This window comes from Aptenodytes patagonicus, chromosome 2 (genome assembly GCF_965638725.1).
Source record: "Aptenodytes patagonicus chromosome 2, bAptPat1.pri.cur, whole genome shotgun sequence".
Classification (NCBI taxonomy): domain Eukaryota; kingdom Metazoa; phylum Chordata; class Aves; order Sphenisciformes; family Spheniscidae; genus Aptenodytes; species Aptenodytes patagonicus.
Genome location: NC_134950.1, coordinates 71,678,396 through 71,750,484, shown reverse-complemented (window position 1 = coordinate 71,750,484; position 72,089 = coordinate 71,678,396).

The following is a 72,089-nucleotide window of genomic DNA, read 5'->3' as shown; positions in this document are numbered from 1 at the left end:
TTAAGTCAGTCTGCAGTGGAGGTGATGGCTTAAGCAATTATTTTTTAATGGAAGATTGTAAACACCTGCCAGAATCCTGCATATTGCTTGTTTCTTAGCAGTGAATACCCTCTCAGAAACAACTACTATGCTCTTAAAAAAAAAATCTTAAAAAAACCAGAGCAAAAATAACAGCGTTTAAACCAAACTGACCAGTCAAGAAAAAAAAAACCACAATAACCCCACATATAACACACAGAACACTCCTTCATGTCTGTTATTATCTGTGCATATGAAATTACATTCAGTGTTTATAAATTTTTTAATGTCTTGGCATATTTACTCTGATTTTGGTAATTACTACTTCATAAGGTGGATGGTCTCCTTGCTAACTCTTCCCCCTGTGTATCGAAGTTTGCTGGAAATGATTTCGTGGTGCTAAAGAGGAGAGCAGGGCTCCAAGGTGTAGGTAAGGGAGCAAGAGAGAGATGTGAAAAAGAAGAAGCTGGGTGAGATTTTGCACTCTTGCCACCAAGCCAGCAGCCGGCGTAGATGAGACAGTGTTACAAGTTTAGAACAGCTGCCAACTAATGTTTGATCAGGGATAAAATATGCCGAGGTGACAACATCTTGCTCCCCTGCATTTCAGGGACTATCATTAAAAATGCAGCAAGGCTCGTACAGGCCCAGAAGGTCCTATGTTCTCTCAAGATACAAGGGAGAGAGACAAGTTCACAAGATGTCAAGAACAATATCCATTTGTGTTTACTATGCAAACCCGCTGAGTAACCTTTCTATGCATGTTTGTACTAAGGACCATTGAGAATTTAGGGGGAAAAAAGGGCTGCTTAGAATGAGAGGGGAGAGGCAGCCAAGGAGGAACAAATAGGCAGAGACACGCATATTTGGGAAGTGGAAAGATGCCACTGCACGGGTAACTGGCTTCTCTGGGAGGAAAAAAAGAAAGAAGAAATGCAAGATTAAAAGATGTATATATTTATACACAAACGCAGCTAGGAAAGCTGCAGTACGGCTACAAGTTAGTGTCCGTGGCCCCTTCCCTCCTCCCCTTTTAATAATATATTGATGTAAGCAGCTTGCACATGCCAGACAAATTCTCTACATAAAAAGTCAACTGTCAGAAGGAGGCTCATCAATCTGGCAAAGTGCACTCAGGTAGAACGCCTCTCAGGGCGCCCGCCCCGGCAGCCATGCTGCTCGGGGGAAAGGGATCGCTCCAGCTGACGGGCTCATAAATGTTCATTACAGAGTCTTTCCACCAGTTTACAGAAAAAGCAGCTGTTTTGCAGGAACGCTGGTAATTTATTTCTCAGTGATATTATGGAAAGCTGTTGCAGATAATTGAACTGTAGGAAGTTTTGCTGTTAAAATGGCAGAGACAGCTAGCCGAATTCACTCAATCAGCACCTCTTTACTAGTACAGCAACTACAGCAAATCCGGAGATGTTCAGTTTGGGCTTCTTTGCTGCGGTTCTCTAGGAGGCATGTTATGTTTTTCTTCCTACATTTCTCACATTGTCTCATCATTTCTTCTCTAAAGTGGAGGGAGAAGAGGAAATGTATTTATTTTTCTGCTGCACCTATGATTTCCCCATGGATGACAAAGAGATACGCAGCTTTAGGAGTGCTATGCAATGTTGTCAAGCAACTACAAAAGGCACCGTTAACATTTAGTTGAATTAGGAAGCATATTTTGTAGCTTTAACTATCATCAAAAATCATTTCCTTATTAATTCCAGGATTGGTCTCCTTTCTCCTGAGGTTAGTGGTGAAGGCCCTATCTATTTTCTACATAGAAAATATCACATGAATTAACTAGATATTTTCCCTAACTCTTTTAAGGTTTTAGAAATTGAGGTCTGTGCTTTGGTTTTAACATTGTAGAGGTTTTAGTAGTGATTTGTAGTAAGAGCTTTGTGTGTGTGGTGGGAGAACAACCTCTTAGAGTAAGAACTAAAATAGTAGGATGAGATCTTACTTTCTTTTTTAATAGACTGCTTTAAAATAACTTACTTTAAACATTTTCATAGATTAAAAACAGAGTGGTTAGTTTAGTAAGCCAGTTAGATAAAGACTGCAGGTTTACATGAACAGTTTATCAATCATCCTCATTTTAGGAAAAGAAGCAAAAAACATGTTTACATCTGGCTTTTAAAAATGAGTAGTGTCAATGAAAGTGTTTCCATTTTAAAATGGTCATTGTAAGAAGTATGGTAAAGCAATACATTTATTAGTTCTCAGGGAAGAAAAAAAATCTTTAACTTGATTTCAGTAGAGTTGCACTGGTTTGTGCTAGGGAGGACGATGGTCGAACGGTAAGAGTCTTGAGAAGACTATCTCAGAAGATTAGACTTCCAAAACAGAAAAAAGAATTTGCCACAACGAAGGTCAGCTAGTTTGCTATACCACAGCAATTTTCTGCTCTGAAATCAGAGAGGAGATCCTCTTGGCATCTTTCTTTACTAGTGCAGTGATTGTATAAATAGGAGTCTTCTAAGACTCCATCCACAAAGTGTGATTTTACATATAGATGGGTGACTAATACAAAGACAGTACCAAAGCCTTACTTCAGTTTAAATCGGTCATGGGTTTTTTTTTAGTTTTGATATGGTTGTTCAATAAGTCACTTGAAACCACATATGTCTTGTTTAAAATGAGTGAGAATATCCATGCAGTCTTTTGTGTTGGTTTAGCTGAATCACCTTTTAAACCAACAAAACTCCTACCTGTCAACCAATAATAAATGAAACATTTTACTCCCTGCATATGAAACTCTGAAAGCTTAATAAAGAAGCCATTTTTCACAACCTGGTGTTATTATTACACTCACAAAATAAAGAAACTGTGAAAGATCTAAGGCAACTGTCATACATTAAAGAAACACCCTGGATATTGTGATGTCAGATACACCTTGCACTATGACCAATGTTTTATAAAGAAAATTATCTTGATAGTGTTGTCAATAAAAATCATGCCTTGAAAAACCTCAGCAAGTTCTATTAGTTCTAAAGGTAAATCATGATGAATTTCCTGAGGGCTCACCTCTCATTTCGTTTGCCCCTGTTATTTTCTCTCATACAGAAAAAGTAAAACTTCTCTAATTTAACCTAAGAAAAGAAAGAACTCAGATTAAGGCAAATAATTAACATAAATATTAACAGAGAAGCTGGCATACATTTGGACGATATCTGAGGTATGGGTCAACAGTCAAGATGCTTCCCTTACATTGAAATTTTAAGGCACTAGTCCTATTTTCTGAATTATTTAGAATAAAGGAAACAGTACTGCATTTTAAAGTAGCCACCAAGAGGGCAGCGTGGGCTGATGCAGAGCTCTGCTTCCTTGGCTTCCTTTGTCTGAGGAGAAGGGAACAGAGATCAGTCAGTCAGACAGGGGGATCAGTCATCCAGATGTAAAGTCCTTGCAGCTTCCATTTGCTGTGGTCTGGTTCCAGGGTCTCAAAGGCAAATGAATAAGAAATACCAGGTAGAGCCATGTAGGTGGAGTGTAGACCTAAGGTGGTCCACTAAATGAACTGTGTTTAACAGTTCCCTAACATGAGAATAACAATCCCAACAGCAGGAATCAGCCTTTTGATGGGGGTTTAGCGCTATGTAGCAAGTTCTTACACTGATGTAAGACTGTGCAAATCTAACTCTCCTACTTTTTTGCTATTTTTCTGTGCATTTGGGGTATAAGTGTACTTTTTACTTTTTCCCTCATTTCTTTCATTAATGCATGTTGATACATAGAATGTAATCTTTATGAACATACTATTTACTGATTTCCATCTAAACTGGATATTTTGATGCAGCAAATTGCCAAAGTATACACTATGAATACCCAGGTGGAACAAACATTTATCCAGTGTGCGTTTGGGTTTGTTATAATGGTGTTTCATATAGTGGTCAAACCTCTAAAACTACTTTGTGAGAGTGGTAGCTCTACAGTGTGGGAAGTCAACTGGCTTGACTAGTAATGTTGAGGGGAGAGGGAATCTCATCACCTTACCCTTACATGAATACCTGAACCCCAACCATAACCAGGTTGTTAAAGCTGCTGGATATCAAAACAAAAGAAAACACTTCACAGAGATCTTATTCCTTTACTATAAGCATGTCTCTAAAGAACTTTGGTATTATTATTAGATTCGGTGTAAAAAGTATTAAGCTACATCTAAAACATATATTTTGAAAATAGGCCTTTATTACAGTCTTATGCTAACTTGAAAGAGAGAGTGTGCTACTCTGAAAAGAAAGTCTAAACTTTTTATGCTATAGTGGCACTAGCGTTCTTATTCCTACCGGAACCAGGAAAAAGTCAAGTAAACCTGCAAAATATTTCATGAGGAAGGTAGCTGAGAATTTTTGCCAGGACCTCATTTTAACTTTCTTCAGAAACACCACATCAGATACGGACATCATATGAAAGTACAACTACCTTTCAAACAAAAGCAGAAAAAAAAAAAGAAAAAAAAATGAAATTTAGAAAATTAGCATTCCAACTTTCCAAGTGTTAATACTTTGAAAGATCAACCAAGTATTGTGTGCAGTTGTAACAAACTTCTGTTATTTGTTGATCTTTTTCTGTCATCCTTTAATTAAGCTTTCAGGTAAAGAAATTGTGTGTTGCAAATAGCTATCTTTTTCTGCTGCACATATTCTTCCAGTTGTTTGAATTATGTCATGGTCCGAGATTTGAAGTTTGACTGTTAATTCTGCGATGAAGATGATGCTGACAACAGTGTGACATCATTGAAAATAATTAACATGAGCGGTAAATAATTATAAGAAGGAAGCCTGTATATCCACACAGACACTCCAGTAACTAACTAATACTCTGCTTATGAAGTTTGGAGCATACTTCCAAACTTGTGTGTGGAAATATAAGCATTCATCACATGATCATGTGAATGCAAAAATAAATGTTGTCTCACACCTGACCATCTGTCAGTTTTTTGTTTTCTTTGGGTTGTTTTTTTTTTCTTTACCTCCTACATGCTTTTGTTTCTTGGTATGATCCTCATAATTCTGCCTGCCTTCCTTTCACTGCATTCTCTTTCTCCTTCTGTCTTCTGACATGCATCGGTAGTTTGCCAAACTGGGCCAAAAGTTTGGATGTATGTAAAGAACAATCCCAGATCTGGTATTTGTCTTGGATTAGATGGGAGAGTTAAAACACAAACATTGCCTTTCTACTGGTGAGACTGAGAACATTAGGCACCACTAAAGCATTAAAAATGTCTAAGGAATGTGAAATAGTAACAAGTTATGTCAAAATTAAAGTTGTGTTTTGTGTGTAAAGGCTGTCAATTCTTGTAAGATTTTCACAAGTGTTTGCTAAAAGTCCCATCTCCTAGACCTTGTTGATAGTGTCAGAATCTCATCATCCATTCATAAAAATGCAAACATTAAAAGATTTGTTCTCATGGAGGAAAAACCCCCACCTGAACATGTCATATGAAGGCATCAAAGAGTTTCAAACAAATACAGAAAGGCAAAGTGAAGAATGGTGTGTTATAAATACACATATTTAAACCTCATATTAACTACCCTTAGAATTTAGGATACCTTGAGTCTTAGCCTCTGTAAGTTGGATGGGGTGGCACAGCATTGTCCATTGTTAGTTATCTCAGGATCCTTCATTGCTATTGCTGCCCCTTGCTTCCTCTCCATATTGTTCATATTTACAGCAGTCATTTTATTTTGCCTTTTTAGCACCATCTTGACCTCCTCTTGCACCACTTCTAACTATTCAACATTGTTGAGAAAGTCTTCCTTCAGTCATGTAACAGGTGATTAGCATATTAGCCGTCAGCTGTCAGCATAAATGTTGGGATGTCTTCACTTCAAGATGAACAGGTCTTTAACACTTAGCTTTGACTTCTCTCACTAGCAAATGCCACCTGCAGTTGGTGTCAGTGGCACGTACACGGTTATGGCATCTACACGCACAGAGGTGAAGGGGTTACATAGTGCAGGTTTGGTCTGTAGGTCTGTAACACGTCAACAGTCGTGCTGCTTTCAGCAGGTGGATGTGCTCCTGGCCTCAGCACTGGTTTTCCTCATTGTGGAAACCAGTTCAGCATTCAGGATGGGTCCAGCCCAGCCATGTGCTGCAGCTGCCAAAGGAGAGGAATTCCACTGAGGTCGGCAGGAGCAGGGGTAAGACCCAAACTTTTTCCAGATCCCTTGCAATACATCAGAAATATCTGGACTGCTATAAGCTCCGGCTAAAATCAGAGAACTAGTTACCTCACAGTTTTATTTCTATTGTTTGTCACTGTTTTATTTTTATCCCCAACTTTCAAGTGGGCTGTGATTTTTAATTAGCTTATGCTAGAGCAGTGTGTTCCTGACAAACTTGGAGAACTTGGAGTTTTTTAAAGGGGAGCTTCCTCATCATGTGGGGTTTTCAATGCTTGCCTGTCTCTACTAATTAGAAGTCTTTATAAATTAACTATAAACATGCTTTATAAACCAGTAGGAGAAAAACTGTGTGCTGTGCTGGATACGATTAAGATATAAGAGCAAAGAATTTGAAAGCAAACACAGAAAGAATTTTTATTGACTAGCCTGCCTTTTAGCCTTTTTCTTGTGAAAATAATTTTCCTTTATAAGAAGACCTTCTGCTCTATGTTGAAAAAAGTTGTAAGCTTCATTTGGAAGTGGAGCTATGACTATTTTAAAACAACATTGCAATAAAAGCCTAAAATAAATAATTTTTTTTAAAAAAGAGGAGAAAATATATTATAATATGCAGATACATACATACTTTCAACCCAGAGAAGAAGCAAATAAGATCACAGTCAGTATATAGCCTCAGGAAGAAGTGTATCTCTCCCTGGAAATCGGTCCTGTTTTACTCTAGTGGGACAGAAGGAGTTATATACTGTTATATAGGATTTGACTCCTTTCCATCTCCACCTCAGTACTGTCTCTTTGCCAATCTGCCATAGAGCTGGAATTGCAACACCAACCTTTTTATATCAGTTCTCCAATTCATCTTCATTTACCTACTTGAAGAGTGGAGCATCTAATACACACTTGAAATTCTTCCTTCTATTTCCTGTTTATAATAACAGGTGTTTAAAAGTCTTATCTCAGTTGTAAATAAAACCATAGGAAAGGCATGAACAGAAGACAAAGATTAGAATAGTCAAGGGAAAATAAAAACCAACAAAAAAAATCAGGAGGCCTATTATGCATGTAACCTTACTGCTGTATTGAGATTGCCTCTCATAAAACCAGGAGTGTGGGACCAGAAAATGCAAATGAAAAATAGCTTGTTATGGTAAGATGAATAGGCAATATGCTGTCATCTCTTTTTGTTTGTTTGGTTTGGTTTTTATTGTTGTTTAAGAATGTTCAGAAGAAGGTAAAAATCAAAGAACTTGCAGCAAAAGGGAAAAATCAGTGGGTTTCTGCTTCATGATGGCGCCCTGCCTTTCATTTATGAGACTGATCACTCAATATGTTGTTAAAGCATCACCATCATCTCTGAACTAGCCTGAAAAAATGTTGACTCCCTTCTGCACACCTTTTCTTTCCCTGTAATGTTTTCTGTGGCTTCTCCATCTGATTCTTATCTTGTCACTTAATCTAGAGACCTGCTGTGTCAAAGCACACCAGCTCCGGACACTGCCTAAATCTGTTCTGCCTGAGCCTGAATAGACAATAACCCAGCCCAGTGAAGTGAGCCAGGGTACAGCACATCAGCTGTATTGCTGACCTGCTTGGTGAAAGGCACCTGTCTTTGACTGCCCAGCTGCCCTGTATTCTGAGCATGTCAACAGAAACACATATTCCCCACCTCTACTTTCCTTTTTCTCTTTTGGGACTTTGTGTATTTTGTCGCATTTAGAACTGAATGACAGAAATAACCTTTTCCTCACACTAAGAAGGATAGCTTAACACAGAAAATTGACCTGAAGTCTTCTGTCTGAAGAAGGGACTTTTTGATGAAAAAGGGACAGTTGGAAAATACTTTGTGTCTTTTTAAAATTTATTCTATTTTTTTCTGTTTCCTATTCTCTGTATTTCCAAACATTGGCATGAATTTTGAAACATTTGACGTTACTGATGAGCTAAGGTTTCTAAATTTTAAAACCTGAAATGTGTTTAAGTTTGTTGTACACTAACAGGTTGCATCATACACCTCTGACTCTCTGGTCCTGTCACTCACTGAAATGAAAGAAAAACACAAATTCTCTTAATTTTTGCTCACCGAGAAGATGTGAGTCACAACACAGTGCATGCTTCTGCCACAACCTTTCCTTCTCCACAGATACACTGCAATCTGCAAAGGAGTGGAAAAAGCAAGGCTGTAAGGCATGATCACCATTTTCAAGAGCCACCTTCTGAGGAACTCTGAGCAGATGTATACAATCTCATGGACTGATATGGGCTGTGTCTGGCAATATTTCGTATGAAGCTTGGTACCAGAGTGCTCATTCAGGGCATTATTGAAACATGGAAGATTATTTTTTTTAATTAACATTTTTAGCAAGAGTTGGATATTGATGGAAATGTCCATCTATCAGTGAAGGTGCTCTTCACGGGGCCTTGGCCAGTGGTCCCTGAGAATCTGTAGCAATTGGCATTGCTTTAATGTATATGTTCCACACTGTCTCCAGTCTCTGTTCACGAGCTGCTATCTCTGTCAAACATACATTCACTGAACAAGTAATGCCTATGGTAGTGTGCATTTTTTTATTATGATCTTTAGATCTTCTGGATTCTTAAGACAGCCATTTTCTGGTTTCTACCTATCTTTCCAGATGCCATGTAAAGTCTAAAAAGGATTTCACAGTGTCTTTTTGACTTTTCGTTTTTAGGAAGAAAATTTTTGGTACCTGGAGAAAAGATATGGACACAAAGTGAAAGCCACTGTTTTTTTTCCTAACTGGACTAAATTGCGTGCTGATATCACACTACTACTGGCAATATTCATGTGTTTTAGAGTTTGTATTTTGACTGAAAGTGGCGTTGCATTTTCCTGAAATATACAGAAGAGCACACTGTAATGAAGGTTTCACATGCCAGTTTTAACTAAGCTGTTATTGAGTACTGTCAGAAATTTTCACTAGCTTCCCTAAGAATTTGTGTATATTTTACTGTGGGAGTATTGTCTCTTGCCTCTTAAAATGATTGTTCTATTCTGCTTTGGTTTTCTTTAATTTTTTTTTCATTGCTTCATATTTATTATTTTTTTCTGTGCCTGTAAGTTGTATATCTGCTTCCATTTCCTCTACAAAGACCTAATGAGAGTTACTCTCTTGTTTTGTTTAAAGGGTTTCCTTTTCTTGTATGCTTTAAGAGTGTTATTTTCATTTCTTTTCAGAGACTGCAGTGGTGTTTTGTCCTAATTTCTCCATGACTGTTTTAAGTTGTTCCTGTATATTCCCTACTTCCTCATTGTTTTCACCATTTCTCATTTTAACAATGAACTTGAGCTGACTTAATCTGTCTCTTAGGGAAATAATCTTTGAATTTTCGTCATGCATGAACACTGCTAATGTTTTCAGAAGTGATTGGAAAAGAAAGTGGTGACTTGTACTCCTGTCACTTTACAGACCTTTTCTCTATCAGCTGATACTAATTATAATTTTGCCATAGGTTTCTATATGAATTAGGTACTGATTGAAGTCCAATATGGACTGTGTGAATATAATATAACCTACTTTTTAATTAGGGAACATTAATCTACTCTGTTAGTTGTTATTATGATGATGCTTTGAACACTTCCTTCCAACACTGACTTTTTTCTTCAGGAGTGTCATGTAAAGGCATTGTTTTTAGTCTTGAGAATTGACATTTGCCTTTTGTTTTGTGCAGTTTTTCAGGAAGATTTTTATCTGGATTTTTTTTTCTTGCTCTTACTGTCATCTGAGGTAGAATATATGTTTCTTTTACTTTGTCCAAGTGCTTCATTTTTAATTTCTTCTGTTTCTGAGTAATTCATAACATGTACATACAGGGATACAGTACTTGAATATATATATCCAAAAGATAAATGCATCGTCTGTTATCTATAAGTCTTAAATAATAATTATTGACAAATATTATTAATTTCTTTGTTCGGAATCTTACTTTTAAAACACTCACATATTTACCTCAACAGAATCACAAAGATGCAAAGGCCACAAGTAAAATTAAAAGATCCCAAGTATACTATAGCTTCAGTTTCAGAGTTTCACTTAGCGACATGATAGGGATGGGAGACTTGATAATTTTGAGTATTTAGCTTTTGCAATATTAAATGCAGCAAGTATCAGTACTAGGTGTGCTTAATGTTCATGTACATATCTACAAATATATATTCACTCTCTTTATGCCTCTACTTGGGCATCAGACACTTTTATCCATGAATTTAAGTATAACATTCTTTCTGCATTTCTTTCTAATTATGAGGTTCAACAGAAATGAGCAATCTTGTAATTTTACTCATGATTTATAATTTCAGAAAACCCAAGGTGCAAACCTACATTCCAAATATCCTCATTTAAAAATGAACTGTTGTAATTATATGATCATTTTATTTCAAATCTGCAGGGGAGAGTAACTCAATATAAAGCATGAAAAAATTAATGAGAAGCTTAATTATAATAATATCATTAAATCCTAATAAGAGAAAAAGTCTAACTTTGTTTTATTTTAGCTTGGACACCTAACATAATTTTATTACAGTACAGTAGTGATATTTTCTGAATTCTTAGAGAAACTAATAAGGTGACAGCAAAGGCTGGATAATTTTCATTTTCCTTTCCCTTTCTTTCTTTTAAGTATAAGTAAAAAGGAAAAAAAGAAAACCTCTTCACAGTGTGGACAAGATCTAATACCATTTAAGTAATATCAGCCATAGATTTCCCATCAATATTTAGCACTTCACTTTACCAGAAAATTTTAGCAGCCGTTGCATAATTTTTCACAGAAATATAATTGTTCTTTCACAATTCAGGGGCTAAATACCTTCATTTATAGTGGCTAAAGACAGGATCTTTGAGGTGTCTTACCTTCTACTTTAAAGAGTAACGTACAAACGATAACAGCCAAACTTCAGTTACCATGGCTACAGAATGGAGGCTGTATTCATGGGTTATTAATATTTAGCAGATATCAGAATTTCCCTATTTTTTCACATTTACAATCCAGATACTTTACAGAAGTTATTTATAAAGAGCACAACATTCCTGAACACACAGCCCTGCTGGTGACAAATGTTTAAATGTGGAGTGCATTAGTGTGGCATCAGACATTGTCAATAATGCATGCTCACCACCATTTAATTATTTTGAAAACATCTGTTGAAGTAAAATATGTTCCAGAGGGGAATAAGGAAGTCAAGTGCATTAGTGACTGTGTTAACCACATTTCACTCTGTAACATAGAAAACCCTAAAGGGAAGACCAGGATTCAAGGACATCAGGAGAATGTTAAAATTCATCTTCGCTTTTAGTCTTTGTAGCTAAGGAAGTCATTTAGCTAAATCTTTTGTGTGGGGTTAGTTTTCCAAGAATTTTTAAAATAGGACTAAAATATTGTATCAGAACATATATTGGAAATCCTTTATTTTTTCCATAGTACACCTGAATGTATGCCATTTGTCTTCTGAGAGATCCTAAACAATCACTGATATAGCGTGATGATATTTTACAAGTGAAGATTACTTTACTCTTGGCTCTGAGTGAAGGAGAGCTGGTAAGCTTCCTCTCCTTAGTCCTTTTGCCTTCCTTTCATACAGTGTTTGGTTTCACTCTAGAAATAAATGGTTTATTTCCTTTTCAGTTTGGTTTTTCCTAGCTTACTCCAACTGCTATAACAATTTAATAAAAAAAAATTAAAAATCCTTCCATGGTTGGTTTCAGAGCCTGATGTAAATAAGTTTATGTATGACTATTTAAAATGTATCCAACTCTTAACATTTCATCATACCATCTTTCATAGATTGTTTAAGGAAGAAATGCAGCATGCTTATCAAGATGCTATCTGACATATTCCACTCGAATAATTCTTGTCGTACACTTTTTACGAACAACATCAACCATCATTTTCAAGTTCACTTAGTGGGTCATAATTAACGGTACAAGGAGCTAATAGACTTCTAGCCAGGGTGTGCCAATAGAGATATGCCACAGGCAGTATAAGGCAGCAGTCTTAAATTATGTGGTCATGAATTTAGAAATGGACAGCATGTCACACTCAACAATTAAACTTCCCTGGAAGTCCTCAAACCTTGTCAGTGGAGATAGCCTGGAGCCACCAAAGAACAATGTAGAAGGTCCAGGCAAGGTACTTACTGGGGAGCTGACAGCAACACCCAGCAGGGAACAGTCAATGCTGACCTGAAGGGATCTGTGTGTGGCTGAAAACGGTACCAAAGTGGAAAATAAAGCTGGACTAAAACAGCAATAAAGGGGAGCTTTGTGAAGAACAGGTGATACTGTGGTCATGGAGAGAAGCTTCCAGCATGGGAGAAAGTATGAAGTTTCAGGGAGGAGGAAAACTCACACTGAAGTCAACAAAGAAAAGGAAAAGGAAGTCAGTGCACTGTACCAGAGAGGTTGCAGTCTGATGTACTCCCAAGGTGGCAGGAGGAGGCAGGGTCCTGTCTTTAGGCAATCAGCAATGAACACAGCCCGGGGTCCTTGGCTCCCTCAGCTCAGGGAGAAGGGACTGATTCTTCCAGCAGTGTTTGAGCCCACTTAAGATGTGATTAATTTTCCAAAGGGTAAGCATGTCTATCTATTGACTGTAGGGGAAACACGGTTGATGAGATTCCTAACTGAGGCCCCATCATTAACCGTTCAAAGTTTGGTGAGATGAATCCAGGCTGGGAGTATATGGGGTTAATGGTCCTATATCTTTATCTCAGCAGGCAGCCAGTGCTGGTGTTAACAGGGGGAACTCTCTGAAAGCCATTAGAGGAATTCTGGGGAGCTCTACTGCTTCATGGTCCCTTTCATCAGCCTCTTTAGTATGACAAATAGCTTGAGGCTGCCTGAGGTGTGTGAAAGTGGCTAGAAACATCTGTTCAAAGCCACCATTTTGAACTGTCTTTTCAATGTTGTAAAAAAACCACCAACCTAATTTAAGCTGAATATGCATAACTACGTTTTCACCAACACATTTTTTTCCATTTCTTGATTTTTCACTTTAAAATCTCATGTGTCCATATAAACTAGATCTCCAACCAAGAAAAGAACACTGAGAAGAAAACTAAGCTTTCTGTGTACTTAAGTCTGGACTGCACAGGTGATAATCACCCTTCACTCTAAGTCACCAATGAAAAATATCATCTAGCTCTTTACCAGATTTTTGAAAATATGAGAAGAAGCTTATGGCTAGAATTTTTACAGTCTCCCTATTCCTCTCTGCAGATAGGCGAGGAGAGGATGGATTTTTCACCACAACCTTCTGACCATCATAAATGAGTCAGTACTAAAGAGAATGTTTAGGAAAAAAACTCCAAAGAAAGATAGTGGCAGGGACTCTGGTATGGCATGACCACAAGTTCAGCGCAGTGAACAAAGTCCTAGTTTGTGCTGAAAGAATGTTTCTAGGGAAAAGCTTTTGCAATATGCAGTCACAGAGCAGGTAAAGAAATTACTGTTTTATTTGTACGGTTGTGGAGATGATAAAATAGTGTTAGCAATACTGCAGTTCTTGAGTTCCTGGACTTGGCACTTCACTTTTATTTTGTCTTTTTCCAAATCTCAGCACATTGTTTTCAGAAATCAAATCCATTATACTTTTTGTCGTACTTACTATAAATGTGGTAGTCACATACATATATGATGCAGCTGTTTATTTTCAGCTGTTTGTTGGGCCTTCTTTATGTTATTCCAACTTCTGAGGTTTTTCGGTGTCATTTGAAATATGACAGTTTAGAAATAGTTACAATAGAGAACTGGCTGCATGTAGTGGTTTTTCCTACTACTTCATATTGAAAACATACTGTTTGTTATTTAGTTCCAACTTTGAGTTCTTTAAAATGGAACAGTCAGAGAACACACAGAAGTTTCTGCCAGTGAGTTCTTTCCATACACAGTCAGCTAAAAAAAAAAGTAAGTCTGCATATTTAACATAATTTAACATCTCTACAGCCTGAGCAATTACCCTAATAGCAGGGAACCAAGGCCTACTGGTAAGTTTTATCCTCCCTTTGTCAGGCTTGTTTCTTTGATATTAGAATCTAGATGCATACCACAGGGTGAAACTAGGCTTTATTAAAGGAGGGTCAGCATTCTGTTAATCTAATTTAAAAGCATTAAGGGGAGTAGAGGAGCATTAATTGATTTGTTGGGAGGGTTCTGACTCCAGCCAACCTGATCTTGCTGTTTACACTCTCTCTTCATTTAGACTATATTGAAAAAAGTCCTACCTGAGCAGTAGTACAATATATATTGTATTTTTATTGTATTTTTTAATTTTAAAAAAACCCTATAGCAGATGTTGATACAGATATATTACATAGCTACATATCTTTATCAATGAAGTGACTAAAGTGAAGTGATTTAAAACATCACAACTTTCAGTAATCAGCAACGAGTCAGTTTTAACATAATGGTAATAACTCTGGAAAAACTAGTCTTTAACACTATGAAATCAAACTGTTTCAGTAGCATGGAGCAGGCTGCTTCCAGAAAGAAGAATTACGTGCTATGGAAATGTAGTGTTACCAGGACAATCTTGAAACAAATGAGAAAAAATATTTCTGGAGTTGCCTGGCTATTTCTTGGATGATGAATTAAAAATCACAAACTGTTCAAATTGTTGAAAACTTCTACATTTACCAATAAATTTTTGCAGTTCAGATTCTAAGGTATATTTGGAGGACATGCTCCTTTGTTTCATAATTTGTTTTTCCCCATGACTCCTATCTCCTCTCACCCTTCTCTTTTATGTGCAATGCAAACAGCTAAAAGAACAAAGGGAAACTTAGTAACAGCCTGGAGAATAAAAAAGTATGGAAGTAGTTGTCTGTGTATAAAAAGCATGGACACTCATTTTTATGGATTCATAACAAAGATTGATGAAGTTGGCATTTAAGAAGGTGCAGTCTCTGATGGAAAATGTGATTGAAGTTTTCCCACAGTGGGAGCTTTTACTGGGTTCCCTTCTGTGTGGATTCTCTCCACGTGAGCCTTTTCTTCAGTGGGGATGGTAATAAATGTCTACCAATGTCTATTTTGACAAGGCTTGTAGGAGTTATTCTCTCCAACACATTTACTCCTCTGTCAGATTTGAGTTACTCTGGCCAATGAATTAAAAATTACTGGAGGGAAGACAAGCATGCATATTCCTGTGTGATAGTAAGATTTTGTTGGGAGAGAAGTGAAATACCTGAATATTTCCAAAATCTAAATTTTGAAAAATAAACATAGTTAAAAATTTTATGAAGAAAAATTTATCCTGGTAATTTTTGACTCTATTTTCAGGTCTTTCAAGCCAAGATCATAATAAAATATTTTCAAAGACTTCTATGCAAGAACTTGCAAATACATAAGTCTTTTTATAGACTGCAAGCAGTAGAAAAAAGAGCAAAATTATTTCACACCTGTATGTGATCAGTTGTCTATACTAGAATTGATTAAACTCTTGATTAGACTGATATCACTTGGCTGCAATTAATCAAATGAATGTGAATTCAGATTTCTTACACAATGTATTTTGTGCAATGGCAGTAATTTGGGCATCCAGAGAATGTGCCTTAGATTTAGCCTGGCATAATAGATCAATTGAGAACATACCCATGCTTCTGACAGAGATCCTAAAGGAAGGAAATAATCCTGAAAGAACTAGAACCCTTCCTGAGAAGGCTCCAGGTCTATTAAGATGAGGGACAGTTGTTCGTGTCAAAGCTAAGGGAACAGCTCCTATGCACAACGTAAAACTTCCTCATTTACATTGCAGTGGGTCATCAAATCTCTGAGGTACCTAAACTTCCATATATATAGTTATAGTGGAGGAGGCCACACCCACAAGGACTGGGAAGGAGAAGACTTACCTCTGTTGCTTTAGGTGCATGGCACACTGACAAGAATTTTCCTGGTGGTTGAGGTTGACTTTGTGGAGTTTTCTATTCTACATATCCCTAGCCAAAGCAATACAGGGTACAGAAAACTAGGCACTTGTGAGGTATGGTCATAGTCACAGTAATTCACTCACACTGTGTCCTGGTTATGGCAAGAGCACCCATCTTTTATAAAGCTTTCCAAGAGTCAGAGAGCTTGAGAATCCAAATCTCAGGCATGGGCTCTAGGCACCACCCTTCTCAGGGAGTCCTGAGGAGCTGTTGCTGCTCTTCAGGTGACTTGGGGAAGAACAGAGAGAGGGTTAGCAAATATTTGTCCGGAAACCACAAACAGTCTAGGGAGAAGGTCAGATCCCAGAGCTTTTCTGGCCCAGCAGCAACTAGGCTGCTTCTTTTTGCCCATCCACAGTTGAGGGCACAGTGGCCCATCCTTGTTGAGGGCAAGCTGAGAGCGTCTATTGAGAACACTGCCAACCTCTGTGGCTAGTGCATCCCCTTGCCACATGGCTGCTGTGGGTCTCAGCTCTTTGAAGTCATCTCCCACTGCATGACAAAGAGAATGTCCAACTAGAAATGCTGCCCCTTCACGGGAGACATTCATTTGCCCCTCTTACCATGGGGTAAGAAGAGGTTGCTTTACTTCTTTTCCAGCCCCCCATTACAGAATCACTTGACCTGGAATTTTGATGACATCAATTGGTCTCAATAATAGCTATAATTAAATATTGAAAATCTATGCTGGAAAGAAGACATTTAGGGATAAATGTGATGATCTACTCAGGTAGATGTCTCTTGAGAAAGTAAAGTTATACATACCCTGTAATTAATACCCTACAAAGATCAATTCTCATTGAATTAACAGTTTCCTAATTCTTTTCCGTGTAAAAGAGTTCTGGTAATCTCTGTTTTTTGCATCTGATTTCTGAGTAATTTTGGGAAAATTTAAAATACAGCTTGATGAATACTAAAACACAGCATTTGCAAACACCTGTTTCAATTATATAAGCTTTTCAACTTTAACCAGGTCAGTTTTTATTTAAATGTTGAATCTGTTTAAGTCTGCCTTAATATACAACAGCATTTGCTTTTCATGTTCATGTAATGAGAATGTCACTGCCAAATAAACTGGTTAAAAAAATAATACTTTTTGATTTTGCAACCTTGAAATAGTTTTCATTTCTGTTTTCTTAAACTGTTTTCATATGTAAAAGAAAGCAAGAAGGCAGCAAAACTCACAGCTGAAAACCTGCTTTCCTGCAGTAAAAGGAGGAGTTTGTCATGCTAAAGACATTTCAAAGTATCTGAATGCTGATGCTCAGACACTTAACTTGGAATGGGGGTACCTCAGTTAACTAGTGCGGTTTAAATTCTTACATCTTTTATCCAGGCCTGCTATTACATTACTCTAAACAAAATCCACAGAAGCCAGAAGAGAGCACTTAAAAAACCAAAACCCATCCTAGAAAAAAAGCAGTGTATTTTGAAGATCCCTCCGCACACTTTTTTTTTCTCTAGAAGCCATGCTTGTTCAATAATTCAGGAGGAGCAAGAACCAACAGATCTTACAGCATATTTGATGTGCCAGCAAACAGACTGGAGATTGTTTCATTTCAATTAGCCCCTTTGTTGCCAACAAAAGACTGACAAACACACTGAGAGAGGGACAGGCATATGGCACTTTTGCTTTCCACTTTGCTTTTTATTTGATGATAGTCCTCTTATCGCAGCCTCTCGCTGATTCCCCCGCCTCGTGCCCTCTTCTTCCTTTGCCATACTTTATCTACTATTGTTCTCCTTGTATCATCTTACTTGGGATCAAGTGATTCTCTCCAGCACAAAAATAAGAAGACATATTCTTTTTCAGCCTCTTCTGATCTCCCAGGCTAATTGGCTCAGGTGTAAACCAAGCCAGCAGGGCTGCGACTTTGATGTGACACTTTAGAGCGGCGCACCTGGTAACATCCCTGTTTGTGTGTCAAATACCAGCCGGCCTTGCCTGCTGCTCAAACCCAGCTAATAAAAACGCTAGTAATCACGTTGTATTACAAGGCTCAAATTCATGCTGTTACTTTATTGCAAGGTTGTCATTAATTTTGCAGGGTGAACCTGGAATCCGATCCGACCTGTTTTTAATAAGTGTGGGTCTGTGTGCAAATGTGTGAGTGAGTGACAGAAAGGTGACTGCCAGCTGTTTCTTCTTTACATATGGTGTTACCCTTTGCTTTGATCAATAATGCTGTTTCACTTTAAAAAGAAAGTCATTTTGTAAGGACGCAGAAGAAGGGCCTTCCTACCTCCCTTGCCCCTGTGGTTTATTTGTAAAACATACACAATTAGGGAAAGGTCAGTCAACAGTAAGTAATATCTTAGCGTTTTGCTACAGATTGTTTGCCTCTTTTGCTCTGTAGAGCTGGACCTGTCATTGAACAGTTGTCTTATTACTGTTGCTTGTAATGGTATTTGGTAGAATAACAAACCTAGGTAAAGCCTGGGAAAAAAAATAATAATTTTAAAAAAATTGCAAAACAAGGTCACATCTAAAATGAAAAAGTCAAAATTCTTCTGAGTCACAAGCACTCTTTTTAACTCCAGTCCAGTACAAATGTAATTATACTTGCACATAATGTGTGTAAAACTATACATATATATGTGCATATGCACGTTTGAGCTTTAAAATACTGAGTATTTTCATTTTTATTGTGGGGAAAATGTTAAATCTTCCAAAACTCTATGTAACTATAACCATAAATACCTTCACTATTTAACAAAGATGTTATCAACAATGAATCTGTTGTCTGATCAGCCAGGAGCCACTAGAATTTGTATTGGTGAGTTAAGAATGCAGGATAACAATAACATTTTATTTTTCAATATAGAATTTTCATCGAATGACTTTTGAACATTGCTGTTACTCCTTTTGGTCACAGTGGAGAAATATTTTTGAATGCTGAGAGATAGAGACACATTGTACAGAAGCTAAAATGCATGAGAACTTGCAATAAGGTAAGCACCTAAGTAATTAGCAAAACAGATTAATGGCCTTTTTGAAATTTAATGAAAATGATAACTAATTTCTGCAGGTACTGGGGAAAAAAATCTAAAATGCCTAAATTGAAAATTAAAGGGAAAAAATCATTGAAGGTGGAGAAATTATGCATCAAATGTTCCTTTTCTTTTCTTTTTTTCTCTTCTTTCTTTTTCTTTCACCAAATCCATGGAACACAGGTATTGAGCTTTGAGCTTTACAGCATGGCCAGGAGTCCTTGTATGCTTAGAGGCCTTTGTTGTCTGTCTATTTTAGGTGACTTAATATGTAACATTACATCCTTTTCTGATCACTTCATTATTAGAAATAGAATGACAAATTGGAGGTAGCTTAAAGGAATGCAAAAAAAAAAAATTGACTGGTAGATAGAAGTGACTGATTTGCAGGGCAAATTTACATGTCAGAAGCTTCATGTCTTTATTGCAATAGAAGTTTTTAGGGTTTTGCATTTGTTTCCTGTATTGACTTCAGTGAGAACATTATTAGACTCTCACAGACACAACCATGAATTGCTGGCAGGAAAAGATCAGAAGAGCAAAGTCACAACTGAGGGATATTTTGAGGAAGTTAGAGCAAAACATTAACTATTACTGTAGAAATTGGGATAAAAGTTGAATATAAGGAAAACATTTCCTTGCAGTTTGGCTTTCACACTAGTGAAAGCGTCTTCATCCACACTTTTAAACATGCACAGAACAACCCAAAGCATCCCAGTGATGAAGAAGGAAAAGAGAGACACAATTTCTGTCCCACTTTCCTGACTCTTTAAAGGTCTGGGACCGCTGAAATCAGTCTTACTCCTTTCTTTCCTCTCAGGAAAATTCTGTGCCCCATCTTTAATCCCCATCCTGGAAATGGTTTGAGAAACCATTTCTTACTTACCTCCCAGAGTCAGAAGTGGAGTGCGCCCTCTGTTGCATAAGTAGGTTTTCCATGTTCTCTTGAAATACCAAGTGGTATTGGGAATGGAAATCTGAGAAGAGATAGCTACTTAGACCACTAATAAAAGGCAGTTGAAAATCACGTTACTGTTGTCTACTGCAACAAGTTATAGCATATGTTTTGTTGTGTTTGTTATTGCTGCTGATTGACAGAAATGTAAAAACAGATCTTCATTGTAGTCCTACTCTGTGTCTCCTGGCACAAGGCTGTAAGAGGCTTTTCTATTTTTTTTGTGACCTGTCCTTGCAGATCTGTAGGAGTATATTATACTTAAGGCAAGTTGTGAAGTGGGCATTAGCTTTCATGGGAGGCAGAATCAAATTCATCAGGAAGACACTACATATTAGCTTTCTATAGTGGAACAATTGTTAATTAGTTTAATAATGAGAAAAAATAATTTCTTAATATCTTCCTTTCAATTTTTAAATCGATGGTAGAAGTCAAGGTAGAGGTAGAAATCATATAGTTGAACTGAAATGGTTTTGTTCATCTGATTAATTTCTATTACTGTTTGAAAGAAAAAATATCTAAAATATGACAATTCTGCCTGTATTTTGCACCTTCTCGTTGCTTTGACCTTTTTTTTTTTTTGCTGTTTTGTTATTTTTTTAAAGGCATAGATACCTAAAAGTTCTAGTTTTCTCTTGGATTTGCAAGTAAACTTAGTGGTTATTTGAATAAATAAGTAATTTAGATTCTTATTGACATGGTCCTGAGCCTGCATTTTTTTTTATGTTCTTTGAAGAATTACCCTTGTGCACCCTTGACATTTGCAGGGTGGCAATGAAATAGTGTGTCTTGGAAGAGTTTCAAAACCTGGCCTTTGGATTTTTATTATTACTGAGAGTAGGAAAGACTGCAGAGGAAGAAACTATTTTAACTGTTCACCCTTATTCCTGAAAACAGTACTAATTAACAAAACGAAATGAAATGAAATCAGTGTTTGTCTGGTACAAAAAGAGTAGGCTAAAAGAATATGTGAGACATTATAATATATGTATGTTTTATTAAAATAATTATGGGCCAGATTCTATCCATTACTTAGGCACTTTATTCTGTAATTAGGCTCAGTAAATCAAGCGAAGGCCAGATACCTGTTTTCGGACAGTTTAGTATCTGGCACTGGGGAATCCGTACTTCCATGCAGCTGTCCCTCTTCTGCCTCCTTTCTGCAATCTTCTCTGATGAAGTAGCTTCTTCATTATTGGTATCTGTCTCTTTTGCATGCCATACTTCTGTCAAACTAGGGGACACTTTCTCACACAGTGGAGCAATGGCCAATCCGCATTGCTAATAGTGAGGAGGCCAGTTTATCATTCTGCACAAGGTGAACTTCCTTAAGTGGTACGTTCTTAAGTATGTAAAGACTATTGTAACAAGAACCATCATGGCTACTATTCTAGTCAGTAACATCCAAGAGAAGTTGGAATCCAAGCACTTACCCCAGGCCGGAGCCCTCTCCCCAGCACCACCAGCAGAGAGTGTTTTGGAGAGTGTAGCTGAAGATCACTGGGGTATTGTCTCTGAAATATTTTATAAAGGTTTTTTCTGTGGAGGGTGAAAAGAATAATTCCCTTCTTATGTCTCCCTTCTTTGTCCAGCTAAGTGTATTTAAAAATCCTCATAGAATATTTCTAGAGAATCAATCAACATAGATTTTGGGGGGTTAGGAAAAATATTATTCAATTATCTGTTTCTTTTTGTGAAGGGCATGAAGTCTGATTAGCAAATTTGCAACAACCGTAATGGTATAGATTAATTCTTTAATTTAAAAAAAAAATTAACATTAATTATTTTAGACTGCATTTATTTCTTACCCAACACCCAACAGAGAAAACAATGTCCTTACATAACTTTCAGCAGTCTCTTTCAGTTTTACCTTTGGGTAAGGTTTCACACTACAATTTTTAATGTTTGTCAGAAGAGCTGTGGGATATGTGTCATTGAGAAGGGAATCCCAAATCAACCAACTACAGAAGATTGCACAGTATGAGTTCAGTGACACTCCACTTCTTATCTTTCTAGTGGAAGTTTCTGAGAAGTATGGCAAACCTTTAAGATGGTGGTTAATATACAGGTAAGTGTCTATAGAAATAAATTTTTAAAAAAGTTTGGGGAGTAAATGTATTTTAATAATAGCTATTGTGCTCCTCCAACAAATGTCCAGCCCTACCCATTCTTTAAAAGCATGTTTTACTATATTATTTGCATTAATCCATTGTTTATTTGATGTTTGTTGTTTTTTTAAAATGAAAAACCTGCCTCACTGCTCTCTCTGGAGTAAACAGCAGAAACAAAACAAGCCAGCCCTGCCTAGTTTTTCTGGTTAACTTAAATCTATGAGGAGAAGCTCCATTCACTAGTACAGAAACTCCCTATACAAGCCAGAAATGTAAGTTTTTCAGAGCCAATTTTTTTGTGCAAGATTTTCTGTTCTCTTTTGCTTTTCTTGCTTACTTTCTTTTTCTTTTTTCCTAAAGGTGAGAAACTATTCTGGTCTACCTCCCACCATTGACCTGGTAGCACATCATTGTATTTTCTTATCTGCTTGATTGTCGCCACTTTCTCTTATCTATTTTACAAAATATATGCACGATCCTCTTACCCCTAAAACTAGCTCAACAGTGGTCTATCCAGCCTCCAGAAATATTGTTTATTTTTGATTTCTTGGCTCTGAATACCAGCCAGACCACTAAGTAGTTAGACCGGTGATCACGACTATGGATGTTGAAGTAACCACAGAAAGGTTTTACCACCATTGGGTGATGATCAGTCTTTCTGCAGATTTTATTTCCCATTTCTGTTATGCTCCTTTAAACGACTGGGTCAAGTACAACCCCAGGAGGGAGGGAGAGAGTGCCTCTTCCCTTAGCAAATGAGCATGTTGGGGCAGAAAGGTTTGGATATCTCAGGGTGTGGTGGAAATAGCATAAACCTGGGAGTGTGCAGCTCCTGCAGAGAGATTGAGAGACCACAGGAAAGAGCAAGGATCAAACAGGCAGGCTTCTGAGGGGACGAAAATAATGTAGCAAGGCCCGGAGGGGACAAAGGCAGAGCTTGCTGCAACTCAGAAAGCCTCTGAATTGCTTGCCTAGAAAAAGACACAGTGGGCAGGCAGACAGCTGGTTGTAGAAATAATTTTCATTTCCATTCTTTTTTCTCTGCTTGCTTTGAGTTCACTCAAAGAATGTTTCTCACAATTATTATGAATAATACTATTAACTTTATCACTAATAGAAGTTTTGGAAGCCTTTTGGTCTCTTTTTGGAGCTCCTTTTCAGAGGTGATGTACGTAGCTCCACCTCAAGATTTCAGCCAATACAAAGTCCTGCCACAGGAACATATCAGACGATGTATGGATGGTAGAAAAAACCGAGTACCTTACCTAGGCTCAATATTCAGATCCGTTTCTTCTGAAAACATTGTTACGTTTTTAACTGTTTTGCCTTGTGCAGCTCTTGAATATTCAGATGAATAGTGAGTTAGGTTTCTGATCTCCCTCACAAAATTTATGAAGAATCCTAAAAAATCAGGAAAAGGAGGGAGGTGACCTTGCCTGGGGACAAGCAGAGTAGCTAGTGTTAGTTTTGCTGCTAAATAACTTCTGACTTAAGTGTAATCACAGTGTATTCTACATCCAGCAGTATGTCTTTTAAGACAAAACAGGTAGTGCTAGTCAATTTATTAGCTACTCCTTTCCTATTTATATGGCCTGAAGACCAATATGTCTGTGCCTGGCATTTTTCTTAAGTACACAGTGGTTTTTTTGTAACAGAACAGTTCTACCTTTCTCTTGCTTATGAAACCATTTTTCCTCTTGTGGGGTCTTTGAATCCTTTAATGATTGTAACAAAGCTGTGCATTGAGTCACCGGTCCCATCATGTATTATTTTATTCTTTTAGTTTTCAGGACATAATTCTGCCCCTGACACTATGAACCCTATGATGTTTTTCTAACTTGTTTAGAATTATCAGCTGTAATACTAAGCGCATTGGATAAAGATGATGATGCTTCTTTGCAGTACAAAATGTGACTAAAAACCAGGTTTCTTTTTCGTATTTTTCATATTACTGTCATTCTTGTATAGCCTCCCATGCATCCTAACCCTGTAGCTTTAGTATTTGATGCCCAACCAATCTGAAATGATTTCCCTCCTTGTTTTCACTCACCTCCATTATTATTCATCCTGAATTTGAAACAATCCTTAATTTTATATTCTTTGCATTTACTGTTTTCTATAATATGTGGAAATTCACCCCATCCCTTTGAAAAAGAAATTGTTTAGCTGCTGCTTACCCAAATAGTGAGCTGGGTGAAGCTGTGACACAGTACTGTGCTTGTCAGAGAACCTGGGAAATTTCCCAGACCCATAGTTTTCTTTTCTTTTGGTATCTTCTTTCTTTAGGGTCTTTTGATTTCTTATTTTACATTCTGCTACTGTATCTCAGTGACTCAGCTTGTACTTTGGATTACTTTTCTGAGTCTTATTTTTCTGAGGATATCTGTCCTGTTTTGTTTCTTCTTTACATTTAAGAAGTCAGTTTGTATTTCCTGCTTTAAGAAAGTCCTTAATATCATCCATTTCTCTCTCTACCCTAAAGCAAGCTATGACAGATCATGAAACATTTGTCCCTGTCTGCTCTCAAATGTAGTTTCTTATTTGTGGTTCTATTTGTAGAAAGGATTCAAAGGTTTATAGACACATTAACTCATTAGGATCTGAGAGCATTTTTCTTTGTTTTTTATGATCATACCCTTCATTTTCCAGTTGTATCTTTCCACCTTCACAACTTTAGTTTAAAACACAAATCTGCTGCTACTTGCTTGGTTTTAGTCATATTTTTCTCTGTGCTAAGTTCCTCTAAGTAGACTTAAATTTTATGAAATTTTATCTATTTAGAGGTTAATTCAACTAAGTTTCTCATATTTCTGTAGTATATGCTGTTTCCCACTCTGATAGCTTGCTATAGATGTATCCATTACAACATTCAAGTGTATTCACTCCTTTCATACACAGATTATATATTTTTTTAATGAAAGGTAAATTTGTTCAATAAAAGATATTTTTGTTAAAAAATGATGCTATTTCCTGTAAGTCAGCCAATGGTATTTCATGCTGTCCTTTCCTGGGCACTCAGCATTTTCTGCCAATACTTCACCTTTACTGGAGTTTTCATTCTGTGTCTGTTTTAATTTTCAGCACATTTATTTTTCCTTCCACTTTTTCTGCAGATTAAATACTACTATTCCTGTCTTGCAGATTAAGGCCTTGAAATTCACACTGGCCTTTTTTTTTCTTCCAGTTCAAGCATACTACATCTGAAGAACAGCATGAAGCTCTTTAACCCTCTAATTCTGCTACATCTTTACTTTCATGTGTGATAAGGTTGAGCGTACAGCTATCGGTGAAAGCTATCTCTTCAGAGTATAGCAAAACACTGTAATTTTTTGGTATTTTCTCATTCCATTCACATGCAAGCATTTTGTTGAGTAACTTGGCCATTGCTGAACTCTGAGCTAAGATCTTCTTGAGCTACTCAAACTAAAACACATCCATTCTTGTCCTGATATAATTAATTAAGAATGCATTAACATAAGAGTAGCTACCTTTTTCTGTAATGTATATTATATTGTACTCATTAAGGCTGATTTTCATTTTCTAGTTCATTGTTCCTGATCACTTTACGAGATTAATTTGTTCCAAGTATTCAAGTTCAGAGATCATTGTGAGGGTAAACCTGAAATAACTTTGTGGTATTATGCTTCTCTCCTTTTCCAGATCATTAGAATACAAATGAGCAGTACTGATCTTCAGGCAGGACATTGGGGCATCTTAATTTCACTATTTTCCCACCACGAACCTTACTGTTTATTCCCCCTTCCTTTGTCAGTGGTGCTATTTGCTGCAACGCTGTCTTTAGCAAGAGGACCTTTCTCACACGCTGCGTCAAGCGGTTCTTCTTTATCCACTACTTTGTCGATACGTTCAAGCAATCTTAATGCATTTTTGTACCCCTACTTGTACCTCTCCTCATACACACATGTTCTATATTAAATCATGCCTTACTTCACTCAGCTACTTCCTAACCCTGGTTTCATGCAATTACCTTCACAAATAGACCATTTCAACTTTCTTTATGCAGGGCTCCTCTTTTGTTTTCACCTGGCCTTCCCTGACCTGATCTCAGTGAGATCAAGAACTGTTCTGGAATCCCATTAATCCCAGCTAAGATTACACCACATCTGGCCATCAGTATTGGGCTAGCTGCTGTCTTCAAATACTGCATGATCGGCTGTTTCTGTAAAGCACCACAGAAAATCTTGTATATTAAGGAGTCTGGAAAAGCTGAAGAGCACATGGGCTAAGATACAAGCATTTGCAAAGGTTCATGGATGTCAAACTTTTTTTTTCTACAACTTGACTTCTTTTTTATATTCCTTCCCTCACAGATACACTGAGATAGCATGATTTTTGAAAACACAGTTTGAAGTAAAATATTACAGTAATCGAGACTTTTTGACAACTTACAAAATGCATTATGAATTCTCCAGGCTTAAAATATTTAAGGATAAACTTAAAGAGAATCAACAAAAATCTTCAAGAATATAAATACGCAGTTTGGACACTCAGACTACTGTAACTCTGCCTTTTAGTGAGGTCATAAAGTTGTTAATTTTAAAGACATGCCAGATTATTTTCCTTTCTTTTTTCTATTTTTTGCATGGGCCCCTCACTGGAACGAAACCAGGAGAGTCATTCAGAAAAATTCTTATTTCCAGTGGGAGTTAAACCAATTTGCCTTGCAATATCAGAAACAGAAATACCATACTGAATATGTTTCTAAGAATTTAGAGAAAAAGGACATTATGTTTCAGAATGTTTCACTAATAGGAAAAATGCATTAAATTGAAACATCAAGTCAGTATTTACCACAACTGATTTTTTTGGAGACTCTAGTATTACAGCAGTTCATTTGGATCAGCTTAGTTGTCCATTAGCGTCACTAGCTCCCGTCCAATATTATCTGGGAGGAGCACTTAAGAAGAGAGTAAAAGAGGACAAAGCGTGCAGTAACTGTTGCCCATTTCTACTTCCAACTTCCAGAGGAAAGCCGAGCTGCTGCATTTAATAGCCTTTGAACCTCTTTTCCCATGAAGTTGTCTAATTGCATTTTAACTCACATAGACTTTTGAAATGTAAAACATCCTGTAGCAGGTCTGTAGGGGAGATGTGATTTCTTTTTTTAAGCTATATATATCCTTGGAAGGTATACTTGGAGGAAATGGACAAGATATGTTTCTGAATGGAGAAGCTTTTACTCTCACAGAGAAAGGCAAAGATAAACTTGTCTTCAAAAGTTAAGAAACTTAAAAGTCACCTTTTAGAAGCCACAGATCTGAGGAGAGGGGGTTGCCACCAGGTAGACCAGGAATCTGAGAGGAGCTGTGCAAAAACCACATCTCGATTCTTTTTTTTTTTCCCCTTTTGTTTCTTCATCAGAAAACCTGTGACAAAACCAAAGTCTTTTTACAGTGCTACCTACCATTTGTTGCACTGTGGTTGGAACAGCTTTTTTTTTTCCAGATTCATATAACTGCATCAGGGGAGAAAACAATCAACTTCATTCTGCCTTGGCTTGTTTATCGTTGTGGAAGTGTCATGCTCACAGTACAACTCCCTGAGTAGCCTGTTTATAATTTCTTTCTCATCTGTCCTGACTCTAGTTTTAGTATGGAAGTCTTTGGATCAGTGGGTGTGGTGGGTTTGGGGAATTGTTTGTGTGGATTCTAAAAGATCCCTTTTCCTAAAACCTTTCCCATGATCAATAGAAGTTATATTTTGCCAAAATGCCTACCTAGCTTTGTGGCTGAAACAGGTATGTTTCACAAAGGCTTGTTTCTTAACCATTTAGGGCCACCAATTCTTTTTTTTTTTTCTATCTGCTCACTGACCTTTGACTTGCCTGTCATGCACAACCCATCCTGATGAGGAATCTCCCACTGAATTACTTTTACACTCAGTGAAATACAAAAGAGTTTGTACTCCGCAACGGGAAGGAATGGCAGGCCTGGATTAAAAAGTAGTCATGACCCATGCATTGTTTTGAAAAATAGGTCCTTAAATAAATGAAGTATTTGTTGGCAATGAGAAACTGCTAACTTCATCAGATTCTCTGCTTGTTTTTAGGAAAAAGCAACAAGGAAGTGCCCTTCCTCACTCCCCAGAGAAGAAGGAAGAGGTGGAAAGATCAAGCAGGGCACATTTACCACGGAAAGTGCCCACGGCTAGCACATATTGGCAAGTGTTACTTGCAGGTGGAGCCAGTGACATGAGAGGTGGAAGGGGCCTTGGCTGTGTGTGACAACACAGCAATGGCGTTAACAACTCGTACAGATAACTAACTAGTAAACACTGACACCATTATACTTCATAGAAGGCAAAAGTCTTGGTCAGATGGACCAAGAAACATGAGTCCAAAGCCTGGCCGGTAGACCAACCCATCAGGTTAGGAGCTTCTTCCTCTTGCCTCCAGCTGGACATGGGAAAACTCCAGGGTCCTGTCTCCCAGTCTCATGCTGCACTTGCTGCTTCTGATCTTTCAGCAGGGACTCCAGACTGTCTTTGCTGCTTTCCAGAGTTCAGGTAAAAATACTTTTGCTAACCTGCTACCCATAGGTCAGGCAGTTTACCCTTGACTCCTCAGATAGGTAGCAAAGCACCAAGTGATGAGGAATCAGAAACAAGACTGACAGAGACAGAAGGAATCCTGCATTATTCCCTGGCACCTTTTGGTTCAGCTGTATGATCTCTCCCATGATGTACTGAGGAGTCTTTATTACCACATAGGAGGTAGGAAGACATAATTTGATGGCTTGCTACTACAAAGAAATGTTGTCAGATTGTAAATCATCAACAGTACTTTGGAGAATGTCAAGGAACCCATCTGCCTCTTTCTCATCCCCTCAGCTGTATACCAAATAACCTATAGCTGGCATGAAAAACCATTAGTATAAGCTACCTCTGACTGAATTTAAAAAGTAGAGAGTTGTACCATTGTTTGATTTGAGGCTCCCTGAGACAGGATAGAGATAAGGAAAGTTGAGTGAAGTATATTTAGAAAGACAAAGAAGAGCATATTGCAAGTAAAGTAGGAAAAACAATTGCCTAGTCAAGTGGATGTATTACCAGACTTGAATAAAGAACTGGAAAAAATACAAGGGATGACAAAACCAAGGAACTTGTGAACTCTACAGGCATATGAATGCGCCAAACACCAAGAAGCTGAATCCACCAGAACTTCTCCAATAGGCTACCTTCCATTTCCCAAGACTGAACACCAACCTGCCAAGATCTTGTTATCAGAGTTGTGTGTGTGTCTCCAAGGAGGTTTTAGAAGACAGACTGCTTCACTTGCTGCCTACTTGGCTATCTGCTATCTAGATTTACACTGTAACAACAGATTTGGTGTCTCTGAGTGGTCAGCAGAAGTCAAGCAGACTGAGATGGATAAGGCTTCTATAGCCTTCCAGTCCAGATGGGCAAGTGCTCACGGTCTTTGTCAGGCAATGGGATCATGTTATTTCCAAACCTACCCCATTTACCATATCAAGAGATGTTGACTAAAAGACAGAGCAATAAAAACCCCATATTTCTCCATTTGTCAGGTGGGGCATCGCAGCAACCTGAGGCTTACCAAGTAGCATGCTAGCAATTAGAAGGCTGGCCAGTGGCAGCCAGAAAAATGTCTAAGCCTAAAGCCAAGATTAAAATAAGAGTTGCAATTCAACACTCTCAGGTTGTCAGGCTCAAATACTTTGTGTTCCAGTGTTGCAGAGAATTTCTGATATTCCAGTATTTTTGTCCCATAAAACTTTTAATATAATTTGACTTATTTTAAGCAGAAAACATGCTGAAAATTTGAAAAGAGAATGCTCTGAAGGAAACCATGCATCAGCCTGGGAAAAAAGTCAGCGTGGCTTTTCAACCAGCTGTAGCCTTCCTTGTTCTGTTTGTCAGGCCTTTGCTGGGTGATAGACACTTGCTTACTCCTGTCTTGGCTGTATGAACAAGCACTCTGGCATGTAAGCCATGCTACTAAATGCTGAGATCCCTAAGCCACTGTCAAGTGACAACACCAGAACTAGTGTGGCCATATCAGCAAGGCAGGGCAGCGGATTTAGTCTGGGTCTAGCAACACATTAGTGCTGCTGTTTTGATTCCAGGACCTGAGCCTGCAACGCAGATGGTGCTGCTTGTCTTTTATTCTTTTATCTCTGTTAACAAAGAATCCTTGGTCATACTCTTAAGTTTCTCAATTGCCTCATGTTTATTCTCACAGTTCTGGGGAATCGTGGCTACCTTCTAGTCTCTGATTTACTAAAATAAATTCATTTTTTATTTTTATTTATGCTTTTAAATACTCGCCTTAATAATTAAGTCCTCACCATCCTAGATTTCTTGCTAAAAGTAACATGCTGTTGTTTGTTTACTGTTCTAGTCTAAGTACATAGTTATATGTATGTCTCATGAAAATGTCTACAGGTGTTAGAAATACCTTGTTCACTAAATCTGGTAATCTGGTGGGTTGATTTTTCCTGTCTTTAATATGAGGGGCTGTCATAATCATCTGGGATTGTAGTAATGGCATCTACATCACAGAAATAATTTGGACAGGTGCAATGTGCCAATTAAAACATAAACAAACACAAAATGCGTAGATTCACTCCAGCAGTTTAATTTTTTTTCTCAATCCTAAAGTCAATTTGCAATTAATTTAATACTAAAGCAGAAATGACAGATGATCTAATTGCTAATGTGGTACAAGTTTAGAAAGACATTAGAGTACCATTCTGGAGAACTGTTGCACATAATTGCTCAGGTGTTCAGAACACATTTCATTCCCCCTGCTGTGCAAGGACTTCTGTTCCTGGATTTTCTTTCAATGGTTCCCCCAGAAGTGGGATTAAAAGTAGAAACTTAATGATAATGAATTGAATTGTTCACATCTAAAGGGGGCTGACTGGCAGGATGCCGGAGACAAAGAGATCCCAGACGATGGTTAAAAAAACAAAAGTAATTGGATTACACAAAGAAAATAAGATAAACATTCATTAAAATTACAGTAACAGACTGTGATTAATGAGCATATACAAGTGCAAGCAATGCATATTCTTTAGGCCTTGCAAGGCCTACATCCAGTGGTATAATTAATAATTTTTAATCATTTAGTAAGTAATTGTTATGCGCTTTCCAGTTCAAAGGACCTGATTTTATCTGTGACTACTATGGAGTCATCAAAGGTATTGTAATTGGTAATGAAGTTTAGCCTGCCCTTTTTTTGACTGTGAAATTCAAGTTTATGTGGTTCTGCTTGGTAAAGTCTTCACGGAACTTGAAGAACTCACCAGGGAGGAAAGTTCCATGTATCCATTCTTCCTTAACATAGTAGAAACAGTTTCATGTTTGGATGTCAGAATGTTTAAAGCTGGTGAAAACAGCTATTTTTGTACATTAGGTAGAAATTTTAACTCTGCTGGTTACATGAGCTTGTTCAGCAAGAGTCTGGTAATTGAGTCAAAATACTCTGATAGGCTAGAGGAAAAAATCAACCAAAAATGTAGTTTTGAGTTTTACTTAAGGACTAAGAAGACCTGTTGTATTTTTTTGGAAGTTCTCAAAATGCTTTGATTGCTATGGCAGCTGTAGATCTACAGGAGAGAAGCAAGCTGACAACTCTCTGTCTGTCCTTTGGTTCCAAAATCCTTAACATCATGATTCAAGAGCTCCCAACTGAGAGAAAGAGAGCAGGTGGTGTCTATATATCTACAATACTCAGAAACAGTGAACCTTTTAAAGGTCTTAAGTTCTGTATCCTTCATAAGCCTTCTGCCTGAATGACTGCTTAGCAGGCTGTCTACAGGATGCCATACTGCTGTGTTTGGGTTCAAAAGAGCCCTGCAGGCTTTTGGAAGTATTTCTGAATAGATGGGTAGCACTGGTAGGGAAGAGCAGTGAGTTTGGGGAGAATAACAAAAAATGGTGCTTGCAAATTTGGAGTCCCACAGGAGAAGCTCTGGAGAGGAGTATATCCATCTCCTGGAGTCCTTGGGAAACTTGCCAAACTTATTAGGTTGTGATTACTGATGCACTCCTTACTGTCCACAGTGATCTCTCTCAACGACCACAGCAAATGATTGTCAAGTCTTCTAGCTGCTGGGGGCACTAGCTGTGCTTCAGTGGCTGCATTTTAGTATATGCATTAAAGCAGTGGGAACTTTGCAAGCCCTCTTCCTAAATATTGTATCTCTGGCTGACCAAGATCAATGATGAGCATCAATGACAATACTGTCACCACTCAATGTCATCAATATTATCGTTCCTTAAGGTTGCCTTTCATAGGGTTTTCATCCCTATTGCCAATGCAGAACTACTGCACTGACGTTGTTACCCAGCATGTATGCCTGCTGGGGATTTTGAAAGCCTCTTTGAAAACATTTGCCTTTTCCCTAATGTTCCCTTAAGAACACAACTATATTGGCAGAAAGCAATGGGTGATTCACAGGATGGTGATGGATGTTGAGCAGGATGGGTGATAAAGGACCGCATACCTGCCTGTTTCCTGCTGAAATGCCTTCTCTTCCTGACTATATTTAACACTATTTTTCATGTGTAAAACAAAAGTAAAAATTTGCTTTTGTTAATCTTTCAGGCTTCATTTCAAACAGATGAGCCACTCCCTCTGCTGGGGATATTTCTACAAACTGCTCTGTAAATGAAAAGGATGTTAAGTTTTTTCAGGGAAATGCTAGAAACACTTCTAAAGTCACAGAAAACCTTAGCAGTGTTGTCACATACAAACAATTCTCAAGAGTGTGTAAGTGTCTTTATGCTATTTTATACTCTTAAAATACCTACCTCATTTAAAAAAAAAGAAAAAAAGAAGAAACAGAAACACCAAAATGTAAAGATTTCTTAGCCAACTGGTTTTAGGTATTTTTTTTCTTTTCACATATTTATAACTTTATTTGCAGCTTGCCAAAGATAACTGACTGATAATCCATCAGAGGGAAGTTTTCCTTTTAGCTACAGGTTAGGTTTAGCCTGGACAAGAGCTGTAGGACATGAGCAGCAGGTTTTTTACCTTCTATTAACACTCAAAAAACCACCTGGAGGATAATGATTCTCAGGAAAAAAGTTCAGTTCATTCCCAGCTTTTGTTCAGTTACTGGCCTTTTGGATGAAGCTACAGTGGATTCCAAATAATGTCTCTGATGGGATGCCAGAAAGTGTTCCAACATATATTTATACATATATCAGTTTCTCAGTCAAGCTGAAAAAGTGTGAAAACATTTGTATTTAAAAAAATAAGTGCATTTAAAAAGATACAGAAACAAAGGATACAAGATCAGGTTATCTGTCCTCTGTATTTCTGTTCCTGCCTACCTACTACGACAATAATTCATTTGCCTATATCAAACCGGTCTGAAAGAGGGATACATGTTTCAGAAACAAGGAAGCTCCTACAAGCTCTCTGAAAACTGTTATCCAGGTAGAGGAAGGAGACCCAAATTAGGGCTACTGCTGAAGACAAGGGAGCAGATCTCACCCATTATACATTTTGCTTGGTAGCCAGGATCCTTATCGGGCTGCATGTGTGAGAAGATCAAAGTGCACATGTATGACTGCAGACTAGCCACAGCACTGCTGTTGTCTTTCCAGGTAAGAGTGGCAAAAGAAACGAAGGCAAGCTGACACTAGAGGGTATAGGGAACAAAGTACACAACTCTATTGGGAATCACATCACTTTAATTCTGGTTTTCATGGAACACCTTCCTTTATTTTTTAATTTATATCAATGTCAAAATAAATTACGTTTATAGGAAAAAAGTGGAAAGAATTTGTTCTGAAAACATAAAATGGAAATTGCATCCTCCCCAAAGTTTTCCCCCAAGTTTGTTTGCAGAATTTTACCTTGATTCAGAACAGTGTGGGCTCAAACAAACTCCAAAGCTGATATATTTTTTCTTTGAATTTTGAAGAATTAAGTGCCCATCCCAGTACTTAGTGTCTTTGTGGTGTTTTAGTTGTTTTAGTGGCAACTTGTTCAACAGGACAGAATAAAAGCACTAACAGCCTTATATTGAAAAATACTAATTTCAATGAGACTGTTTGAATAGAGTGTAGTCTTTGAACATGCCTGAATAGGGCAAAAACTGGAGTGGTAGTTGCACTGGGAATAGACTACACGGCTGACACTTATCTACTTTTAAATTTCTACAGGCTCATTTTCCTTCTCACATCCATTGATAAACAGAGGGAGTCCTAATGGCCACAGGTGTCAGTGGAGAAGATCATACATAATGATTCACTCGATATTACTTAGCTATGACTGACTTGGATTTTTTCCTATGCTCAGGGCCTCTTTCTATGATTCTTTTGTACAATGTAGACAAATAACAAAAGATGGAACATTTGGGAACCAAGAAACATGTTTGTTTCTTGAGAGCTGGAGGATCCAGCACAACTCAGAGTTATGTGAGTTGTTTCTAGGAAAAAGGGAAAAGAGATGAGAAAAGTGATTATATACTACTTATGAAAAAGTATGCATACTGACATCCAACTTTTTAAAAGTAAGCAAAAAAAAAAAAAAAAAGCAAAGCCAGAGATCACTAAATGAAGCAGTTTCACGCTGAATTGTGGGGTCATGTCACTGTAAAAATGTTTAACAAATAAACCATGAGATTTTAAGACAATTCTTGTGGGCAGAATCTTTGAGAAAACTGTGTAAGACCTGAGGGACTCCATAGAAGCCAAGGAATTGACTTCAGCTTTACATAGACCTTGTATATGTAAGACTTTATTGAAATTGAAATTATTAAAAGGGAAAAATGAAGCAAAATTATATCTTTACTTTTGAGACTTGTTATACTTAACCTCTCTGAAGTATCTATTTAGTAAGTTTCAGTGCATTAAAAACCTTCCTATTTAGACTAAACCTTTTTAATATGGCAGAAGCAATAGTTGAACATAGGGATGTTGTGTAATGTACATAAAACATAGGGGAATGGCACTGGGTCATGAAGTCCAATCTCTTGCTGCTGTTGGTACCATATACTTATTCAATTTAATGAAAATCTCACAAAAAGCTATAAGTTGTTGCTGTTAAGTTGTATGCTAGGAACATAGGTACCTCCAATTCAAGTCCCTTTACTAGTGTTGTGGTATATAACATGGCTCTTTTCAAATAATTCTTGGTGGAATACGGCTGTGTTACTTTTCCCACATCCCCAGATAAAACTAGAGGTTGACAGAAGAGAAAGTGTGAACCCAGCAAAGCACTTAGGTCCGCACCTGAAGTCGGATAAGCACTAAATGGAGCACTAAAAGCTACAAATGTGGTTTGACGGTATTTTACCTTGAGGGAAGGAAGAACTACTAGGAATTTTTCCATGGGAAATAGAACATGCTGGTAGCTATATGATGGGCTAAGTTAAGGGTTTAATAAATTCAGAAAGCATGGAACTGATAGGTGCTGAAGGTAAGGCAATGTGTTCTGCCTGCTGAACATACAGCTGCTACTTTAGCAAATGCAGCGGTCATTCTTGCTTCTCTCCTGTGGCTCTTCCAGGTGTTTCAGTGAACGCAACATCTGGAGGATAGCGCACAGTTTTACTCAGGTCATCTATTGTTCTGTGGATTACAAATGAAGTCCTGTCAATTTAACTATGTGCTTGCTGAAAAAGTAACATTAAAAATTACAAAAAAAGAGAAGTGGCCAATAGTGTCTTTGTCAGATTAAATTTAAAAATATAATAACATCCTTCACCTCAGAACCTTTGTGTCTCTTATGTGACCACAACCTCTGCTATTATCTTTGAGCTTGGGAGATTATGCAGTACTGTGGAGTGGTCATTCTGCATAGAAACTGAGCCCAGAGCCTGTGCCAGCTCACAGCATGTCACAACTTTGCTTCCATTATTTTCCCCTTTGCCTGTCTTCTCACAGCGGCTTTATCAAATGTATAAGCTGATGTATGGCTGCCTGATATTGTGGTTGTTCTAGCCATGCAAAATGGGGCAAAAAAAATAGTCTAGAAATATGTGGATTTTGTTCACAGATTGTAGGAGCATCCTGGACGTATTTAGACGCATTGTGCCTACTTTTTATTGAAAGGATTAATATCCTAACAGAAATGTGATTTCTGTTTAATATTTTGTAATTTTGTTTCTGTAGTAACAGAAATGTGATTTTTGTTTAAAAGATGTGTATATTTAAACATGTACATGTCATAATCTAGCTATCTTATTTGATCCTCGCAGATCACATTTCACAAGAATCTTCAAATAAAAATTCCTTGGATTTCTTATCTACACCTCTTTGAAATGAATAAATCTCAGAATCAGAATTTTCATTCCCCTTCTGTTAAACATTGTGCACATGGGAATTCCAACAAGGAGTGTTAATGGAATATAAAAAAGTTTATATTTAACTGATAAATCTTTGCACTGAAAACTTTGCATCTTGGCCAGATATAAATGGTTTTCACTGAATCGTGAGAAGACATGTCTGTACTGTTGGAATGCTCCAGCTCTATATACTATGTTGCTGTCTCAAAGTAACAATATCTAGGAATATAGTATGTGTGTCTGTGTGTGCCAGTGCATGTACATCACATTCTGCCTCCTAGAAAAGTTTGAGCCTGGGTGCTCAAAGTTTTTTCAATTATTTTCTGTCTGAAAAAAACATATGGAAACTACAGCCTAAGTTACAAATAAGGGAAAAGAAATTTCGGAAGGAGAATATTTAGGTGTCTTTTACCAGAGTTTCACTGATATATAAAACCTCAGTTGTTCCCATTCTTTTAGCAAATAGAAAAGACCCATCATTTCTGCCAGCCCTCAGGTTGTGTAGCATTGAAAAGACAGAAAACCTTCTTTTCTTCTCTGCACATATAAACCATTCTATCCTAAAGGATAAGTTTTCTGGAAACTAAATGAGTATCCTCTTGTGCAGTTTTCCTTCTCCTCTGACCCAGGTTTGCAATCTTTTATGGGACAGCAGCATATAGTCCTAATAACGCCACACACCTTTCAGATTATTTTCATCATGAAATTACCTGCAAATAAAGTGGGTTCAGTTTGGAGTAGTTATAAAGGTCTTGCAGTTAAGAGTCTAAATCTCACATGAATGTGACTTTATGTACTTGAGTGCATTTCTTTCAGACCTGGCCCTAGATATTTAACATTCACTATGGTTTGCATTTTAATAACAAAGTCATTTTGGGGATCTGCCCTAAAGTGACAAAGCAGGTCAGACACAGAGCTAGAAAGATAACCTAGTTTCAGTGAACCACCATAGGTTGAACCTCCATGCTTTCTTTTGCTCAGAGAATGAATTATCATGTTTTTGTTGTTAAACTGATGACATATATGATCTACACAATGTATTCCTTCTTAAAGTGTCAGTAATTTTTTTTTAAAGTCTGTTACAAAAGCAGGTGCATGGCTGGGTTTTTTTTTTTTCATTTTGAAATGTAATAAAGTCAGTTTTTGGCCTCAAGCAATACTAGGATTTAAAATAGGAACTACTTTGAAGCAACATGAAGTTGCACCCAGCCTTTAGGTTATTAAATGTGTTTTCTCTCTCTGGCTTCCTAAATGCACCTCATTGTTTAATGGAATTCTAACTGTAAGATTTAGTTGTAGGCATTTCAGCTGGACTTCCTTTAGAAATATATAATGATGCACCCTTGACTTCAAAACACCCCAAGTGGATTACGGGGGGAGGGGACCAAAACGTATTTTTACTTCCAGATCACAAGGAGGAATAAAAAAAATAACAGTATTTCAAGAGAAGCAATAATATGCCTAGTGGGTGGGTCATCTCAGAGATCTGGGCAGGTAGAACTGGGCTTCAGCCTTCAAGGGCTTTCTTTCAAGCACAGCTTAATTTGTGCAATTCATGATCAACAATAGCCTGTTCTTTTAAAACACATTGGTAAAGAAACATTCCATTCCAGCATGCCTGCCTTTCCAGTCGATGTAATATATTCTTATAACTAGCATCGACTGATGAACTTTGGCACTTTCAAAACTGGGCGTCTGGATATGAAGGCAAAACAATCCTCTGAATTACAGAAACATAAGCGTTACCCAGAACTTGTAATGTTACTGTTCAATTTGCATGAGTTTAAAATATATTCCCCAGGAGATATATAGTGTACCTAGAAGACTCTGGACTCTGTAGTTACATTAAAGAAATTCTTTTGCAAAAGCAGTCATATACTATGGAGGTACTAGCTGTAAATTCACAGTAAAGCCAACATATATTGCACATAAGTGCCATAGGTACTGCTATAACAATATCCTCTTGCAAAAAAAAATGGAGTCAAAGTGTCTAATCCAAAGAAGAATATTACTATTTTACTTTGATGAGGGGTAGAGTAAAGACAGCTCAGCTAGGACAGTTGGAGGCACACTGAGGGGACAACAAGAAGGAGGCAGAGGAAGATGCATAGCCGTTCTTTGCTTTATATTCATTCCACAGACAAAAGGTTTCAATTTCCAGAACTGTCAGTTTACCCTTTCTTTTTTTAACTTCTTTTGTATTCAATTAAAAAGACTTTTAAAAGGTACATTTAATTATTTCAATCTTTTCTTTTTAAGAAATGTTTCAGCTTTTTTTGTTCTTGTAGGCTTGCTCCAGAATGCTAATATCTTCTCCCTCAGCTACGCTCCAACCCCAAGCAAAATCATGTTAGAGCAAGTAATGCTTTCTGAATGAAAGTTTTATTTTCACACACAGCCAAAATGAGTTATATTGCACCTGCACGAATGATGTTTCCCTTATTTTATGAAACTGGAAGACAGCCAAGTTGTACAGTGTTTCTGTAGGTGCAGAGTTTTTTCACACACCTCTTCCCAGCACCACCTGCTTCAATGATTTGGGTGTTCCCCTCAGGTAGGTCACAATTTAAAACATGTTAGTACTCAGATTGGCCACACCCAGAGATAATACACTCTTTTCTTTGACAATGGTTGTGTTAGCCAAATATGTCATAGTGATCTATGTTAGTTATTTTTTGAACTTTGCATAACTGTGTTTGTTACTGGATGTCAGGGGTAGCTGATGTTATTATACAGAGATTTCCAGAACCATAATATGAGATCCAATTAGATGGTAAACAAAAACATTTGGACTAAGGAAATGGAAAGCTGAATGAGCCCAGTAGTTCAGCTAGTTTATTATCTTGTCTCTAGCACTGGATGGTAAGAGGCATTGAAAAGGAAAGCACAAGAAATGCTACAGAGGACTAATTTTATTATCACCTTGTGCTGAAGTTCACAGGCAGAGTGGGATGTGGGAATCTAGTTTGCAATGACCATGCTCTACCTCCTCAAACAATGAACTTCATTTCCCACTGGGTCTCAGCCCAACACCTTTTGCAGTAGCTTGCTCACACAAAAATAAAATAAATCCAGCTCCACAGTGGGAGGATCTCTCTATCTGGGGTGTAAAGCAATTCAATCCTAGCAAATTTTCTGTTTATTTTTCTGCTTTAAACAGCTTTGTTTGGTTAATTGGTGCCGTAGGCAGATAACCAATTTTCTCCTGTGGAGGGATTAGCAGAATTCCATTGTTGAGATGTTCTAATTTTTAATTTGCATTTTGAGAAAGATTATAGTTTTGATTGTGAAACCTACCAGGGTTGATTTTTTTTGTCTGAACAAAGTAGAGAAAATAGGGTTTTGTACTTAATTAATATCTACATGGTATCAAGCATCAGACAACATCAAACACAATTATGAAGCATATTTAAAGAACAAGTGTCCCTCATTCTCCTCTTTGGGAACAGTTCATGGCCAGCTCCATCTCCAGAGGAAGTTAGATAAACCCTAAGGCTGAAAAGTCCTCTAAAAGCTGTTCAGCTCACAAAGGATTGTGAGAGCCCAGCAAACCTCACTCCTGCCACTGTTCTCAGTTCATATACTCTAGGAGTTCCTTTTCTTTATCTTTGCCCTTCTTTTCACAGCGAAAAATAAAATAAGGTTGAGTTATTAACTTGAGCTGGATAATTGGAGGTAAAGTCCTACAGAAGATGAGGCACTTTGAAGTTTTCATATGAATTAATAGGTAGTGATAAACCTATGTGTGTGTGGGGGGATGGGAACTTCATTCTTCATATACGCCTGGCAGCCCATCAGAAAGTTCTAACTATCTTATCAGGTCTGGGAATTTTATCCCATTTAGCTAACTTCGGCTAAAACCTCTTCCAGCATGTCCTGGTTTTGGCAGGGATAGAGTTAATTTCCTTCCTAGTAGCTGGTACAGTGCTGTGTTTTGGATTTAGGGTGAGAACAATGTTGATAACACACTGATGCTTTAGTTGTTGCTAGGTAGTGCTTACGCTAGTTGAGGACTCTTCAGCTCCCCATGCTCTACCGGCTGAGAAGGCTGGAGGTGCACAAGAAGCTGGGAGGGGGCACAGCCAGGACAGCTGACCCAAACTGGCCCAAGGGACATTCCATACCATGTGACGTCATGCTCAGCATATAAAGCTGGGGGAAGAAGAAGGAAGGGGGGGACATTCGGAGTGATGGCGTTTGTGTTCCCAAGTCACCGTTATACGTGACGCAGCCCTGTTTTCCTGGAGATGGCTGAACACCTGCCTGCCCGTGGGAAGGAGTGAATGAATTCCTTGTTTTGCTTTGCTTGCGTGCATGGCTTTTGCTTTACCTATTAACCTGTCTTTATCTCAACCCACGAGTTTTCTCACTTTTACCCTTCTGATTCTCTCCCCCATCCCAGCGCGGGGGGGGAGGGGGGAGGAGTGAGCGAGCGGCTGTGTGGTACTCAGTTGCCGACAGGTTAAACCACAACACAGCATTAGGCACTGTTTCTGGAAAATGTAAGAGAAATTCCAGTTTCTTCTTTAGGAGAACATTGACTCATTTATATTGCTGCTGCTTTACAAAGAGATGTGGCACCAGCATTGTCCTCAGATGGTATCAGTCACTGTTAATTTTAATCCCTTCGTTACTCCACTGCTTGTGCTCTGTTAGTATACAAATAGTGGCAGGAGAAGATCTGGTATTTTGAATTTCTGATGCAAATGTACTGCTGCCCTGTGGTCTGTTAGAGCCTTTTACAGCTGTGATGAATGATTGCAAAGTCACTGCAAAATATCCTCACGTGAAAAAGTTTCTTACTAGAGTAGTGAAACTCCTTACATGAGACAATGGAAATTCAAGACCATCTCCAGCTTATGGATAAGTAAAGCTTTTTGAGTGTTACAGTCAAGTTCTACAGATGGGTAGGGAGTACTAGGACAAGGCAGATTAAAATAGTGGAGGGAAGATGGATCAAGTGCCTGGATCAACAGCTACTGTGAAAAACCATTGCTCAGAAGACAGAAACTAAGAAATGTCTGAGTGGTGGCAGAATAGAAGACAGCCGCTGCCTTCCGCTGAGCCCCAGAAATAAGAAATAAAACATGGTATCTGGGAGGGTTGTTTTGGGTTGTGGTTGTTTTATTTTTTCTATCGTTCTATTCTTTGGGGGTCTAAAAAGAGAAAACAGAGTTTCTGCAGAGTTTTCTTCCTGTGATCAAATGGCGTGAGGAATCAAAATATGCATTGGTTTAAGTGAGGAGATCCTAAAATCCCCATACAAAGTAATGTTTAGATAATTATCTACTGGTGAGCACTACACAACAAAAGTATGGGTTTTTAGCTGTGTTGTGGTTTAACCTGGCAGGCAGCTAAACACCACACAGCCATTCACTCACCCCCCCACAGTGGGAGAGAGAGATTCTCTCCCACATGGGGGAGAGAATAGGGAAAAAAAAAAAGTAAAATTTGTGTGTTGAGATAAAGACAGTTTAATAAGACAGAAAAGGAATGAAGAATAATAATAATAATAATAATAATAATAATAGAATATCCAAAATAAGTGATGCACAGTGCAATTGCTCACCACCCGCTGACTGATGCCCAGCCAGTCCCCGAGCAGCGGTTGCCACCTCCCTGGCCAACTCCCCCCCAGTTTATGTACTAAGCATGACGTCACATGGTATGGAATATCCCTTTGGCCAGTTTGGGTCAGCTGCCCTGGCTGTGCCCCCTTCTCGCTGGCAGGGCACAAGAAGCTGAAAAGTCCTTGACTAGTGTTAGCACTACTCGGCAATAACTAAAACATCAGTGTGTTATCAACATTATTCTCATATTAAATCCAACACACAGCACTGTACCAGCTACTAGGAAGAAAACTAAATATATCCCAGCCGAAACCAGGACAAGCTGACTGAGAGAAAGGGAAAAAATGAGAGGATTAAAGCAAATCAAATGAAATAAAAAGTTTCATGCAAACATGGACAGACAAACACTTTGTTTTCTGTCTTCGGTACATTTCATAACATAAGACAAATGTCTCTGTGAGCATTATAAATTTTACTGATCATTGCATTAAGACTTTTGGGGGAGTTATCCATTTTATTTTATGTGTACTGGCTTAGTTCCTTTCCATCAAAAATATCTGATTCTTCATAGTGATTCCAGCTAGACCTTGTTCCAATAGGACAGTTAGATGACATGTCACTAAAAGGCTAATATTGGGTTTATCTGTAATTAGCACGTTAAATAGTGTCTGTATGTTGTTGTTGTTATTATTATTATTACTATTATTAGTAGTAATAGTATTTTCCTTTCCTTTTCTGTCCTATTAAATTGTCTATCTCAACCCACAAATTTTACTTTTTTTTTTTCCTGGTTCTCTCCCCCATCTGATATATATCAGCACAAAAGATTTTTTGTCAGCAGCAAGCAATGTAGAAAGGTTACATAGGAAAAGTGCCTTGTGGGTAGGTGTTCATGATGCTTGACACAGCTGGTGGATGTCATAGAGGTTTTGAGTGCACAACGAATGTGAGATGGACAGCTACCAAATTACCGGGGCCTCTTTTCTAGGCTGTTGGGCAACATTATGGTGGGCTAAGAAAATACGTTGCTTGGATTCATTATGGCAAAAGTCAATAGTATTCTCTATGCAAAAAACATGTGAGTGATCGGTTGCTGTGTTATGGTTTGTGCTGTTTTAGCAGCCCAATAATTTGTAGTGATATTGAGACTGTTCACAGGTCACCATTCACGAGAACGCTTCCATAAACTAGGAATTTTCCCTAAAGATAGGATAAATATAGACCTCAATATAGACCCTGCTCCCATGAGTTGGAGGGGCTGTAATAATAGATGATTTACATAATCCATATATGAAATGATAGTGAATAGCACAGGGCAAATAAAAACCAAAGAACCCCACCTTGAATGACTGCCTTAGCCACTGGGATATGGCTGAACTGGTGTAGCCCTGATTAAAATGGAAAAGCCTCAGTAGCCATGAAGCTGAGGAATATCGAGGAATTGGCCATTGCAGCCGGTGGTGCAAAAGATAAGTCCACATCCAGACTCTGGAAAACAACGGCTGTTTCCTCTTTTTTCATATTAATTCAAGCCCTCTGCAAAATGCTTCCAGACTAGGCAGGCTTCTTAGTTTTTGACTGAATGTTGTGGTTTAACCCGGCAGGCAGCTAAACACCACACAGCTGTTCGCTCACCGCCCAGCCCCCAGTGGGATGGGGGAGAGAATCGGGGAAAAAAAAAGCAAAATTTGTGGGTTGAGATAAAGACAGTTTAATAGGACAGAAAAGGAAGGGAAAATAATAATAATAATGATAAAAGAATATACAGAATAAGTGATGCACAATGCAATTGCTCACCACCCGCTGACCGATGCCCAGCCAGCCCCCGAGCAGCGGTTGCCACCTCCCTGGCCAACTCCCCCCCAGTTTATACACTGAGCATGATGTCATATGGTATGCAATATCCTTTTGGCCATTTTGGGTCAGCTGTCCTGGCTGTGCCCCCTCCCAGCTTCTTGCTGGCAGGGCACAAGAAGCTGAAAAGTCCTTGACTAGTGTTAGCACTACTTGGCAACGACTAAAACATTGGTGTGTTATCAACATTATTCTCATATTAAATCCAACACACAGCACTGTACCAGCTACTAGGAAGAAAATTAACTCTGTCCCAGCCGAAACCAGGACACTGAAGAAAGACCATCATTCAACCATTGCTATTATTAGATTGTTTGCCCTTAACAGCCCCAGAACAACCTTAAACTGTTTGTTTATGTATTTTATTTTTAGTTTCAACTGCTTAGTTGGATAATCATTTACTAACCCTCAGTGCCCATGGAACCATCATTGTGAAATGGTGAACAAGTTTAAGACACAAGCAAAAAGAGATGTTTACAGAATAGGCCAGGTGGTTTTTTTTTTTTCAAGTTGGATAACTGTAAGATATCTGAGATTCTCATGTTTAATATCCTTCATAGCCTTCTGAGAAATAACCTAAAAACTACGGGTTGGGATGAAATTCAAACCTCTCCATGATATTCAACTAAACTCTACTTTAAGTTGTCTTGGAATATTTAAAGTCTTGACTCTGTATTTCAGTTCTAGATTTTGGACCTTAGTCAATGTAATCCCAGGAGCCTCTAGGTCTGGGAGCAAGAGTTAGACAGTAACTTAACAAAAATTTTTTAAACAGTACTTTTGAAATACTAGCATTTACAACAGAGAATGTTTTGTTGCAGTTTCCAGGTCTGCATGCTTTGATATAGGAAAGGCTGGATAAAACTTCAGATTTCTGGATGGTTATGTCAGTGAAGGTCTTGGAGGCTTGTGCATTTTCTGTGCCATGGCTCTGATCTCAGTCCCACAAGGACAAATATTAAAGACTGATGATACACTTTTTTCAAGGTATTTTAGCTAAGAAAATGCAGAACTGTAGGTTTTGATTAGTATATATGGGAGAAAGCTGTCATTTTGAAATTCAGCTTTGATTGCTCACTGACCATGATTAGTCAGGCACAGGCAATTTTAATTGACTGTGTAGATCAGAAATAGCACTGGGCTGCAGAAGTCAAATTAGAGTGGTCCCAGACTGCACTATATGCAGTTTACTGGGTCACACCAAAAAACTTCATTAGTAGTATAACATGTCAAAATTAGTCACTTAAGAGTGTAAACAGCTCCAGAAACAGGAATGAGCAGGCCTCCAGCCATCTGCTTTGTGTGTTAGTCCCGCTTTTTCACTGTAGGCACTGATTTTTGTTCACTCAGCCAGATGATCGTCGTCTTAGATTCAGCTGAGTGTCCCGAAGTAGCAGAGAGCTGGAGATGTCAACAGATTGCGATGCCTTCCGGTAGGGGCACAAGGCTCTGGGCTCAGCAGGGAGGACCAACATCAACAGCTGGTACATCCCAGGACCTCCTTTCCATCTTCTCTCATTTTTTGCTACAGATGTGAGAAGCAAACGATCTTGTCATTATTAGCAAAGGCACCCTGGAGTAACCCTACACTCCTTTTTAACTCAAGCCAGCGACAAACTTTCCTCCCCCATCCTCCCTCCCCCTCTCTTTCCCTCCCTCCCACCTCTTTCCTCACTCTGTTCTCTGCTATTCTGACATTCTGAATTTGAATTTGGAGTATATTATTTTAATCAGAATTTATAATTTCTGCCTAGTATATTTTTTTGCTGCTGTTCTGCAGCAGCTGATTCTTATGGACCTGATTCCTATGGACCTGATTCCTCATTCTATGAAACTAGATTTATTTGGGTTAAATTCTATTGAGATAGATTTGTAGAGTTCTATAAAATAACACAGAGATCTTGAATAGAAGTAATTAATTTTTAGAAAAAAATTTTTGGCACCAAAAATATGGAAAGTGTACACTAGCCATGCAACCACAAAACAAATCCTAAAATGTGTGATCAAAAGAAAACATTAGCAAGCCTCTGAACAGCAGTAGCAGCATCAATTGCTAGTTCATATAAAAGAGTCAGTAGGGGATTAGGCAATTGCTGTGCAAAGAATAAACCAATGATTTCTTGAAAATTAGTGTTCAGCTGATAGCCATTTAATTAAACTGTTTGCTTTAGCATTTGTGATTTTTAATGGAATTTCAGGAGAGGTTAAAGGGAGGAGCTGAAGGATAAAATTTAATACAGATACAGAAAGCTTTCATTTATTTGCTAAATGCGTAGTGTTTTGATACGTTGCTATTCCCATCAATAGACTGATAGATGAAATATATGAACATAGCAACAGCTTGTGGAAAAGTCATCCTAACTTTAACGAAAAGTAAATATTAGTTGGTAGTGTCTTTACTGTACAGCCATGCTTCAGAGATGTTAAGGACCAAAGTGAGAGGAAACGTCTTACACCAGAGATGCAAAACTCACTTTCAGAGTTAATGAGCTGCTCCAGTGATCTGTGTGAAGAAAAAAAGATGGCATTGAGAAATGGCCTAGTGAAAAAAAAGTCATTTCAATTGCTGTTGAAAGAATGCGAAATGATAGACATCCTCACATCAAAATCATGATGAAGTTAAAGACTAATATTTCAGTATATCTACTAATCAGTGGGAGTGAGGAAGAAATATTTCCTAGGAATGTGCGGGGAGGCCTATTTTGGTGAACTTTTGCTACCTTTCAAGCTTCTGGCAAGTACTGGAGAAAGGATATTAAACTTAACAGGGCCCTGATATGATCAACTACAGCTATTTTATTCTGTGTGGATCACATCACCTTTATTTCTGAACTTAAATGCTGTACTGGTTACTTGGACAAAAATTAAGTGCATTATAAAATAGGAAAGGCGTGTATTAGGGACTGTAAGTCAGGAGAACTTTATTCTCAGTTATATACCCAACTATGATAACGATGTAGCCTCTCTGTCATTAGCAGAGAACCTGATTGTGTGGCAAACTTCTGGTTAGATTTTGTTTGCCATTGCCCTTTAACAAATGTATGGAAGGAGAAGGGGCAGGCTGGTCAGTGAAGTCCTTCAGTCCTCTGAGAGTCCTGATCCTGGGGTCAGGTTGAGAGGACATCTAACCTACATCAATTGGGTTAATCATAAATGTCACGAACATTTTAATTAAACAGCCACAATGATATGAAGAGCATTTTGTATAAAATAGCTTGTCCTTCTCTCACCCCCTCAATGCTCCTGTTAAAGCTCAGCTCACTGTGCACAAAGGAATGAAAGATTCATGAGCTGGAAACACAGCAAGAAAAGAGGAACATGGCTCTGTAATAGAGATGGGCAGCATACTTGGTAAGGCACCAGTGTATCTAAATGATTCTGGCGTCAGTCTATACCCATGTCTTCACAGGCTCGTATTGCCCCTCATCTCTTCTTGCCAGCTGGGCTTCTACTTAAAAGCTGCCTTTGGACTTTTCCAAACCCCTTGCAATCAGCAAGAATGTACTAAAATCAGAAGTGACATAATACTCTGACCTCCCTGCTCTCTGCTATCCACCTATTAGCCTATCATAATATTTGATTTAATAGTATCATTACACATGGTAGTACCATGATATGTTTTTGTTATAATGAAAAATTCAGATGGCATTGTTCATTCCTATGCTGTTATTTAGTGGTTAGGCTGCTCAGGATATATAAGAGTGGAGCTTGTAATTCCCACTGTTTCTGCTCCTAATTCTAGAATGAACTTGCCTGGGTAGGGTCAACACCAAGTAAGTTTTAACACCTCCTGATATTTAAGTAGTCTTGGGGAAAAAAGTCAGTTGGCATACCTGGTCTGAAAAATTTTTGGCTATCACAGTGGCAAATATTTAAATCACAATTGTATTGCTCTTACAATGAAATAGACTGGAAACTTCATGCAATATAGTGTGTTGTGTTTATTACTCAAGAAAAAGCAAATCAGTCTAACCTGGCCATTAATTTACCCCAAAGCTTTTGTGTGTAGAGGCATTACAGATGCTGTGATGGAAGGATCAAGTTGTCCCTGTACAAAAATGTCAACAAATCTAGTCAAGTATAATCACAACAGTTCCTGCACACTTGCTGTCCAGCCAGTTTAACCCCTATATCATCTATCAAAGTCCTGACTATGTCTCAGTCTACTTCTCCAGGGAAGTGCAGTAAGGATAGGAGAGAGGTGTGTTTTGACTCAGATAACAGAAAAACAAGGATAATAGAAAACACACATAAATTAGGCTGTGAATTTAGTATATTCACCTTTGAAAAAATTTTTGAACAGGTTTCTGCAGAGGGTGGGAAAACAAGAATCCCTGAGGTATTCTCATGGCAACACAGAAGTCTATGGGTCTTCAATAACACGGCGTGGTGTTCATTGATATAAGCACAAATTAAACAGACTCTCTTTTTATTGTTATTCATTTGCACTGGTTTCTTTTCTACTCATAAATTTATACTAAGAAAACAAGGTAGTACTTTAAAGTAGTCATTGGGAGTGTGGAAAGGAATATGACAGATCTTTAAGTTCAGACTTAAAGACAAGAAAGCTCAGTTCTTTGGAAAAAACAGATGTCTTGCAAAACAACATCTTCATTTTATTTATATAGAATCATGTGTCATAAGTGCTAGTTAGCAGATATTCAGTTAATGCAAAATATCAGCATATTTATATTTTTATAAATGTAAATGAATATTGTTTATATTTTGTCTACTTTCTTCTTCCAGTTTTGTTTCCCTCAGTGTCATGCATCCTCTTTGTATTTTCCACCTAGGCAGAAAGAACCATACAGTCATCCTGATAATATACAGCAGCACTAGGTGCAATAAGATTTGTGCAATCTTCATTTGAAAAAAATAATGCAGCAAATATACTAGACTGAATCAGAATAAATTGCTGAAATCAATTAGAAGCATGCTTCTGTCCAAAACAAACATGTCTCATGTGACAGCTCCGTTATATTAAAAAGCAAAGAGTGGGAGTTTCATGTAGTATGATGCAAATCATAGTTCTGTTTAAGGAAGATTTTTGAGTAGTAAATTATGATTTTGTTTAAACTATGATTTGTCTTGTAAGACAGAAATGATCTGGAGTACTTCAGAGGCTTAAGTTAAAGCTTTCTTCCTGTTTGAAAATTTTAAGTTTTGTTTCTTTTTTTTTGAATAGCATAATGCTCTTATCTTAATTATAATGTGCCACTGTGACAGTGCATGTGGCTAGGAATTAAGCTTAACCCTTTGAAGAGAGGAGCCAGATGCTTCTTATTTTTGTGGGTTATCTGTAAAAACACAGAAAGGTGCAACAACCAATGTACCTAGTGTAAGGTGGAGTACCTGATAACAATTGGTACACGTTACCCAGAAAGTACGAAGGGGTCAATTTTGGCCCTCACAGCAAGCATCAGATTTCCTTGCATAGGAGAAAACTCTGCTGGTGAGGGAAGCCTGGTACTGTAAGCCCAAGGAGTCTTTTACTATGTCACCTACTACTGTTATTAACTATGGTGACTTGCTCAGTCTAAACAAGAAGTGTCATAAGATACCCACACTAGGCAAAAGAGAGTTGTGTGGACAAGTTGCTGTATGGGACACAAGCCGTCCCACTCCTTTTCCCTCACCTTGGGCAGAGGGAGAAGTCAGGACCTGGACCCCCTGCAGGCACCTCCCAACCCATCACATCACTCCACTTTCAACACCTCTGGGCACTGCACCTTCTCAAGTTGCTGTTCTCTTTTCCCCTCGGGGAACGGTCCTTGCTTTTACTTAGGGTCAAAAATGCTGCCCGGGACCTTTGTCAATATTAATGTCATGTATTAATATGGCAATTGCACTCAAAGGTCAGCAGAGAAATCAGAAATCCAGCCAACTTTTCTGTTGTGGCATCGTTGTTGCACATGGGCTGTATTTATAACCTGCACTTCCCGCACAGATATCCATTCATCCCACAGCTTCTACGAAACGAAAAGCCCCTTGGAGCCACAATTCAAAAAAGAATTGTATTAGAAAAATATTTCATTTTTTTGCACTTGATTTAAGAGGTGGAAGCAAGAAGGCCATTACTGATCATTTTTAGCTTGTTCCTTAGTATGTTCAGCCTATAATACAGTTTAAATACCTCAGTATTGTGCAAGTGATGACTTTCTTTTCTTCACTTCACTGTGGTAAAATCGACCATAGTGAAACCAATTGTAATAATATCTCAGGTAAGTGACCCAAGGGAAGCTTAAATTCCTTGGAGAAATAGGATATATTCATAAGCTTTCTTTTTCATGGCAAAATGTGTAATTCATCCTTGTTCTGGGCTCATGGCTTCCTTTTGATAAAGAGAAGGCCCTTCTCTTGCTGCTTAAATTCACTTCTTTCTCTTACTCAGAAAATGCCGTATAGCTTTAGGAAGGCAATCTCCATTCAGGGAGAGAACGGGAATGGTAAGGGTCAATTAGGTTCGGTCTTCTAATTTCTCTTCCAGAATGGCACAAGCAACTGTCAGAAAGAGATACGCAGAGGGGTGTTCAGCCCAGCAGGGTTTTCCTGCAAACCTTGCTTGGGTTCCCTACTCAGCTTTATATTTTAGTTTAGTTTCAATAGAAATGGATGGTTCTCCTCATATTTTGGTCTTTGTTGATGTATAAGGATTTGTAGTGTTACCTTCAGGCTAATGCAGGCACCCTTTTGACAGGCCTGGGAAAGCACACGAAAGTGCTACTTTCTGCTTGCCTGGCTTTTTCACCTCAAACAGTCTTCAGGTTGTTTCAGACTTGCATTTGCAGGAACTTCTTCAAAAAGGAAGACAAGTAAAAAACCTGACAAAGGTTCCAGTAAATAAGTATGAAAACAGATTTTTCTTTTCTTTAGGACACACTTTTTCAAGAGAAGGAAGGATCAGAGAAAATAAGATACTTTTTGTACAGTTTTGGTGATATTAAGAAGCAATTGTACCTGAGAAGCAAAAACACTTGCAAGGAGTACTGAACAACTCATCTGGTCCTTTGCTTTTTAATCAGAACATTATCCTGCCACTCTTTTCTTTTTTTCTTTTTATTAATCTTCACCACACCCTTATACTTTTCCTGTCCCACCTCTTCCTTTTTTGTCTAAAAGCACCTTTCACAATTTGCAAAAACAAGTCTATGTTTACACATTTGAAAGACATTAAACTTATAGAAATTTCATTATCCAGTGTTTACAATTCAAGAAACTAGGCAGCTTTTAAATTTGTATGAGCAGCACATGGGTGGAACTTCTCCCTAAGGTTTGTTGTTTTTTTTTTTTTAATTCATTCTGTACATAATCGGTATTTAGAATTACTGCTTTGATACTGAGCACACTATGAACTCACTGAAAAATTAAATAACTACATCTGTAAAACAATTGTAAATATTTCTAGTTGTAAAAAAATAAAAGTCTGCATGCTTCATTTTTATGAGAAAGGAATATCACTGTAAAAATATTCAGTCTTGTAATCAATAAACATAACCTTCCAGTGTGTTACTACAGACCTTCATTTGTCTTCAGGTTTTACTTGCAAACATTATTGGCTGCATGGCATGAAGGTCATTTTATGGAAAGTACACATATCAGATGTGACAAAGGTAACATGCTACCAGAGTATGTGTGTTTCCAGAAAAATGCTAGAATAAGCTACTACAGAGTGAAAATAAATAATAATACTGGACTGCATTAGCTTTTACAAATGTCAGTTTTATGAAGATAGTGACTGAAAAGCAAGCATTATTGCTAGGTTTTGTTCTATATACTATTAATTTTGTCAAACCTGGTATTTGGCATTTCAAACACAAAATGAGAATTTTCTCTCTGCTTTCAGCTTCATAGCAAGAACACAAACTTCCCAAGGGGAGCTGTTTGTTCTCAGATTTGTCCATCTCATATTTATCCAACACCAAGGACAATGTTTTCTGGGGACAGGAGTTTAGTTTTGTTTTTAGAATGGTAGTTCCTTTATACATGTCAGCATTTGGAAATTAGCAGTTTCACTAGAAATCTGGGCACAGTATCTCAATTGAGTGCAGCCAGTTTAGTATCAGAATCTGAAGAACTCTCTATTCAGGCCAGATGCTTGCAACATCTCTAAAGGTTCTTTGATTAATTGAGGTGAAACCACCCTGTATAACAGGGTCAGCACACACAAGCTTTCATTATTTTCTTCATTTACATCAATTAGAATTATGGAGGGCCTGGGGCTACTCCTGACTTCTAAAAACATGATCTACTCCTAGGTGATGTTTAAATAGAGCATCAGAAAGACTACATCATATTTCATTAACAAATAAAACTTTTATTTCTTTCATCAATGACAGCAAGATTTATAGTAGGTGTATTGCTAAAACAAGTCATTAACATATATCACTCAAGGTGGTCAGACTCTGAAGAACTGGAGCTTGGTGTATATCACAACAATCAATCTAAAGATAGTGAATTTCATTTTTGCACAGACTACAGTCAAGAAAGAATGAACATCAACTCCAGCAGATTTTGTGAATTCCAGTTTTCTTTTTATGACAGCTTATTTAAATGGTGTGCAAACCACTGCTTTGTATTACGGCTCAACTGGAGAATGCCTTTACCAGACTGAAAAAAAAAGAAATTAAGTTCAGGTCCTCTACCTTGAAAGCTAGATGAAAGGAGTAAGTCTACCACACATGGAGGTGACATAGTATAGCACATGTCAGAATTAGAGAGGTATTCCAGAAGTAAACCAAAAGAAACATGGTATTGATAATACTCTAATTTTCTACAGTCCAGTATGTAACAGCAGACATCTCTCCTGCGGATGTTGTGTTCAAGGTGAAATCAATGCCACATTTTCCTTTTCTCAATGTAAGTTATTGCAAGTCACTGTAGCCTTGTCCAGCAAAGCAAAATTTGACTCACCAAGTGTTTTATCAACATGTGCAAATCAATCACTTGCAGCAACATTATTGCTGCAAATATAGTGAATATTTGTGCAAATTTTAATAAAATTATTCTGAATGGTGGAAAAAACATGGTTTGTTCAATAACACTGGGTCCACGCTGTGGCTGTAAATCCAACCATATAGGGCTGTGAACCTAAATATCCCTTCTTTTGTGTGGAAGGGCTTCTATTTACTCCACATTATTTTTCCCATTTCCTTTCCATGCCTCTGTAACACCCTCTAGCCTGTAAGGCAAGTGACCATACCTTTTTTTTTTTTTTTTTTAATTGAGGTTGGAAAAGACCTCTAAGATCATTGAGTCCAACCATCGACCCAACACCACCATGCCCACTAAACCATGTCCCTAAGCGCCTCATCTACACGTCTTTTAAATACCTCCAGGGATGGGGACTCAACCACTTCCCTGGGCAGCCTGGTCCAATGTTTAACCACTCTTTCAGGAAAGAAATTTTTCCTCACGTCCAATCTAAACCTCCCCTGGCGCAACTTGAGGCCATTTCCTCTCGTCCTATCACTTGTTACTTGGGAGAAGAGACCGACACCCACCTCACTACAACCTCCTTTCAGGTAGTTGTAGAGAGCGATGAGGTCTCCCCTCAGCCTCCTCTTCTCCAGGCTAAACAACCCCAGTTCCCTCAGCCGCTCCTCATAAGACTTCTTCTCCAGACCCCTCACCAGCCTCGTTGCCCTTCTCTGGACACGCTCCAGCACCTCAATGTCCTTCTTGTAGTGAGGGGCCCAAAACTGAACACAGTATTCGAGGTGCGGCCTCACCAGGGCCGAGTACAGGGGCACAATCACATCCCTACTCCTGCTGGCCACACTATGTCTGATACAGGCCAGGATGCCATTGGCCTTCTTGGCCACCTGGGCACACCTCCAGCTCATGTTCAGCCGGCTGTCAACCAACATCCCCAGGTCCTTTTCCGACAGGCAGCTTTCCAGCCACTCTTCCCCAAGCCTGTAGCGCTGCATGGGGTTGTTGTGGCCAAAGTGCAGGACCCGGCTCTTGGCCTTGTTAAACCTCATACAGTTGGCCTCGGCCCACTGATCCAGCCTGTCCAGGTCCCTCTGCAGAGCCTTCCTACCCTCGAGCAGATCAACACTCCCGCCCAACTTGGTGTCGTCTGCAAACTTACTGAGGGTGCACTCGATCCCCTCATCCAGATCATTGATAAAGATATTGAACAAGACCGGCCCCAGTACTGAGCCCTGGGGAACACCGCTCGTGACCGGCTGCCAACTGGATGTAATTCCATTCACCACAACTCTCTGGGCCCGGCCGTCCAGCCAGTTTTTGACCCAGCGCAGAGTCCACCTGTCTAAGCCGTGAGCCGCCAGCTTCTCGAGGAGAATGCTGTGGGAGACAGTGTCAAAGGCCTTGCTGAAGTCCAGGTAGACCACATCCACAGCCTTTCCCTCATCCACTAGGCGGGTCACCTGGTCATAGAAGGAGATCAGGTTGGTCAAGCAGGACCTGCCTCTCATGAATCCATGCTGGCTGGGCCTGATCCCCTGGTTGTCCCGCCCATGCCTTGTGAGCGCCCTCAAGATGAACCGCTCCATAGTCTTCTGTGGCACCGAGGTCAGGCTGACAGGCCTGTAGTTCCCCGGATCCTCCTTCCGGCCCTTCTTGTAGATGGGCGTCACATTGGCAAGCCTCCAGTCGTCTGGGACCTCCCCCGTTAACCAGGACTGCTAATAAATGATGGAGAGTGGCTTGGCAAGCTCCTCCGCCAGCTCCCTCAGCACTCTCGGGTGGATTCCATCCGGCCCCATAGACTTGTGAGTGTCCAGGTGGCGTAGCAGGTCATTGACTGCTTCCTCTTGGATTATGGGGGGCTCATCCTGCTCGCCGTCCCTGTCTTCCAGCTCGGGGGGCCGAGTACCCTGAGGATAACTGGCCTGCCTGTTAAAGACTGAGGCAAAGAAGGCATTGAGTACCTCAGCCTTTTCCTCATCCTCGGTGACAATGTTCCCCCTGCATCCAATAAGGGATGGAGATTTTCCTTGGCTCTCTTCTTGTCATTAATATATTTGTAAAAACTTTTTCTGTTGTCTTTAACAACAGCGGCCAGATTGCGTTCTAGCTGGGCTTTTGCCTTTCTCATTTCTTCTCTGCACGACCTAACGAGATCCCTGTACTCTTCTTGAGTTGCCTGCCCCTTCTTCCACAAGTGGTAAACTCTCCTTTTTTTCCTGAGTCCCAGCAAAATCTCCCCGTTCAGCCAGGCCGGTCGTCTTCCCTGCCCGTTCTTCTTACGGTGTACAGGGATAGCCTGCTCCTGTGCCTTTAAGACTTCCTTCTTGAAGATCGTCCAGCCTTCCTGGACCCCTTTGCCCTTCAGGACCATCTCCCAAGGGACTCTCTCAACCAGTGCCCTGAACAGGCCAAAGTCCGCCCTCCGGAAGTCCATGGTTGTGGTTTTGCTGGCCCCCCTCCTTACTTCACCAAGAAGCGAGAATTCTATCATTTCATGGTCGCTAAGCCCAAGACGGCCTCCGACCACCACATCTCCCACCAGTCCTTCTCTGTTTGTAAACAGCAGGTCGAGTGAGGCACCTCCCCTGGTAGGCTCACTTACCAGCTGTGTCAGGAAGTTGTCTTCCACACACTCCAGGAACCTCCTAGACTGCTTCCTCTCTGCCGTGTTGTATTTCCAGCAGACGTCCGGGAAGTTGAAGTCCCCCACGAGAACAAGGGCCAGTGATTGAGAGACTTCTGCCAGCCGCTTATAGAACGCTTCATCCACCCCTTCATCCTGGTTGGGTGGTCTATAACAGACTCCCAGCAGGATATCTGCCTCGTTGGCCTTCCCCCTCATCCTTACCCATAAACACTCAACCGTATCATCATCACAATCGTTGAGCTCTATACAATCGAAACACTCCCTAAAGTACAGGGCCACCGCACCGCCTCTCCTTCCTCGCCTGTCCCTTCTGAAGAGTCTATAGCCATCCATTGCAGCACTCCAATCGTGAGAGTCACCCCACCATGTTTCTGTGATGATATTCATCCCACGGAGAGAGATCGGTAATAGTAGAAATGGAGCTGGGGAATTTATACTTTCCATTACTTTTACCTGAAGTGAGTAGTAAAGACAATGACCGATGTTATTAATCCAGATGCCAGACAAGAGTGGAACAGTCTTACTCTGGCATCAGGAAAAGAGTACAGGCACAGCCTCCTGATGGAGTCCAAGTGGGCCATCAAACCATCAAGCTGGGATTGACTCCAACAGTTTATAGTTACTTGGTGATCTGAGATCTTTGGAGATCTTCCAGATTTAGAAGAGGAGAGGGCTAAGAGGGTCTCACAGAAGTCACAGCATGTTTTATCTTTTTTTCTTCTTTTTTTTTCAACATTTGTTCACCACTTCACCTTCCATGGTATGAGTAGGAAAAGTAGATTTTGCAATAGTTCTGATAAACTGTCCTGACAATTTCAAAAATCTGGTCTGCCTGTGTCTATAACAATCACATTTGAAAATGCTTTTGGCACATTTATTCTAACATTCATACAGTTTAAAACCCAGCACTACTTTTCAAAACTACCTGCCTCACATAGTGGGAAGCAAGAGGTACTCAGCTTTTTAGTTTGCTAATACTACAACTGTAATATGCTAAAACACAGGCTAGACCACAATTCATGGAAGAAAGCAATATCCTAGGCCCACTCTCAATTTTTAGAATGTATCAAACATTAGGAATTAGCTGTTAACATGACACCTAGATACCTGGCTGTCTAGACAAGGCTGTTGGAGCCAACTTCAGGCCTAGAGGTTGAAGAAAAAAGAAAGAAGAAAGAATTTGTTTTTAATATGATACAGAGAACACAGTTGTATTCACTAGACTAGAAAATCTGATTTAAAAAGATGAGAGAGAAAAGTTAACTTATGCTTATAAGTAACAAGAAGCATTGGAAAGGTAAAAAGTCAAGGGTGATGATCTGTTTGATGTGGTTTTATCGGTTGTTGTACAAGACTGTTGGTGATGGGTCCTTACCAGAGGAGTCAGAAGTTATTAGAAGCCCTCTTCTGTTTCTGTTAGCACAGAGGGTTTTCTGACTAGCTTTGAAATTTTGCACAATATCTTGTTTGTTTTGGGTACTGCTTACCGTTTTCACGTTGCATGGTTCAATTGTATGAGACAACTTGAGAACTTGGGGAGCTTATGGTCTACTGCTTCACAGATCTTGGGGGAGAAGAAGCGCTTAACAAGAACCTACTCAAATATTGCCGATCAGAAGATTTCTTATGATAAGCACATTTAAGGCCATACTGAGCACATAGCTCAGGACTCTACCAAACTGAGTCATGTCTGAATAGTGTTCACCAGCAGAAATGTGCATTGCTGCTCTGCCTGTGCTGTACTGAGCATCTTGCAGATTACTCTGACTAAAAAACTTAGTTCTAGCAGCTGTAATTAGTAAGTGCTAAGAAAGAAACTGCCTGGAAGCTCTGTGGCTGGTAAATCCCAGGTGTTTTGTTGTTCTTAATTTCCCTTTGAGTTTGAGGTGAAATGAATGTGGAAAGTACGTGTTACAGTTGGTGGTTAAATGCTGCATGCCACCTAGATGGGTAGGTTTCTTATTCCACCTGTTGCCATACAAAGCTTGCCCTCAGAATGCAAAACATTTTTTCATGTGATGAGTTACTATATGAACAGTAGACAGCTTAAACAAATACAGATAACATAGCAGTTAAGTACTGAGGCAGTAACAATTATCACAGAGTACATTTTTCTCAGTTCATTTACAAAAGTCCACAAACCTTGTCAGCAATTCCCAGAACTTCGTGTATTTTACCTGACTTTCTGTTCCATCCTGACACTTTCTAACAGCTTTAATCAAACAATATTTAAATTTACAAATAAATCCAAATACATTGTAGCAGGACTGTACTAGAGACAATAGCTCTTAAACACCTAATTTCTGGTTGGTAATGAACACCACAGCAGTTCTTGCAAGCTAGGCATAGATAATGGAGGCACAGAGTACATTACACATATTAGTTATTACAGTTGTAACTCTGTGAAGTCTGGAGGGATGGGAGAGGGAAGTGAAATTTCTGCCATATGATCCACTGGTATATGAAATTATGACGGGATCTTTGCTCCATCAGATACTCTGTGATCAGTTCCTTTTTGTAAAGCTGGAAAGGATTTATTTTCACACAGAACTTTGCCCTGAATTGATATTATAATTATTCTTGTAATTTTGGTCTTTCTCTCTATCTGATCTGATATGTTAGATGTTGACAGTAACTTTGAACATATGTTTCTTCTGTAGATTTTGACAGAGTGCTGTTATTTCCTGTATAATAACAGTTTCAATTTCCTGTTCACCATTTTAGTTTTTCATACAGTGATCACAGAATAAAATCTTCAGGGAAGACTGAATATAGTTTGATCTATAAAGATGGCTGATTAATGAAATGATTAAAGCCATTCTTCGTACCTAACAGATAACGTTGAAATGATTACACATTCCTCTTCCTTTTATAGAGCTGGTTTCATGACTATCAAAAATAAAAGAAGTTATAAACACTAACTTAATAGGGGACTGCTATTAAACAACACTACAAAAAATTCAACAAATCTTTGCCCGTTATGTGACTTTGGAAATGGTAGAAAGTTGATTTTTATGACTGAAATATTTCTGTAAAGTTTTAGAATGTTATTCATACATTTATCTTTAATTAAAGAGACCCTTCTGCCAACAGTTTAGACTATAGAAACAGAATAGTTCAGATTACCATATATTATGAGCTGGAATAGATCCATTGATAGCACTGCAGCAATTTAGACACACTGAGCTATATCTAAACTAAGAAATAGTGCTGTACACTAGGAGTGGGTCTATCAGATGCCAATATGAACTCTATGAGTGGGGGACTTCTACGGACTAGGTCTAATGTGGTCCTGTGAACTGAACACCTGTGAGCAGCTAAAGTAGTCAGGTTCCCTTTTGAAGCATTCCTTCTTGCTGTTTCATCTGAAAGTAATACTGTTTCTGCTTCTGGACACTCTTCAGTGTGAACCAAAGCACCATAAAAGATGCAATTAGAAGGATTCACTTCAAAAACCACTCCTGATCCAAACTACACTGACAGTGTAGATGAATCTCGTACAATTCTAGCGAATGTTTCCCGCATGATTCTGAAAAATAATTCTGTATAACTTTGGAAGTTAGGATGTCTGTTAAATCATCCTTGAGTTACCGTTTTTAAATTCCCTGCTAGTTTACATGCATAGCTCAGAGGTAAGTTTTACACAGTTCTTTGGACAGCCACCATTAATATCTCAGTTGTACATCTTCTGCTTTGCAACCATGATGAGGCAACTCATGGCAACTTCAAGGCAAACCTTGAAGTCCTGGTGAACACCTGTTTTCCCTACCTGTGGGATGTGATGTGATGATTCAGATATCCTCAGAGATGCACAGGCCGATAAACAGTTGGAGACATATGGCAGTGAATGTTAATTATGTGTAATTAAGAAAAAAAGAAAGAATTACACAGTGTGAAACATAAAGAAAAAAGAACAACCCTCCTTTAGGACCTTATTACTGCTCCTGTGGAAATGAAGGGCAAAATTTCCACTGGACGCATTTAGAAGTCCCCTGTTTCCAATACAAAATATCTAAGAAGATTCTGAATTTTAAAAATATGTGTAATCCCTTGGGTTTAGTCAGGCCAGTCACATTCTTCAAATTATCACATGCCTGAGAGTTCAGCTTGATTGCGGCAGACATGCTGCTTTGTGGAATTTAATAAATAACTCTGAATTAATAACTTATTCAGTAAATGTAATGTGTTTTACTGTCTGCAGAACATCAGTGAGCTAGTCATGATTTCTCTGAATTTATTCATTGTTTCAACTGATTTGCTGGATGTTCTTTAACTTAGTGGGCCAACCTTGAGCAGTTCCCTTTATGAGTATTAGCAATTTGATATTTTAAAATAAGTTGAGTCTCCCAATATTGATTTTGTATCCTATGATTGCAAGTGGGTATGAATATAGTCAATTTTTTAGATTTATAGGAACATTTACAATTTTACAGGAACAGCTATGTATCTACCTTTATTTTCATGGCTCTCCTGCTATTGTTACCAGGAGAAACAGGATAATAATCTGTTGCAGAACACTTGTGATAGTGCTAGATAAACTGCTGCCATTATGAAAAAGGTGCTTTTATATGTGCAGATGCAATGTGCAATCTGCTCTACACAAAGACCAAACTTCTCACTGGTCAAATTCCATTAAAATCAGGGGCGCTACAGCAAGGAGGAATTTGATCCCCAGCACTTAGGAATAATGCCAGGGATCACAGATAAACCAGCAACTACATTTGAGGCTCATCTGCCCTTTCCTTCCTTATTATATATCTTAAAATAAGTAGGGCAAAAATGAGGTAATATGCTTTTGATTTCCTATGACTTAAATACCTACGTATTTGAACTGTTCAACGCCTTTCAACATTTGTTCTTTAATACGTTTCTCTAACCTCCTGATGTAACTCCAGTCATCCTGGTAATATTACTCCTAAGCTTTTTTTTTTAACCCACAAGTTGAAAATTCGTTTTTTTCAGTCTCCTGACTGCCCACTTGCTTTGCCTTGAGGTCTTTTTCATGGAGTACCCCCCTTTGAGACCCTTTAAGGTTACAGTTAAATGGTTACAAGGTAGCCTTCCTAATAACAGTAGATGCTGTCTATGCCTTTGAAAAGGCACGTCATGCCTCTAGCCAAAAGCAGGGACCCATTTCCTTCGGGTTGGTCCAATAACATCACATAAAAGTTATCCAAAAGCAGGATTAAAAGGCAACTTTGCTTCAAACCTTCTTCACATTCTTTAAGGAAAGCATACATTTTCTGTCAGAACTTCTGGTTTAAATCCTTGCCAATTGGAGCTTTTTATGAAGCAGATGTTTTTATGATATTACTAAGTGCTTTTAGGGGTCTTCTGTGCTTTAGAGTATGACTTTACAGACTTCATTACACAATCTGGATAAGCAATGGTAAGTAGGCCTTGAAAAAACGCACACAAATATACCTTCCTTCTGCTGAGCACAGGAATTAGCCATCTATTTGCCTCCAGGACCAGGATACAGCCACACCTGGAAATGGTGAAGGCAAAACACAGTTGAACCTCATTGCAACTTGTGATGACAGTGAGGCCTTTTATTGCACGAGGTCTGGTCTTTAAGCCTCTGTTTATAAATTCGGTTGTTGCAAAGGTACATTCTGATATGAACTCATGTTTATTTTTTTATCCATCATGATAATGTTACAAAAAGCTACTGATATTTTAACTCACTATTGCCTTCTTTCTATACCAGGAAAACGGAAAGTTCTAGCTCACTCTGATTTCAGGGTTAATGTACATACTAGCTAACAGATATTATTATTTATTTTCCTAAGTTTGCAGGTGACAGCATCAAGGAAGTTTCCTTGATGTACCCAGTAACGCTGGGCAGTAACAAGAACTATCTAAAAATCCTTTTATGGAGGTAAACACCGAAATTGCTTCTGTGTGTTTTGTGATGTATTTCAAGACCACCATCATCCTCTGGCTTGTGCTGAACTCACCTCTCTCATGCTGTAAATTTTGGGCGGTCTTTCTTTTCTTTTCTTTTCTTTTTTTTTTTTTTTTTTTTTTTTTTTTTAGTTATGTTACTTACCAGGATTTTTAAAAAGCCTTTCAGGATTTGTGTAAGCTGGAAAGTTGGCTGTACATCATTGTGACTGAATATTGAACTAATCACTTCAGTTAACTGTTGGCTATCACTGACAAGAGGAGAACTCAATAAACCATGAATTAGTTCAGAGCTCTATTCAGCTCAATTTGTTGCTGTAAGTTACCTTTTGTGAGTTACAATATCCACTTCCCAACTGAAAAGCTCTTACTAAATCACAGCAGCAGCCAATTTCAGTCATGACCCATGCAGGGCTGCCCTTTTCTTTGTGGTATTCAGCTGCCATTCAAGTCAACCCTTTTCATTAAATACACTGTACCCCATCCTATGAAGGCTGGTTCAAGACAAAACATTGCAACTGCATACTACTATTAAAAAAAGTATGTATGCACTTTAATTCCCTGTATATTTACTCTCACTGATAAACAACCAGGGTGCTTATCCTTTTGAAAGATGAAAAACCAGGAAATATACTTTGTCCTGGTGCATATCTGAAAACATCAAATACTATCACTGTTCATTCAAAAGCAGCTAGGTGTACAGAGCCAACTTTAGTATTCTGAGATCTCATACAGTCTTGAATTTTTTTACTGAGAAGATTCACAAAGTTTTATTTCTAAATATTTCCCCTTTTGGGAAAAAGAACTCTGTTATTAGATTTTCACATGTATTTTTTATTCTGGTTCATAGTTCAAAAATGTTTGGAATTGTATTGCAATAAAATAACTGAGGAGTTGTCATTTGTGCTTGTAGCATGACACAACTCATGGGATTTGTCTCTAACATTTTGTCACTATGTAATGTGGGATATATTTCTATATGCAACTATACTGTCAGCCTACACAAGTTCAAAATATGGTAATAGCTTGTTCTCATTTTTGAAAAGTTATGTGAAAAATAACGTAGGTTATTGTTAAAACCAACAATTGCAATTCTCTATGACTCTCTTCATATGTTATGTGGAAATGTTCCATAAAACATGTTTTCAAAATAGCACACGTATGACATGATTCACTAACTTTTCACACTATGAATGGTCCTGCACCATGTTTAGGGAATTCATTCAAATATTCCTGATGAAGTTTTGTCCCCTCTATTTGAAGAGTGCAGATCAGACAACCAAAGTAGTCCTTGTGGGACTAATAAACTATGAATCCAGGAAAGTTTTGAAAGGGATCAGAGCTCTGCCAACCACCTGAAACAGACACACACCATGTCCTTTTCAGATAAGTAAACGAGTGTTTTACAACAGAAAATAAGATAAACACAGCATAAGCAAAAGTGTAAGTAATATAACCAGAGCAAGCTGAAATGCAAGAAATCTATACCAAGTAGTTCAGAATGGATTTATTAATTTTTCTTCTTTATTTTGACCTAATCTGTTAATCTGGTTTCCTAATTATTTTATGCATCTTTTCTTTTTTACACTCCAAGAATGAAAGTGATAGTGTGGAACAATCATAGGCATTCATGTTTTGTAGTTTTCGGTGAAGTTTGCTATTATGAATGCATACAAAACTCCTTTATTAGAGGAAATGGTGTGCAGGACATTCTTTTTCCAGTGCAAATTGAATGAGTCTCCTTTGGAAATTAGTATCTTGTATTTAGTTTTTTCAATAGATACATTTCTGTACGTATATTCACTTTGTGGTAAAACCTCTATTTGTAAGTATAATACTTTCGTATTCTTAATTCCACCATTGAACTGCAGAATTAAGCACCCTTTGTATCACTGTATCTTCTTTGATTTTTCATCTGTGAACAAAAATACCTTATACATAATATTTCAAAAACTGAATATTCTTAACATCTGACAGATAAATACAAACCTGGATTTTTTATAGTTATAAAAGCAATCATATTCAGACTGCTACATGTACAGGAGTTTTTACTAGTGCTCTGTGAAGCTTCCAGTCTCAGACTGCCCACCACTGTGAAAAGCACAACAGTTTTGTGCACTTTTAGTCAGCTGGAGAACTAGAGTCTGTGCATACTAATCAGGTTGCAGGCCACATTAGCTTTCTAGACATGAGAGACTTACCTATGCATCCATGTAGCAAAACTGTGCAAAAATCATTCTAGGCAAGTCAACTCCTGAATGACAGTTCTGTTGATGGAGCTGTAGCCTCCCTTCCATATGCTATTTTGTCCATAATTATTTTTTCTTCACGCTCATGTTTAAACTGAAACTGGTTAGAGAAGTAGTTGAAGGATCTTGCAGCACTTAAAGACCTTGCTTGGCAGCAGCCACCACTGCACAGCCACCAGCCTGCAAATGTTTCCATACAGCCAACCTGCAGCTGTCCGGATAGCTCATGAGCTAGCGAATAACTCTTGCACTGTCCAAAACAAAATCTTACTGTGTACTTTATACTGAGGTAGCTAATAGCACAACACAAAACAGTGCAAATAGCTTCTTTAACTAGGTGGGCTAGGTCTCCAACAACCTTCACCTACTGCTGCTATTCATCATGGAGCTGTTTCAAAGCAGAAAATGACTCCACAGGTGAGACATTTTCACCTGATGCACTTTCATTTTCCACAGATGCAATTCCCCACCTTCCAGATATGAGGTTCAGGTAGACAGTGAACAATTGCCCAGCCAATTTTTGTTTTGAATGAAGAGGATGACCAGGAGAAGAAAATATTGTTCCCCAGAAAAAAACTCCTGGGACATGCTACAGGCATTCTTACTCAGTGCAAATTACCAGCTTTCTCTTTTGAGCACTTAGATCCAAAGAGGCAGTGATAAAGCACCCAGGAAAGGAAAGCACAAATCTTTCCTTCAGAGTGACCAAAGGAAAAAAGACTCAAGGTAAAGCAGTTGGTGCAACTACAGACTAGTTCACTCTTGGAATAGTGCTGTGAATAGTGCTACAGGCCAGTAGAGCTGTCTGGAAACTCACTGAGCTTGATTTGCCCTGACTGGCACTGTCATTCTTAGCACCAAGGGACTTAAAAACCAATAATGCTGGCAGATTGTAACCTCATTGATTTCATGCTCAGGGAGCATTACTGAAAATCTAGCTGTATGACATATTCTTACTCAGTAAAACTCAATTGGTTGTCTCAGAAGCCCAGGCAGAGTATTAGTAAGAAAGCTGTATGTTATAATTCAGGGGGACAAACACATTCCTGTGCGCAGTGACATGGGGTTGTTGTCTTCTTATAGACTTCTCTTTCATACCATTGATAGACCCAGCACTGAGGTAGCTGAAGTACTTGTATGCTTATTTAAAGGTATAGTATTTAAGTTCCACTGTGTGTTCCTTTCTATCAGTTCTCCTAATTAGTTGCTCAGGACTTCACAGCACTACCTTACTTTCTGTAAATAATTCTTTTGCTACGTTTTTTCTTACTTTTTTTTTTTTAATTTAACTTCAGCCATGGTAGCAAAGATTTGACTGCTAGTACCCAAGCACTCCCCTCACAATGTAATAGGCACCTGACCCTTTCTGAATCATATATATCATGAATATATAAATATATACATGAATATATAAATGATGTTTTCTTTTCAAAAGCAATACAAGCAAACAATCCTGGTATGTGACGTCTAGAAATATAAAGTTAAAACTGTGTTTATCTGGATAAATAAATACCTGGAGTCCACCATAAAACCTCAACTCAACATGTGCACTCTAAGCATCCCACTGTGTTCACTCTCTGATCTTTTCTTCATGCTGGAAGTGCGGAGGTTCTTGAAAGTTAAGAGAGCACATTTCAAACTCCTGTTCCAAATAGTTGTGTGCTTGCTGTTACAAAGGTCTCACCTAAAACCCATGAGGAGGTCCTCTAGCAGAACCTGGAGGCCAGCTCTTTTCTCCCCTTTCCCTGCTTTGAGTGAAAGTACAAGCTACAAGGCTAGTGAATCACTTTCAAACCTAGCCTCCTTCCAACCAATGTGTATTTAAATGTGTTATATAAAGGAGAAATTTCAGTATGAGAAGAAATGTTTTTCTTTTCCTGCCTAGCAGTGTTTAAAGAGTGCTTTTGGGAGAGGAGAGAGATGAACTGCTTCCAGCTGAGAACCACATCTAGCCATGCCATTTTCTCTAGACACTGACTAATTACATAAAGCTTTTCTTGCTTTATAGGGGCTTCTACTTTTGCCGCAATTTGGAAGGGAGCGTTTGCGCGGAGGCTGACTGATTATGTGAGAACGTCTACCGCATTAAGCTCTTCAGGGGACAGGCAGCAGGACCAAGGTTGACTTGCTTCTCCCAAACAGGACTCTGCATGGTGAGAAGAAAGGTGCCGGGCACGCTGCAGACTGAGGAGCGTATACCAGGAGCATAAGTTCAGGCACAGCAAACACCAGCACGCAGGGAGATTAAGTGCCATCTCTGCTTTATCCAAGGAGCAAATAGGTGGGAAGGGTTTCTTTGGGCCAGCCACAGGGACTCTGCCCCAGACTTGGTAAATGGAGAATAATAATTCTATGGTTTGTTTGTTTGTTTTATTGCTCTTGTTGGAGACTATAAAGAAAAAATGTATTTCATGATTATGAGCTCTCAGAGAAGGCCTCTGGGCCTTATGATTTGTTTACTTCTCTTTCCATTTTTCCATTTTTTTAAACAAAGAAAACAGCCTTGGAAAAGGGTAAGACTTTGCAGGAGTCATAAGATGTAGTAGCTAGAAAGAATTTCAGTAGCAAGGACTCCTCAGGACTGCACCTGCCATCTATTTAGAGGAGCAAATGGAGGTTCTGCAGTTTACACAGGCTTTTTACTAGGCTTCACAAGGTTGTCTCCCAGCTGTACATATAGCCTTCTTCCTTTGCATTTTCTCAGGCAAAGGACTTTTATCAGATTTTCATCTTTTTGGCTGTGCATGTGTGGCCTGTGCAGACTCTGTTTAGTTTGCACTACATCAGATAAGGCTTAAAGGAGCCAGAGCGATCTACTGTGTCACACAAAATATATTCTTTCTGTATTCACTTTGCTTTGCTTCACTGCAGACTTTCTCTGAGTAACATTTTTCTTCTATCTATGCAGCTGATAAATTAGTGAGAGCACCATGCCTACCATGATGAAATTAAACAGAAATATTGAGGCCCAAACATTCTGGAGAATTTAAAAACAAAGCAAATTAGCAAAACCTCAAAAATTGAAATTTACCTGAATTTTTGCTAACATGCACCTGGAAAGCATTCTGTGGGAAAAGCGCAAGGTTTCATGGGGAAATAACTCACTTGGGCAAAAATTTCAAGCAGATTGTTTCTATTTTAGTTGAAATTGGAGATGGGGCAAAGCAGGATTTAAAAAAAGAAAATTACGCTGAGCATTGGGACTGAAAGGAGATTCCTTCGGTCTCCTTGTTCAGTCATATTTTTTGAATGTGTAAAAGACTGATGAGACCAAAGGGCAGTTGTTCTTTTCTTTGGAATGCATGTACGATTTCAAATAAATAAAGACGCTTAACAAATGGAAAGATTAGTATTTCTGCACATTTTGAGTGAGTCATGCATGACAGTACCCTAATTCTTTTTGTACAATCCAAGTTCACACAAAGCATGCATTAAACATGAGAAATGCATGGATATTTTTACAAATACAAGACTTTTCAATGGATCATCAAAACCAGACAATGTTCACAAGTATGTGACCCTCTAGAAATTTACTATTATGTTTTTCATAAGAATAAATAATCCACATTTTTATTATCATAAGTTCTTCTTTCATGGTGCACTATCTAAATTATTATTTCAGTCTAGATGCAACAGGAAATTGACCGTGTTGGATAGTTGTTTCTAGAAGAAATGGAGAAACTTCCCTCTTTAGTCTTAGACCACATAATCCTTCGTTGGGTGCACACTCTTAAGAAACTTAATCCTGAAATAATCTTACCAATATAACAGCTATAGGAGTTATAATGGCTTGTACTAAGCCTGTTTCTACTGTATGTTCAGACTGTAACAACAGATTATGTAGTAAAGTTTTCTCTATGTCTTCCAGAGTAAGAGCATTTATTTGGCTAAAACTATTTTACCTGTGATAATTACATGGAAATTCCAAAAGGCAGTCTGAGACCCTCCTTTGGTTTCTTCTCAGGCTGGCTCTCCCAGTATTGAGATATCGATATATTCAATCGGTTCCCCAAACCAAGACTTCCAATACTCCCTCTGTCTTTACACCTTAACTAGTTTCCCAGTAAATTCATAACTGTGCTGCATTTTAATATTTTCCAGCAATGGGTTGAAAAGACTGAGACAGCTGTAGGGCACAGATGTTGATGTTTGAAATGATTTATGTCCCTCTTAGTGCCTCTAGCTAATTAGTTGACTTTTTATGCTGTTTTCACGATAAGTGAATCTTGGTGGGTATTTGGTTAATCTGGGGTTAGCCTTCTTGCAGATGGCATTTTGTGACTGCTGAATAAATACTTTTTAGTATGACTTTCGTGGCCAATATGGTTTAAGATTGTCTCTCTATGAGTGGAACTTATGTTTAAATTATGTTTTAAGTAAAATCTAGTGATAGGGATGCAGAATTCTTGTTGTCAAGGTTTGCTTGAACTGGACTTGGAACAGCCTGTTTCTGGGACCTGGCTTCCTACATGATAATATTCCTCAGATTCATGAGTAAATTTACTCTCTCAATTGCACAAACATGCAAACTCATAAAAAGAGGTTCACCAGTTCTCTGTAAATATGTCCCATTATGTTCCTATACCTAATGGCACGTTGTATCTTGAGCTTTGTTAAATCTTTTAATTAAAACATGTTAACAAAGCCTAAGAAAAATAAATGAAACTACTCACAAGGAAATTAAATTGAGAAGCTAAGCTCATTTATAATTATTGTATTTCAATTAGGCTTTACTAGGGCTGGGTGAAGGGAGAGATAAAAAGAAACTACTTTGATGTCTCAGTTTCATAAATATTTCTAGTGTCCTGTTTGTGAAGTCCACAATATTAATGATAACAGTTTACAGCGTGCAAGCTTTTTCATGCCAATTACTATACTGAAGAATTCAGTCATAGTATTACATCAAAACATGTCAAGGCTCAGCTCCTAGGTTTTGTAAAGCAGGTTTGCTGCATTGCACTCAGTGGAAGTACAACTACTCACACCTCTGATTCACAGATTCAATAGACTTTATAGTTACTTTGTCAGAATTTCTGATTCGTTCAGATTATAGAATTTTACCAGGTGATTCCAACATCAGGTCCAAATCATCTTAGCTGGATTAGAACATATTTATTAGATAGCAATCGTGTACCTTATTTCTCACTAATATTCCTCAAACTTTAGCTTCCAGTTTTTCCACCTTATCATCTTCTGCTTCTAAATTAAGGAGTCATGAAATATCAGGTATCTTCTACTAATGCAGATACTTATTGCCAGGAGCTTAGTCACCTCTTCACATTCTCCTACCACAATACAATGTTTTTTCCCAAGCTTTAAAGTGTAAAAGTTCTAAAATCATTTTTTCGCAAGTCAGTCTTAATCTTTCACTTTTTTGATTAGTTCATGAATTAAAATGTATTAAATCTGGAAGACCTACTAATGCTAGCCAGCTCATTACACACTATCTTCTGTTTGCAACAGCTATGCTTTCCTAAATTATAATAATTTTTAAAATAATTAGCAACAAATTACCATACAAAGGAAGTAGTGCCAGACATTTTAAAACTACATTTATTTTTCCATCCAAAGTTTCTGACTGTAAAGATCAAATAAGTTCCAACAATTGTTGCTGATTTTCTTTCTGAATTTCTTAAATCTTCTAAGGTAGTGCTTGTTACAAGTGTGATTCTTTCTTAACGCATATGAAAATAACCATTAATTTTCATAGGGGTGATCCTAGATGAGTGAAGTTAATGATGCACATATGTCCTTACTGGAAACAGATCAGGAGGCTGGTAGATACTACTGTGTATTTTTCATCATACTAGTATGATCATGAAAAAAACATTCCTTTGTTTAAAAAAATCTTTAAATTTATCATCAAGTCATTGATTTCTTTCCCCAGTGAGGGAAGGGCATTGAGTGATTCACTCAAGTTGTTTGGGTGAATTAGTTCTAATGGATTTCTGTATATTTGTTTTGTTAGCTCCTGTCACCACCAGGAAATGAGCTCATCACTTAATCTGGAAACCCAAAAGCATGGGTTTTCAGGCATGCTTCATGTAGGCAAATGATTATACAACTCATCTGATCACAATAATCTGGGAAAGAAAACAATGGCATAAAAGTAGATTTTAAAGCTGAGGCCCTGGTTAATTTTTGACTTTAAAAAGCCACACCACCAGACCTAAGTTAAAGTGTGAATTTATCACTTACCTGCTTCTTCCTATTGCTCTCCATTCCACAGGAACGGAGTGGAATCTCAGCATAATTTTTCAGAAGAAATTGTTAAACAGATTTAACACTTGCTAAAAATACTACTTGACTGTTTGCCAGTGGTTTCCTGGCCTCCATGGCAGCCATGACACTATCCCACGCTGCTTCTCCCTCCAACTGTACAAAATAATTGGTTATATTCAGATATGCTCTCTGTGTCACAGTGAGTCAAGCATTCACACCAAGTCAACATCACTCAAGTTCTCTTGTCTCCCAGTGTGTTTTGATGTGTTGAAGATAAAACACAGCTCTAGAAGACTATTAAAAAGCTAAGAGCATTTCTGTGAAATAACTGAAAAGTCATTTTTGTGAAACGACTGAAAACTATAATTGTTGTTGACATATTGTAAATGCCACATACTCTGTTGAAGTGACTTTCTCATACTACTTTCATGGGTCAAGAGGAAGTTACACAAATGTAAAGCAGAAGTTTTTTGGTTTGTTTTTTCTTACAGCTCCTTTCCAAAAGCGCAAACTAGAATCACAAAGTAGAATTATCAGGTTGGAAAAGACCTCCAGAGGTCTCCAGTTCAACTGCCTGTTCAAAGCAGGGTCAGCTATGAAGTCAGACCAGGTTGCCCAGGGTTTTATCCAATCTTCTAAACCTCAAGGAGGGAGACTGCACAGCCTCTCAGGGTAACCTCTAGACAACCTCTTCCAGTGCTTGAATGTCCTCTGGTTGAAAATATTTTGCCTTAAGTCGGAATCCCCCTGTTTCAATTTATGACCATTGTCATTTGTTCTCCCACCATGCAACTCAGTCAAAAGCCTGACTCCCTCTTCTTAATAACCTCATTTTGGACATTGAAAAGCTGCTATTAGGTCGCCCTCTAAGCCCTCTCCTCTCCAGGCTGAACAACCCCTGTTCCCTCAGTCTTTTCACAGAGGTCAAGTGTACCGGAGCCCTAGGCATCTGGGACCTCTGCTGAACTTACTCCAGTTTATCAATAACTTTCTTATCTAGGGAGGACAGATGCAGTCTAACAGGTGCCATGCAAAAGGAAATAATCACTTTCCTGGATCTACTGGCTAGTAAATCAACAATAACAATAATAGCTCTTGGTAAGTAAAGCAGCATTGACTTGGACATTTTGTGATTACAACTATGCTGGTAGAGCACTTTCACAGTATAGACCTGGTTTGATCAGTGGTACACAAGGATGTGATACAAATGAACATAAGCTACAGTATGATCTTCTTCATTGTTGGGGGCAGTTCCAGGTATTGGGAACAGTTTTTCAGTCCAAAATAAGGACGCTGGTAATGTTTAGGGAAACTGTTACCTGTGAGCCTGCCCTTCCATCCAGCTGCTGGTGGAACTCAGGGCCTTGGGACACAAAAGTGTGGTGGGTGCACTTTGAGGATTGTGTTTGAGTAGTTTAAGAATTATTGTCTTTAGCTGGCTATTAAAACAGTAAATTTCCGGTGGCATTTTATATCCCTCTACTTAACTTTGTATTGAAATAGGCGATGACCAATCATACTAGTGGTTTCTGCATCTCAACTGATAAGCAGAAACTCCTTAAACTTGCTAAAACTGATCAGCAATGCCATCAGAGTGCTCACTCCTGTTCAGTGTACCAATTGTAATTCCTCCTTTACAGAAGAATTGAAATCACTGTATCCAGAGCAGAAAAAGGGTGTGAGGGAGTAAAGCAGGATGTGCTTGGTTTTTTTCATGCATTTCCAGAAACAATGCAAGAATTTCTGACTCGTATTTGTCAGTCCAATATTCATTTTGCATTAACATACAATATTTTTATTTAAGTGTCTATTTTGTAATCAGCTGTAGGAATCAGTGGCACAAGTAATAATGATACATGATGATAGAAAACTGAGAAAAGAATCTGAGATGTTCAGTACTGAATGTATTTATTGATGGCTAATAAATATATTCTTATACAAGAAAAATAACAAGCATGCCCATTCTTTAGTCATATGAACACATTGTTCACTTTAACATGTTTTTTTTCTTTCAATTTTTATTAAATATAACAATAACTATAACCAATGCCGTATCATACTTTACTTCTTCAAAGTGCAAAGTATATTAAATAATTTCAAAATGTCCTATTGTTCTATAGGATTAATTATATCTTTATTCCCACATTATTCATTACTTATTTCTTCAGTAAGTGGGACGAGCACTGATCCCTCAAGTGTTTAAATGCCATTTAAGCCGCTGCCTCAGCACACAACAGTTTCTGTTACAGACGCACTTATTACAAAAGAATGG